Here is a 72,089-nt window from a genome sequence, read left to right as displayed (position 1 = left end):
GTTTAGTGTTTTGTAAGTGACAGTGATCGATCGATACTGCACTTGGGCTGGGCCGGGCGGAGGGGAAGAACGCAGGTGCTAGCGGGTATCTGGGCTGATCCCGCTAACACTGCGTTTTTGGGAACCCTAAACTGCTGGGGACACTAGTATAGATCTGATCGGATCAGATATTGATCCGTACAGATACTATACCACTAAGGGAGGTGTATGCTGCGTGCGTGGGTGTTAGCGGTACTGGCGCTAATCTGACGCTGCCTGGGGCGACGCATATCACCGCCGGACGATCAGGGGGCTAAACCTTTATTAGGTAATAAACGGCGGGTCCCCTGACACTATAAAAAATAAACGAACTAACCAGCGTCACCCGTAACGGTTATACGGTGATCAGTGGTGAAAGGGTTAACTAGGGGGCAATCAAGGGGTTAAAACATTTATTAGGTAGTATATGGGGGTCCCTGTCACTATAAAACGCTGACGGCGAACCTAAATATTTACGTTCCTAACTAGCGTCACCAGCGACACTAATACAGCGATCAGAAAAATGATCGCTTAGTGACACTGGTGACAGGGGGTGATCAAGGGGTTAAAACTTTATTAGGGGGGGTTAGGGGGGTACCCTAGACCTAAAGGGGGGTAATATTCACTGCCCTAACACTGTAACTGTCACAAACTGACACCATGCAGTAATCAGAAAAAAAAAAAAAAATACTGCTTGCTGTCAGTTTGTGACAGGGGGGGGGGGTGATTGGGGGGGGATCGGGGGGGTAAAGTATGCCTGGCATGTTCTACTGTGTGTGTTTGTGTTTTGTGCACTTACATGTCTTCTCTCCTCGGCGCTGGAACGGAAACTGCCAAAGCCGAGGAGAGATGACATCACATCCTCTGCCTGTGTGAAACTACACACAGGCAGGGGAGGATTCCGATTGGCTGGGAGCGATCGCGAGGGGGGGGCCATGATCGGATGGTCTCCCCCTCGCCTCCCGACGCTCCCAGTCAAATGCCGACCGCCGCTGGCACCGGGGGGGGTCCGATCGGACCCCCCGCCCGCGGGAGGCAGATCACGTACAGGTACGTGATTCTGCCTGCCCGTGCCATTCTGCCGACGTATATATACGTTAGGCGGTCGGCAAGTGGTTAATGACCATATTGGCTATTTATAGGCCTGTATCAGCAACAGCACCCATATTGCTGGTGTTTGTTTTGCTGCTTGGACCCACTGATTTGCATCTATCTTTGTCAAGGCAAGTTTATATTAAGCACTTTACATGACATCTCTATTATCTACTTTATTATATCAACATACTTACTATTCCTAATTGTATCTCCCTTATAGGAAGATATCAAGCATACTTTTGCAACTGCTGGCTGACCTTATACTGACTGGAGTGATCTCCAGTCAGTGGGAATTCCTGCAGCAACTGTTGGGTTCATCCAGCCCTTGCCTTTCATGCTTTAGTTTGGCTTTATTACATCCAGCCAGATATCCTCATTTCTACACTGCAAAGTACTTACTGCATTAGGCTGTATCCATTCTGCCTCCCCCCATGTCTGGCGCTGATCAGCTCAGGTATGCACAACAATATGTGTTTTTCCTTTGCCATGTTTATTGATCAGATGATTATTCAATCTCTGTATAAAGCAATTTCAATTTGATTGCATTATTATACTGATATCTAATTATGCTTACTTTATAGAACATGCTTGCTATAGATGACACAATAGCCTTTGAAGGACAGATAGTCTGAAACATGTCAGGCGTCATTCTATACAGTCATTTGCATTGTTTTGTTGTTGCTCCATTGGGCAGTTATTATGCTTACAATTTTGTACATTATTATTGATTTTATATCTTTATTGTGTAACTAATTTTTGTATTAATAAAGAAAACCTTTTTAAATACCTTCTGGTCTGTCCCCAAAATCCTGAGGGGTATGCTGTGCCTTGAGCACTAGGCTTTTTTCCATTTGTTTATTTACCGGATTGGCCAGACCAGTACATACACGCACCACCATCCCACTTCTTCTCGCTATCTCTAAGGAAGGAGGTAGAATCCTTATGGGTAGAGCAACAAAAGGGAGGAAGCTAAAGGGCAAAGTAATACTGGGAGTATGCTATAGGCCCCCCAACCAGAGGAAGAGGCAGACCTATCACAATTAGGATTAGCGGCAAGAATGGGAAGTGTCATAATGGGGGATTTTAAATTATCTAAACTAGGACTGAAACAACTAATCGATTAATCGCTACTGTAAATATTACTTAAAAAAAAAATATGAACCCCTTACAGTAGCAATTTTCTTTTTTTGTACTATAAAAGGGCTAATTGTAGTTTTTTTTCTTTTTAACCCCATTATGTTAAACGTCTTAGACCTGGTTCATATCTGTGTTTTTTGGTGCATTTTGCAGAAATGCACTACAGTTCATTTACATGGCTTCCTATGGGATCGTTCACATCTATGCTTTTTTTCAGCCGCTGCATATTTGGAAAGGGTCAGGGACTTTAAAAATGCAAAACTGTGCTTTTTTTGGTTTAATATACTTCAATGGAGAAGCTGAAGAAAAGCATGTAATGCGTTTTTGCAGCAATTTGTGTTTTTTAATCTGCCCAACAACAAATTGGCCAAAAAAAAAATGCTAAAAAACGCAAATCGCAGTAAAATCAGGTGCGCAAAAATCAAAAACACACAGCAAAAAGGACTGCAGAAACAGATCAAAAGCAAACTGCATAAGTGTGTACCGAGCCTTATGCTGGCCACACGGATCAATTTTCAGACAAGAATATTCAGATGAAAAATCTTTGTACATTCGCTGAATGAAAGAATGTTGTTTGAAATTTTCACTTGTTTTTAAAATGAATGTAATTTGAACGAAAACCACATACACTGTCTGAAAATTCCTTTGACCAAGAAGTTTTCTATTTCCAAATATTCCCGTCACTGTGATTGAAAATGAGTGTAGATTTGACCCCTCTAACGATTAGAAAATCAAACGAACTTTCTTAAAATGACATTTTTTTTTTTTTGAAGGAAGACAGTTTTTTTTTTTTTTTTTTTTTTTTAAATAAAAAAAAAAATGTGATCTCTGAGTCTGATGATATTTACCAGAATCACCCTTTAATAGTATAGACAGTGTATATCTCTCTCCTCTAATAGTATATACAGTATATCTCTTCTGTCTGTTATTCTCAGAATGGATTACATATTTTGCTACCTAACCATATAGTTGGTTATTTATATTTACCACTGCATAGAGATATTTAAGAATAAATTGCCTTTTTTTTAAATATTTATTTTACATAAAATGTATGTAAAATATGCAAAATATTTTACATATTAACCAAATTATACACCACAATTTAAGGTTATTAACCGAAACAATAATCAGCCAACTAATCGATTATGAAAATAATCGTTAGTTGCAGCCCTAATCCAAACAGACTGGGTGGAAGGAACCACACATTCATCTAAGGCTCGCCAGTTTCTAAATGTTTTTCTGGACAATTTCATGGGTCAGATGGTAAATGCACCAACTAGACCTACTGATTACCAATAACAGAGACCTGATCACGGATGTGGAAATACAGGGCAATTTAAGAAAGTTAGTTTTAGTATAAATCACACAAATCAGAAACATAAGGGAAATACAAAGACATTGGATTTCAACTTCCCTAAACTACGATCCTTGTTAGAAGATAATAATTCAGATAAAATCTTAGGAACATAGCACACGGAGGGAAAAAATGGGTATGCTTTAAGAGCATATTAAATAAGGGCATTAGCTAGTGCATCCCAATGGCAAATAAATTTAAAAGAGCTAATAAAAGTTCTGGGTGTCTTAACTCCAACACAAAAATGCATAAAAAAGCAAAGGATAAGGCATTCAAAAAATACAAGGCTAGGGAATCATCAGCATTCCAACTTTACAAAGAATGCAAGAAATGTAAGGGTGCAATCGGGGCAGCTAAGATAGAACACGAAAGGCACATAGCGGAGGAGAGTAAAAAAAAAAATACCAGGAAATTCTTTAAGTACAAAAATAGTAAGAAAGGAAGGACAGATCATATTGGTCCCATAAGCAGTGATGAAGGGAATCTGGTTGCTAAGGATGGAGAGATGGCGAAGGTATTGAATTTATTCTTCTCAGTCTTTGAAGGAATCGGGAGGCTTCAGTAACCAAAACTGCAATGTTTATCCTGACAGGTCACAGGAAGCACCCTCATGACTAACTGAGGACAGAATTAGAAATAGACTTGAAAAACGTAATAAGTCACTGGGACCAGATGGCTTGCACCCAAGGGTCCTTAAGGAACTCAATCAAGTAATTGCAAGACCATTGTTCCTATTTTTTTTTTTTTACAGTCTACTGACTGGAATGGTACCAGCTGATTGGAGAAAAGCCAATGTAGCACCAATATTTTAAAAAGGGCCAAGATGCATCCCTAGGAATTACAGACCAGTTAGCCCAACATCAATTGTATGCAAGCTCTTGGGGGGGGGGGGGTGATAAGGGACTATATACAAGATTTTAGTGACGACAACAGTATCATTAGCTGTAATCAGCATGGATTCATGAAGAATTGTTCTTGCCAAACCAATCTATTAACTTTCTATGAGGAGGTGAGCTGCCATATGGATAAAGGAAGTCCCGTAGACGTGGTGTATCTGGATTTTGCAAAAGCATTTGACACAGTTCCCCATAAATGTTTACTGTACAAAGTAAGGTCCCTTGGCATGGACCATAGGGCGAGTACACGGATTGAAAACTGGCTACAGGGGTGAGTTCAGAGTAGTGATGAATGTGGAGTACTTGGAATGGTCCGGGGCGAAACGTGGGGTCCCCAGGGTTTTGTCCTGGGACCAATCCTGGAGGATGGGATAAACAGTTCAATCTCTGAATTTGCAGACGATACCAAGCTAAGTAGGGCAATAACTTCTCTGCAGTATGTGGAAACTTTGCAAGAAGATCTGAACAAATTAATGGGGTGGGCAACTGCATGGCAGACAAAGTTTAATGTAGAAAAATGTAAAATGCATGTGGGTGGCAAAATGTGAATGCAACCTACTCACTGGGGGAGATCCTCTAGGGGAATCTAGGAAGCAAAAGGACCTGCGAGTCCTAGTAGATGACAGGCTCAGCAATGGCATGCAATGCCAAGCTGCTGCAAGCAAAGCAAACAGAATATTGGCATGCATTAAAAAGGGGATTAACTCCAGAGATAAAATAATTCTCCCACTCTACAGGACTCTGCACCGGCCACACCTTGAGTATGCTGTCCAGTTCTGGGCACTAGTCCTCAGGAAGGATGTGCTGGAACTGGAGAGAGTCCAGAGAAGGGCAAAAAAAACTAATAAAAGGGACTGGAGGACCTTAGTTATGAGGAAAGGTTACAAGCACCGAGTTATTCTCTCTGGAGAAGAGGAGACGCTTGGGGGTGGGGGCGCACAGGATTTAAATGTACAAATACAAAAATACAAGTCCTCAAATTTTCCACTCGCCTACTTGCATTTTGCGAGTGGAAAATTGTTTCTGGCGAGGAGCAAGAGAGCATGGAGCAAGAGGAAAGCTGCTGGATCACAGAGCAGGATAGCCGCTGTTACAGCTTACATTAGAATTGCCATCTGCTCGTGGTTACACACAGCCCTACCTCCTGACCTGCACCTGTGATAGACAGAACGCCGGTCCAATGCTGGGATGTGTTCTGTCTATCACAGGCACAGGGTCAGGAGGGCTGTGTGTAATCACGAGCAGATGGCAATTCTAATGTAAGCTGTAACAACAGGCTATCCCGCTCTGTACTCCGGCAGCTCTCCTCTTCCTCCAGTCTCTTCCCGTGATGATCCCCGGCACAGGTGAGGTGAGGCTGCACTGATAAATTTATTTATTTTTGTAACTTAATTCTGCATAAAACATTTAAGCGTCATTTCATGAGATAATTTATGATGGCATGTTTAAGGGTGGTGCAGGGTAGGGATTGGTGGGGCAACTGGTGTGAGTAACCCTTAAGGCCTGACTAGTAGCTCAGGACTTTAAATTTTGAGTCCTGCAAATACCGTACTGGTGACCCCACAATAGGGATAAAACTTTTTCACGAAAAGGAATTTAATAAGACACTCGGCCATTCACTAAAATTAGAAGAAAAGCAGTTTAACCTTAGACTGTGTAGAGGGTTCTTTAGTGTAAAAGCGGTTAGGATGTGGAATTCCCTTCCACTCAACTCTTTGGCTCCCTTTGTTTTTTATCATTCATGCACTTTAGTGTGTTAAAAACAAAAACGCCACCATACATTTTATCTGTAGCAGAATTTTTTTTCATGGTCATAAGACAACAGGATAAAAAAGTGTACTTTGTAACTATACATTTAACATCAGAAATACTTAACGCAAAATGCTTTAATATTTACACTAAACCGCAAAAGTAGTCAACACATTCCCCACAAGGTGCCACCCTTGCAAATTTAGGCTCTTCTTCAGGCTGGGCATTCCTCATTGATGAACAGAGCTGACACGGTGACTGCCCCCTGCACTGGAATTTGTGAATAAAGGACACAGTTGTTGTAATGCAGGGTCATTTTACAATAAAGTCCTCAGGTTGGAAACATCGGGGTGCTAAAAAGGCGGTACAGCAAAGCACAGCTTCAGCTCGAAGGCAAGTATTACAGACACAGCTGCTTTGTTACCTGGGGAACAAAAAAAAAAAACAAAAAAACACAAACCACAAAGTTAGATTGTCAAAATCAGCTATAAAAAAAACAAAAAAAAAACAAAACATAAGTTCAAGATGTAGAGACCGTCTACTCAGCACCCTGTTCAGTTAATCAGTTTGGGTCCACCATCACATATTATTGACCATGAACACCCATCTTCAATTTGCTTAGTAAAGTATTGGGCTAGGTTTGTTCATGACTTGAGAATCTGATATCTGTAAAGTGTAAAGATGTTGACAAAGCTTATCAATATTCTGCAATATAAAAAATTATATATTGGTTATAATAAATGTCACCTATATTGGATTTGCTTTAAAAGCAAAATGCCAATGATGTATACTAGTACAGGCTGCACAAAAATTAACTTATTCAATTCATACTGGTTGGACAGTACTTTATTGCAGGCATTTCCCACTTCAACTCAGAAGTGAAAAACCTGCTCAACAGGACTGATGCATTGGTAGAGATCTTCCCACTTGACTGACAACTAGCTGTTTAAAGTATAAAACCAATTAGAGGGTAACCTCCCCATTCCTAGGAAAAAATATTTGCAAATAAAATGTAATAGTGTATAAACTTGCAAGTAATTGTCTGTAAAATGCAATCAAATATGGCTAGATGAGGCGTTCTATACATATGGGCCATTTACAGTGGTGAAGTGGGTAGCACTCCTGCCTAGCAGTAAAAAGGGTCGCTGGTTCAAATCCCAACCACGACACTACCTGCCTGGAGTTTGCATGTTCTCCCTGTGCCTGCGTGGGTTTCCTCCCACACTCCAAAGACATGCCGGCAGGTTAATTGGCTTCTGTCTAAATTGGCCCTAGTATATGAATGCGAGTTAGGAACCTTAGATTGTAAGCTCCTTGAGGGTAGGGACTGCTGTGAATGTACAATGTATATGTAAAGCGCTGCGTAAATTGACGGTGCTACACAAGTACCTTAAATAATAATTTACACCTTTGTATGCGTGTCATCGGGAGCCTGCTGCAGGCTCCCAATGACATCAGAAAGGAAAGATTTATGCAGGACTCAGTGTGCAGGAGGGGGACTGGCAAATCACAGCAGGTCAAAACTGGTTTTACTTGGAGGATGAGTTCACTATCCATCTCATCACAGCAGACTAAAGATGAATAACTCAGGAGGCTGACATTCCTGAGCAATTCTGGTGTGAGACAGCTCTAAAGCAAGTCTTATCAGTAGTTACCAAACTAAAATAACCCGCTTGCTTGTATTTATTATATTGCAATTAGCAGCAACTGTCAGTGTGGGTTTAGTTTGCCATATGCAAATACTGGGAGAAAATTTACCAAGACTGGCGCAGACAGAAGCTGGTTGCCATGCACACATGCTCCAGATTCTAACTGCAGCTTGTTAAGAGAAGAGAAAAAAAAAAAAATATAATAAAAAGGAAGGAATGCATGAAGGTAAAAAGCCTTCAACCTTTAGAACCACAGTATCTAAAGGACTTTTAGTTTTGGATGGAGCAGTGAAGGGTTAGAATCTGTTAACAGTTTGATTTTCAGCCAGCCTAACGGGCAGACTGAATGTACCAAGTTAATCAACCAACTTGGGCACAACCAGCCTTCGAGACTCTCCTGTGCTCACCAGCGGCTGCTAGAGTTGCTAGCGATAATCTGTTTTCTCCTGGCGGGGATGGCTTTCCCCGCTGGAGAGTAGACAATTGCTCAAAAGGAGGGGATTCTCCTGTTGATGGGGGGGGGGGGGGGGGGGAATTGTACAACTTTCCTGCAACCCACGGTTTTGCACTTTGTACGGCCTGCCTTGGGCGTTTATTATGGTCTGTGTCGCTTTTGACAACTCCATGGATGGAGTAGAGGGAAAATCATCCAAGACAGGAAAACTGTTGCCCTGACAACAATGCAAGCCATTTTGTCAAAGTTGTGTTTATAATGGTCAGCTTCTTTTCATGTAAAACAGTTCTTAAAAAAGGGGGGGGGGGGGGGGTTGGTTTTGCTGAAGTTTGATAAATCAAGTCCATTTGCATCAGCTAGTCCTAACATTACCCTCTACCTGTGCCCAGATTGACAATGCTGCTGTCCAAACCCGTCTCCATTACTCCTCCAGGAAGAGTGGAGATACCCCAAGACAAGTGTTACTGGCCAGAAAATAAGTGCCTAACACGTAAACTAGTGCAGCCACCACATTTAACCACTTCCATACCAGGCCTATTCTGGCACTCCTCTCCTAAATGTAACAAATTATAATTTTTTTGCTAGAAAATTACTCCGAACCACCAAACATTTTTTTTTAGCAGAGACTCTAGGGAATAAAATGGCGATTGTTGCAACTTTTTACGTCACGTTATTTGCACAGGAATTTTTCAAACGCTTTTTTTGGGGAAAAAAACTTCTCCCCATAAAAGTAAAGTTAGCCCAATTTTTGTGTATAATGTGAAAGATGTTACACCGAGTAAATAGACCTAGCACATCATGCTTTAAAATTGCACATAGTTGTGGAATGGCACCAAACTTGGTATTTACAAAGCGTCACCTATGGAGATTTTTAACTCTAAACTGGTAACCTGTAAAATTTTTTTTTAGAGGTCTTGGGCTACAATTGTTGCTCTTGATCTAATGCACGTGGACGATACCTCACTTGTGCAATTTGAACACAGTTTACATATGTGGGCGCAACTTACGTATGCGTTTCTGTACGCGAGCACTTTAATTTTTTTTTTTTTATTGTTTTTTTTTTTTTAATGAAAAAGAAAAAAGATTGATCACTTTTATTCCTATTACAAAGGAATGTAAACATCCCTTGTAACAGGAATAGTGTGCAACAGGTCCTCTTTATGGAGAGGCATGGTCTAAAGGACCCCACATCTCTCCTCCAGGCTAGAAAGTCCGGGGGGGGGGGGGGGGAGGAGACAAAAAAAAAAAAAACCCAAACACACTTAAGTCTGACAGGGGGAAGTGGAAATTTATGGGCTGGTGCAGTGTTTCAAAGGAAGGGGAGGAGCCAAGGTCTCATTTTCTGGAAAAGACGTGCCATTTTTTTTTTTAAAGAGTACCTCTGGTCAGCTGGGGAGACACAAACACATTAATAACATACCATCACATATTACTACCATGCTTGTGTTGAGGTCTTCAAGAACACCACCCCACCCAACCCCCCCCCCCCAAAAATTCGGGTGGGTAACTAGTGCTGTCCTGAAAGACTACTGGTAAAGACGTTAACTGTAAGCGTAACTTAAATTTTCCCTTCCAGTCTTTCAGGACAGCCACAATGAGAGGATAGATGAGCACTTACCACTTAGGGTGGGACTTTGGCTTGCAAAACCTTTTCGCCCAAAGGCTTGCTCATTTGCCGACACCAGGTCCACCCTGTAATGCATTACAAAAAAGGTGGCAAAACTGGACCACATTGCTGCTTTGCAACTGGCTTCATTGCAGCCCTTTCCGCTTGAGAAGCTGCCATAGCCCTAGTAGAGTGTGCTTTTATACCAACGTATAGGCCTGGTCAATGGTGACCCTGAGCCATCTGGCAATAGTGTGTCGGGACACTTTATTGGTTTTCTTTTCTGGGGTAAGAAAGGGATATAAAGAATCTGATTTTTACTGCAGGATACATCTCCTAACATCTAAAAAGGTGTGAAATTTAGACTCCCTTTCTCTTGAGGAATTAGGGCAAAAATAGGATTTTTTTTATAACAGCTTACCTGTAAAATCCTTTTCTTTCGATGGACATCATGGGACACAGAGCCACAGTAATAACTGATGGGTTATGTAGGTACCACTAGGTATTGGACACTGGTCACACCCTAATCAGGAAGTTCAACCACCTATATAATCCCTCCCCTTCCAGGGATACCTCAGTTTTGTAGCAAAGCAATATAAGTGTATTAGAAGAGGGGCGGGACCTGTGTCCCGTGATGTCCATCGAAATTAAAGGATTTTACAGGTAAGCTGTTATAAAAAAAATCCTATTTTCTTTCTCGGACATCACGGGACACAGAGCCACAGTAATAACTGATGGGATGTCCCAAAGCAATGCCAACTGAGGGGGGGGAAAATCACAACCAAGTAGGGTGCCATTAGATCTGAGGACCCTGTACTGCTGTCTGCAGCACACTACGCCCAAAGGCTATATCCTCATGCCTTCTCACATCCACCTGATAGAATCTGGTGAATGTATGGACTGAAGACCAAGTTGCGGCCTTGCAGATCTGAGCCATAGAGGCCTGGTGATGCACTGCCCAAGAAGCACCAATAGCCCTTGTGGAATGTGCCTTGATCTGAAACGGAGGAATCTTCCGTTTCAAACCGTAAGCTTGAATAATCAATTGTCGAATCCATTTAGAAATGGCTGCCTGTCCTCTATTGGGACCCTCTGGCAGCACGAACAAGACATCCATCTTGCGAATCTGAGCAGTTGCTTCCAGATAGGTCTTGACTGCTCTTACTACATCCAAAGAATGTAGTGACCTTTCTTCCGAAGAACAGGGATCTGGAAAAAAGGAAGGCAGAACAATGTCTTGGTTTAGATGAAAATCTGAAACCACCTTCGGTAAAAAACTAGGATGAGGGCACAGTACCACTCTATCCTTGTGTACAATCAAGTAAGGTTCTTTACAGGAAAGGGCTGCTATTTCTGATACTCTTCTAGCAGAAGAGATGGCTACCAGAAAAATTAGTTTCCTCGTCAGCAAGACCAAAAGGAATCTGACGTATTGGTTCAAAAGGCTGTTTCTGTAACACCGACAGAACCAAGTTCAAGTCCCAGGGGTTTAGAGGCGCCTTAACCGGAGGATTAAGATGCATCACCCCCTGCATAAAGTTTCGGACCAAAGAATGCAAAGCAAGTGGCTGTTGAAACAATACTGATAAGGCTTGATGGTACTCAAGGCCAGCTTCATCTCTAATCCTAATTGTAGATAATCGGGGGGCGTGGCCTGAGCAGGGCATGTGAGCGGTCGCACTACACGGAGCTCCCGCTGATAATCCTTCTTTGATCCTTCTCCCGATACCGATCCGGACTCTCACCTACCCCATCTGCCACCGGACACCCCCGTGAACCCCGCAGTGCTTACCTCGCGCGGCACGGTCCTCATGAAGCCCCGAAAGGGGGATAAAGACACTGAGACCGGGACAAGCATGGAGATCCAAGATGGCGCCGACACCCTTCAGGCACATAGGATGGCGGGAGGCTCTGCTAAGCAGCATGACGGCGGCGGTAAGTCCCATGCTGCCCAAAAGCACCAGGGGAAAGACCAGCCTAGAGACATGCTGTATTATGCACAGAAGTTGCAAGGGGCAGGCTGCTCGAATCCTTCATCCATGCAGGCCCTTCCCCATGACACTAGCAGAGGCCGCAGCCCTCCAGCATTAGATGACACAGTGCCACTGGAATCATCCCTGATCTCTACCCCTGATATGTTTGACATGCTGCAGGAAGATTCCCAGCAACCCACGTTGAATGATATATTGCGCGCTGTACACCGCTGTACCGCCTCAGTGGATGGTTTAAAGGAGCAGTTTGGGGGCCTTACAGAAATGGTCTCTTTACTGAGGCAAGACCTCCAGAAAATCAGGGAGAGAACCACAGCAGTGGAGGGCAGAATCAGCGATGTGGAGGACCAGATGCCCCCACTAACTAGAGACACTAGAACAGCACTACAGCAGGCGACGCAAGCTAACGCCAAAACTGACGACATTGAGAACCATCTCAGACGGAATAATGTTCGCATTGTGGGACTTCCAGAAAAGGTGGAGGGTAGAGACCCAACGGCATTTGTAGAGCAATGGCTGCAGGACACTTTTGGCAAGGAGGCCTTTACACCACTATTTGCAGTGGTGAGGGCACACCGCCGCGACCCCACCCCCCAGGCAACCCGCCAAGATCCATGCTGGCGCGTCTACTGAATTACAAAGACCGTGAGATCATACTAAAGCTAGCGAGGGAAAGAGGCTCCGTCCACTTTAATGGGACAAAAATCTCATTCTACCCAGACTTTTCTGCTGAGGTGCAGCGGAAAAGGGCCAAATTTGCAGAGGTGAAGAAACGCCTGCAAAAACTTCAAGTTACATATGCCATGCTGTTCCCAGCGAAGCTACGCATTACCGCTAGAGGCCAGGCTACTTTTTTTGAGTTGGCAATGGAAGCAACATCATGGCTAGATCACAATGAACAAGACCTACGGAGACGCAGAGAAAACGAAAGGGGTGACTGAAGGTTGGAGTATAACCCTGATAAGGTTGGTGAGCGGTTGGCAGATGGTTACAATCTGTGTTTAACGGGACATTTCACATTAAGCTAATTTTAGCGTTTTGAACGGGCTCAAATACATCACTGAACTGAGCTCAATACCACAATGGGTGAGTCGCACCCACAAGATCTTACAGATCACAGATCCCAGTCAAAGGGACAGGTTAACAGTTGCCCGGTTGGCACAAGTTTGACTGTTATAAACCTAAAGAAGCAAGGGGACGGTCTACTCTCATCCTATATCGATGGGCCAAGGATGGCCACAATAACGCCAGGGACTGTTTCCCCCCGTTTCATCTCTGTTGCGCCTTATTCTAAGTTATACTCTATGCTGCATCGTATCACTAAATTTAAATCTCGGTCAGTTTATGTCCATAGACTACCCAAAGGAACTGCCTATATTCCCACGGACATGGGACACTTCAACTTCCAGGTGCGGAGCCGGCTGGCTCTTGCTCCACCCAGATAAGAACCCAATCTACTGGACATGGCTACTACAATAATGGTGTCCTGGAATGTCCGAGGTGTACATGATCCACTAAAGCGCACAATGATAAGTTCATGTTTAAAGAAGTTTCACCCTGCTATTGTAGGATTGCAGGAGACTCACCTTACAAAGGATACAGTGGGACTCCTGCAGTACTCCTGGGTGGGCAGGGCTTATCACTGGGGTGAGTGTGTTGGTTCATGGGTCCCTGGCCTACCAGGAATTAGATTCTGCTATTGATCCACTAGGTAGATATGTATTCATTTACTGCAAGCTGTTTACTCTGACCCTGATCATTGCTTTTGTTTACATCCCCCCACCGTTTTCTAGGGAGATATTGCAGCTCCTGCTGACATACCTGGTTGACAAACCCGATATACCCACCATAATCATGGGTGATTTTAAACGGGTATCTTGACCCAAAACTTGACAGGCATCCTCCGGTCCAGGCTCCACTAGGGGGAAGAGGCACTATTTTGAGCCGCTTGCTGGTGGAGGTGGGCTGGATAGATGTCTGGAGAGCAAAAAACCCAACATCCAAACAATTCTCATGTTTCTCTAAACCACATGGCTCGCTCTCACGCATTGATCTATGTGTGGGGTCCTCACATGTCGTAAACCTAATTACCAAAATTGAGTATCTTCCTAGAGGGGTGTCGGACCACTCCCCAATAGCAACCCACCTGATAACACGCCCTGAGGTCGCTTTGCCAAAGGCCCCTTGGAAACTTAATGCCTTTTGGCTAAAGCTTTTCACATCCCAGGAAAGGGTAATGAAGCAAATTGAACAATATTTTTATGAGAACCGATTTCATCATGATAGTTAACTAAATGGGATACTTTTAAGGCATGTCTTAGGGGCACATTCATAACAGAAATAGAAACCATTAAACAGAATTCATCTGCCCTCGTCAAACAGGTTGAAGACCAGGTGCGGCGGCTTGAGTTATCCTATGTCACGGATCCCTCTGAATCTGCAAGGGAGGCATGGATATCGGGACAGGATTCCCTGGACCGGTTGAGATCCTCCGCTGCAGAACGGAAACGATTTTTTACTAAGCAAGCTTTTTATGAGGAAGGGGAAAAGACTGGTCGGCTACTGGCCAGAATTGCGAGGTCCCAACAGTCATCACCGACTATAGGAGCTATCAGGTGCTCAAATGGGAGATTAGTAAATGACACTGAATCAATTATTAATGAACTAGCGTCTTTCTATGAGAATTTATATAAGCCATGTGAGAACTATACAGATGCTGCATTACAGGATTACATAGACAAGATTTCCCTGCCTGCCTTGTCGTGTCAGGCGCGCATGGAGTTGGAGGCCCCAATTACGCTGGACGAATTGAAGGAGGCGGCTGCCTCCTTTTCTACGTGCAAGGCGCCAGGGGATGATGGGCTCCCAATGGAGGTGTACACACAATACGGGGAGGCGATTCTACCGAAATTGCTAGAGGTATTCAACTCATCCTTTAAATCAGGAAAGCTACCAACATCCATGACTAGGGCCAATATTATACTACTACTTAAGCCTGGTAAGGACCCTGTAGATCCCAGTTCATACAGGCCTATCTCGTTACTGCAGAGTGACGTGAAATTACTGGCCAAAACTCTGGCCCTAAGGGTTAATAGAGTCATCTCTTCCATTATACATCCTGACCAGGCAGGTTTTATGCCCAAGAAGTCAACCGCCACTAACTTGAGACGACTCTTTCTGAACATGCAGACCCCAACAGAGGGAACTGGCAGTAGGGCACTGTTGTCTCTTGATGCTAATAAAGCATTTGACAGTGTTAGCTGGCGATACCTGCGGGCTGTACTGTTCAGATTCGGTCCTAGGTTTATTGCATGGGTACGGCTGCTATATGCTTCACCGCAGGCAGCAGTGCGCATAACAGATAGGATGTCACAGGTCTTCGCACTGGGTAGGGGGACCAGACAGGGATGCCCCTTGTCCCCCCTGCTATTTGCATTGGCCATTGAACCGCTTGCAGTACAGGTCAGAGATTGTCAGCAAATCAGGGGATTTAGATATGGTGAATTGCATGAGAAGATAATGCTCTATGCGGATGATATGCTCCTCTTTTTGGAGGACGTGGACGCCTCATTGTTCCATGCAATGTCCATGATTGCAGACTTTGGCCACTATTCAGGTCTTACGATTAACTGGTCCAAGTCTGCATTAATGTTTTTGGACGAGACTCCGGTCTTGCAAGCGAGTCTCCCATGTCCGATCCCAGTAGTAACCTCCTTTAAATATTTAGGCATCTACATATCCCCTAGTTTGATTGATTACTACAAACTAAACATATACCCCCTACTGACACGGTTTAGAGACAAAATCAACATATGGAACAGACTTAAAATGTCCTTGGCTGAGAAGACGAATCTCATTAAGATGATTCTGATGCCTCAGCTCCTATACATGCTGCATAATACACCGATAGTCATCCCCCTCAAAATATTTAGAGTTGTCAATACACTATTCAGAACATTGCTATGGCACAATAAGCCCCCTAGAATCAAGTTGGAGAAACTGCAATGTCCAAAGGAGGGGGGAAGTCTTGCACTCCCCAATCCTTGGATATACTATCTAGCGGCGCAATTACAACACTTAATAGGGGCTATGGCTCCATCCCCTGCAGGCTCGTCAGCCAAGCTCCTGCTGAGGGGAGCAGGGGTGGATTCCATACCGGAGGGATTAGAGGCTCAGAGATTTCAGAAACCAAATAAGCAGATGCCAACGCACTTCTTCAAAAAGTATGGAACAAGGTTAAACAGCTGCAACATGTCATGGGATTTACCACCTACAGCCCAATATGGGAAAATAACTCCTATGAGGAACTGGCCAAAATTAAGCAGGGTTCTAGATGGCGCCGTTTGGGAATTACTCACCTAAAACACATCTTTCGGAATGGGAGGCTGCTATCTTTTGCAGACTTGCAGTCTGAATATGCTTTACCATCTACTATGCTATTTTGCTACCTGCAGCTCCAGCACGCAGTACAGGCGCAGGGGAGTGGGTACAATCACCCACCCCTATTTTTCACATATTACAAGAGGCAACAGACACAAAGGGGATAATATCTCAATCCTACCTCATGCTTCTATCCTCCTTTCTAGAGGGGCATCCCATGAAGGCAGTGTCACAATGGGAGGAAGACTTAGGACCCATTACAGGGGAGCAATGGGAGCAGGCCCTTCAAGTTGTCAATGCATGCTCATTAAAACGTATCACAAAAAGTTTCCCAACTGTATATTTTGCTGAGAGTGCATTATACACCGGTAAAACTGCACAAAATGGGGAGGTTACAAGATCCATTGTGTAACAGATGCAGAAATGCACCAGGCGATTTGATTCATCTACTCTGGCGTTGCCCCAAACTCCATAGATATTGGACAGGGGTCATGACCTTACTCAATAGGGTTTTTCAAACCAATGTTACTCTTGACCCGCTGAGATGCCTTCTGGGAGTACTAGAGGAGACCATCCCGGAGAATATAACTAGAATGGCCTTTGCCAGAGCCCTATTTCAGGCAAGAAAAACAATACTTTTACACTGGAAATCAGCCACACCACCGGTGGTTAAAATGTGGATCCAACAGATGGGAAATACCCTGGTTATGGAAAAGTACATATATCAGCATAGAGGGACCCCAGGGAAATTTGATAAGATATGGGATGCATGGCTAGATACCCCAGGTATAAGTCCTGTGGAGCTGGTACAAATGAGATTGCTTAAAGCTATATAGAGATGTTTGGGAATGTGGACAGAGGAGATACAATGTGAATCATGGAGTAATGGCATGGATGTTAATGATATGAGATAGTGGAATAAGGGAGGGGGGAGGAGGAGAAGGACAACAACAGATATAATGGTTAAAAAGAAATTTATTAAAGCTGTATTCGTTGATTTTCAGTGGTACATGTAAATGTGAACTTGTTAACAAGGGGAAAAAAAAAAAAAAAGTTTAATTGAATGTATGCATAACATATAACTGACTGTACAGAACGTGATAACTTAAATGTATTGTGATACTGTATGTTTCAAGAGCAATAAAAACTTTGATAAAAAAAAAAAAAAAAAAAAAAAAAATTGTAGATAATCAAGAATTCTACCTATGACATATTTCATGGGATGCCAACCCCTGGATTCATAAGCCTTCCAGACTCTATGATAAATCATTCTGGAAGCTGGCTTCCTTGCATTGATCAAGGTAGATATGACAAGACCTGAAAGCCCACAAGTCTTCAGAACGTGGGTCTCAATAGCCCAACCGTCAAATTTAGCACTTGTAAGGCAGGATGGAACACTGGACCTTGAGATAACAGGTCTGGGCATACCGGTAGGACCCACGGGGAACCCACCGTCATCCTTGCTATTTCTGCCTACCAAGTCCTTCTGGGCCAAGCGGGGGCCACCAGAAGTACCGACTTCCTTTCCTGCCTGATCCTGCGAAGGAGTCGTGGCAGTAGCAGAATAGGAGAGAATGCATAAATCAGTGAGAACCGATGCCATGGAATCACCAACGCATCCATCCAGCCTGCAAGAGGATCCCAGGCAACCGGTAGAAAGGATTTCCCTTTCTGCAGGTTTTCGGGTATGAGCCACCAATTGAGGCTCTGACGCACCGCATGCGACAGGTGCATTGGAAAGTCTAATGCCTGAACTTTCTTGTTCCAGGCCGACAGAAAACTGTGTTGCAGTAGTCCTGAATGGAACTGAGCATAGGGAACTGCTTCGAATGAAGACACCATCTTCCCCAGCAGCCTCATACAAAAGGCGGACAGAAGGACCCTTCTTGGTCCTGATTGTCAGAATCAGCTCCTTTAAAAGCAGTGATCTTTGCCTGCAGACACTTCTGCTGAGCAGGAAAAATGGGCACAGGTAGGCATGCATCTCTGATGTCCATTGATGTCAAAAATTCTCCTCCCTGCATCTCCTCCGAATTGATTCCAAACGGAAGGACTGTATCCTTAGGCATCGATTCAGAGCTCTTAAATCCAAAATGGGTCCAACATCCCCATTTGGTTTTTAGACCATAAAAAGGTTGGAATAGAAGCCCAATCTTTGATCCTTTGTGGGAACCACCATAATGACCTCTTGCGACAAAAGTCGCTCTATCGCTAGAAGGAGCGACTGCTTCTCTGGGTCTCTGGGAACACCTGATCTGAGGAAACGAGGAGAGGGAAATTCTTGGAACTCCAATCTGTACCCTAAGGTTACCGTGGAGATTACCCATCTGTCCTGGAAGTCCTCCTGCCAGAGCCTTGAGAACTGCAGCAGTCTTCCCCCCACTCGAGCGAGTGGGGGCGCCCCTTCATGAAGAGGCCTTAGTGTCTTGTCTAGAAGACTTCTTCCCCCAGGACTTTGTCCCTGGGGTTGATGCTTGTTTCTTTCTCCAGACGGAGGAGTCCGTCTTGACTGCCTGGAGGCTGATGCCCCTGGCGCTGGGGAAAGAGTCAGTTTAAAAGAGGGACACTTACTCTTAACAGGTAAGAGTGCTTTTCCCACAAGAGATTTTCTTGATATAGTTATCCAAGTCTTCTCCAAACAACCTTTCACCACGAAAGGGAAACCCAGCCAGGAGCTTCTTACATGGTGCTTCGCTGACCAATTTTTCAACCATAAGATTCTACGCATATGCACCAACCCAAGTGAAAGACGAGAGGTTTGCACAATAGAATCTCTGATGGTGTCAACGACATAACATAAGGCCGCAGGAAGGTTAGCAAACCCCTGGGCCTGCTGCTCAGGTAATACTTTGATGACCTGTTTAACCTGGTCTCAAGTATTGACAGACTCCAATCGCTGCTACTGCAGGTTGGGCCACTGATCCTGCTAAGGAAAAAACATCCTTCAATAGGAATTCCATCTTTTTATCCACAGGATCTTTGAGCATCTAAGCATTGTCTACAGATGAAGTCAGACTATTTATAGAGGAAATGGCCGCATCAATGGCCGGCATTCCCCACATCTTAATACATTTTTCTTCCATAGGATAAAGTGTTGAAAACTTTTTTGGCGGAAGAAATAGCTTATCTGGGTGATCCCACTCAGAATAAAAAGGAGCTTTTCAAGTAAATTATGAACAGGAAAAGCATGTGCTGTTTGAGAAGGTTTCAGTGACCCCAAAGAAGATGAAGATTCCTTAACAGACTTAGGTACGGGCAACTTAAATGTGGAGCGGACCAATCCAGTAAGGATCTGCACTAAGACTTTCTGCTCTTGGGAAGTCGCAGAGGGCCCCTCTCCACCTGATTCCTCCGAAGAGGAATCATCCGTTCCATCCCGATCCTCTGAAAGGGATTTGTCTCCTTTATCCCAGAGCTCCTCTACCTGAGGGTCTTGGGAAACAGAGGAAGGCCTAGTACGTTTTCTTCCACTGAGTGAAGATGTAATCAAGGCCATTAAATCTTTCCTCTAACCCAGAAATGGTTGAGGAAAAAACCTCCTGTGTAATGTATACAGGGGCTGAAGTGCCAGAAGCAGGTGTAGTCCCTGACCCCAACGGCTCTCCCTGGCTAGCCGTCCCTGGCCCCTTAGGAGGGGAGGATGTAGCAGACAGGGGGTCCTCAGAACCTGAAGGAGATCCCCTAGTGTCTCTGGTTCTGGGGGTACCTGAACCTCTTCTACCCATAGTGCAAAGCAACAAGGTGTGAGGTATCCAAAAATGAACACTAACTGCTGAGCGATGTAGTCCGGCAAAGCCCTGCTACCAAATGCCCAGTCTGGTGTTCCCTTAGTAAATGCCTGTGTCCCACCTTACATGCAACTGTCAGCTCTGTGTCCCTCCAAGGCTCAGAGCACCTGTAAAGTGTGCTTTTAAATAGCCATGCTTTCTGGCACTGTGGGCGTCTGAGCACGCTGTGCTGACGCCCCGCCCCCTCGTTTTTGAAAAACGAGCGCTTCCCGCGCGAGCCGGCCCTTCCTGACAAGCATGGAGGAAGGCTGGGGGAGGGGGAGGTAGGAGGAGGCCGGCAGTGATGGGCCCTGCATTGCAAAGGCGGCGTCCACAGTGCGGTCTAAAACCGCCTTACAGCATACCTGAAGCCTGCCCCTAGCCTGGGGGGGGGGGGGGGGGGGGGGGAACATCCCAGATGAGAAATCCTCCCATCCATCTTACCTGGAGCCGGCAGAAGAACCTGTGCAGCGAACGCTGAGACAGAATCAGCATGAGAAAGTTTGTGCTCTTGGCAGCCCCCGGTGGTCACAATAGGCATAGCATGCATTTACCTTAAAGGAGAAAACCCACTAGAATTCAAAATTCTGTGGCATCTCCTCTTACCTTATCCAGCTGCAGGATTCTGTATACACAGACCCAATCTTCACCTCTCACGGTGGGCTCCGTTTGTAAAAACCGTCAGAGACTGGGGCCCCCTACGAGTAGGGGGATCCTGCAGTTCTGGCCCTGTAAAGCACCCAGCCAGAAATTAGGAGGTTTAAAGACAATTTTCTAAACTGCGGGGTCCAGCTCTCTAAAAAGAGAAGCGTTACAGGTAAAACCTCGTTTCTTCGGACACGAGGCCCGGGTACCATCCAATTCGGCCATGAAAAGACACTTTGAATGGATCCGGTTCGCCTGGCTTGCCCCAGTATAGGATATAGGATATTCCCTTTGGAGCTTCAGCACAGGACATCTTTGCACGTCCAACACCTAAGACACTGGCGTAAAAACTGAGGTATCCCTGGAAGGGGAGGGATTATATAGGGGGTTGAACTTCCTGATTAGGGTGTGACCAGTGTCCAATACCTAGTGGTACCTACATAACCCATCAGTTATTACTGTGGCTCTGTGTCCCCGTGATGTCCGAGAAAGAAAAGTGGGTAAAACTACCTCCTGGCTTCTAATGAAACTTCGAAGCCACTTTCAGTAAGAATGCCGAATCCGTTTTGAAAACTATCCGAGAAAACAAAAAAAAAGGGGGTCTGACTGATCAAGCCTCCATTTCACTGACCCTCCTAGCAGTTGTCACTGCAACCAAATCTCCTTTAGTGAACAATTTTCTAAAAGTTCAAATGATAGCTCCGTTAGGGCCTGTAAGACCAAAGATAGGGAAGGGTGCGCCTTGCAGTGGTCTCAGCCTTGCTAGTGCTCTGAAAAATCTGACCACCCAAGGGTTGGCGGCCAGAGGTTTTTCCAAATATGCACGAAGTGCTGATACCTGGCTCTTTAGGGTACTCATGGCTACCCTTTATCTGCCCCGCACTGCAAAATCTCCAAAACTGCTATGGAGTAACCTGCGTACCATTTGTTAAAGCGTACCCCGACCTTTTTTGTCGATTTGGCGCATCTCCTCCCTGATATTGAGGGGAGTGGATATCAGCCTTTCTGAGAAACCCTTGGTTTTTAATAAGCCTAACTCAGTAGCCAGGCCGCTAGGTTCCATTGATGTACCTGGGGACAAAGGACCGGGCCCTATGAAAGGAGATCCTCCCGGAGTGGTAGTAACCATGGAGGTTCTACTGTTAACTTGAGGACCAAGAACCAGGACCTTCTGGGACAACGTGGTGCCACCAATATCAAAGGTGTTCTGTTTGAAATTCTCAGCACTGCCGGTAGCAAGATCAGTGGCGGGAAGGCATAGCATTTTTTTTTTTTAAAATGCCAGCTCTGTTAGTGCATCCACCCCTAGTGCTTTTTTCCCACCTGTTTGAGAACAGGGGCGTTTTTGCGTTGTCCCTTGATGCGAAGAGGTCCACCTCATTTGGATATGAGATTGAGTCCTCAACCAGGAAGTCTTCAATCGCCCTCTGTTATATACTTATGGGACCAAATTAAAATGTAGATATTAGAAATAACAGGTTATGAAATACCCTGTAACTGTATGTATGAAGGGTCTTTTGAACTAAAAACTTACAGATGTGACATTCGAACCAAGTTCTCAATTTCAAGAAGCTGTCAAGATTTGATTGCGATTTCTGGTTATATTTTCATAAAGGTATAACTATGTAACAGATATCTTGTTTGAGAAACTGTTTATATAATTACTCTGAGCCAAGTTGACTCTCAAACTCACTTCTGGATCTAACCACTTCAGCCCCGGATTTACCCAGTTTCCTGACCAGAGCATTTTTCGGCACTGCGTCGCTTTAGCTGACAATTGCGGTCATGCGACGTTGTACCCAAACAAAATTGACGCCCCTTTTCCCCACAAATAGAGCTTTCTTTTGGTGGTATTTGAACACCGCTGCAGTTTATTTTTTGCGCTATAAAAAAAAAAAAAACCCCCCGCAATAATTGATTGGTTTGCACAAAAGTTATAGCAGCAGCACGTGCATGCCCGAAAGGCAGCAAATTCAAAGAGATGTACAGGTACGCCCATTTGCCTGTACGTATATCTGTGTGCGGCGGTCGGCAAGTGGTTAGACATGCTGGTCGAATGGAATTCTTACTCCTAGCCCCCGCCCGTGTGGGGAGTGGATGGGAGGTGATAATGGGCATAATGTGGAGTGGTTAGTTTGGCGCAAAATTTAACAATTGGATCAGGTTTATTTAACCACTTCCCGCTGGCCTATAGCAGAATGACGGCCGGGCGGTGGTTCAGTTATCCTGACTGGGCGTCATATGACATCCTGCAGGATAACAGGGGGAGGGCATCGCGGCGATGCGGTGTGTTGGTCTGACACGGCTGATCATGTGGTAAAGAGCCTCCGCTGGAGGCTCTTTACTGAGATCGGTGTAGCGGAGTCAAATCACGGCTGATCACGATGTAAACAGGAAGAAAAGAAATGGACTTCTTTACAAAAAAAAAAAAAAAAATTAACAGAAACAAAGAATACCACCAAAAGAAGGCTCTATTTGTGGAAAAAAAAAAAAAAAAAAAAAAAAAAAAATTGTTTGGGTACAGTGTAGCATGTGCAATTATCAATTTGCAACAGCGCTGAAAGCTGAAAATTGGCTTGGGCAGGAAGGTGCATAAGTGCCCACTATTGAAGTGGTTAAGTGAAGAGCTGCATGCTGGAAGCTGGCTTCTTCTAAATTTCCTTCTACTATTCACAACTATAGAAACCCAGCATACAGAATATTTTTACAGCTGCTCTCAGAAAAAAGGAAACAGCAGACATTTTTAAGCACGTCTTGAACTTATTTTTTGAAACAAACAACCTTATCTCATATCTTTGATCTTATTGGAAGCAACATTTTGAATTTGAATGTACAACTTTTGTAAGTATTTTTGTAACTTGTGTGGAAATAAATCACACGGTTTGATTCAAGCTGATGACTCAGTTATACAACTAAGAAATTTGTCACACAATCTAGGAAAAAGCAGAAGAGTCTTCACAGCTATATTAATATTTTAACACCCTCGCAGCTGCTTTCTGCTGAGAAAGTCCGCCACCACATTCTTTTCCCCCCCTTTTAGAAAAACTGCCAATAGGGAAAGTGCATTGGTCTCGGCCCAACTCAGGACTTCTGTTGCTAGGGTCAACAGGATTCTGCTCCTCGTGCCGCCTTGCATATGTGACCACCGAGGAGGAGTTTGAGCGCACTTGAATGTGGTGCCCTTGTAGTTCCCTCCTGAAGGACCCGAGTGTCAATTCGACAGCTTTCAGTTCCTTCCAATTGGATGACCTTTTGAGCTCCTCGTCCCTACAGGTGCCCTCTGCCAGTAGAGTTCCTAAGTATGCGCTCCAACCTTTGGATCCATGGTTACCACCCTTGAGACTGGAATGAGCCACAGATGCCCCTGCGACAGGTTCACCATTTTCCTCCACCACCAGATGGATATTTTTACCTGGGGTGGAATGTATACTAAGGTGTATAACGACTTCTGGGTGTGGTCACATGTTTTTAGGACAAAGGCTTGGGGGGGGGGGGGGGGGACAAAACTGTAGCCTTGCCCACTGAACTGCTGGGATGGTTGACGTCAGTAGACCCAGAGTTGACATTGCTGCTCTTGGAGACCTGCTGGTTGTTTTGGAGAGAGGCAACTGCCTTGTCCAATTTCTGTAATTTTTCTGCCGGGAGAAAAACCCTCAACTGAGTTGAGTCTAGCAGGTATTGTAGGTAATGCGCCGAGATTGAATCAAGCTAGACTTTTCCAGGTTCAGCAGCCACCCTAGACCTGTCAGGATTTTCATCGTCCGTTCCAGATTTCTGGTCAACTGTTCTGGAGATGCTGCGAAGGGGAGTAGGTTGTCCAGATATGCTATTAAGACGTCGCAGAAAAGCCATGGCTTCTGCCATGACCTTCGTGAAGATTCAGGGTGACGACGATAGGCCAAATGAAAGCGCTTGAAACAGTAGATGGGTAGTTTCTTCTTTTATGTTCACCGCTAGACGGAAAAACTTCTGGAAAGTTTCTGCGATAGGGACATGGAGGTAGGCGTTCTTGGGATTTAGCGACAGCGTGTAGCAATTTTGGGGGAAGCAAGGCTCTGACCGTAAAAATCGATTCCATACAGAACCTCTTGTAGGATACAGACTAGTTCAGGGTTTTAGGTTCAGGATCAGTTTGTATTTTTTTGAGGGTTTTTGCACAATTAATGTGCGAGTACAAACCCCCACCTTCCTCCCCCTTTGGAACTCTGCGTATTACATTTTGTTCCTCCAATTCCAACACGCCCAGTAGGGCCCCGGCCCATAGAGGCTTATCCTAAGGGGAACACGATCTGCAAATGACAGATTGATATTGGCTGTTCCACTCTCTAACAAGTTAGGCAGAAAAAGAGGGGATGTCAAATAGACAGATCCCATCGTCAACCGCATCCATAGATAGAGCAAAAGTTGTCAAAAATTAAGTTTACCTGGGATGCTCAATAGCACTGGTGTATAGATTTGTCCAAGCCCACAGCACTAATGATCCATCACTCCAGCCTGCTGGTCCCGATTCTGATTGTAAATCAGAATGTTGTCTAAATAGGGGATCAATGTATTTCCTGGAGATGTAGGAAGGCCACTACTTCTGCCAGCACCTTCGTGAAGACCCTTGGACTGGATGCCAGTCCAAAAGGGGAGGGCCGCAAACTGCCAATGCCGAATTCCCTGTGGGCAGGCAATTGCGAATCTTAGGAAAATCTGATGACCCTGAAATATAGGGACGTGGAGGTAAGCGTCCTTTAAATCTAAGGTCACCATGAACACATCCTTGAGGTGGTGTCTTCTGAGGGAGTACACACTCTCCATGCGGAACTTCTTTTACCGCAAGAAAACATTGAGGTTCCTTAAATTTATTATAAGACAATATTTTCCTGAGGGCTTGGGCACCACAAATACGTGGGAGTAAAACCCCTGACCCTGTTGGTCCTCGGGGACTGGCACTATGACCTCCTGACTGGCCAGCTCTTCTTCCCGTAGGATTCCTTCTGCCTTGCAGGGATCCTTGGGAAGGTGGGTTAAAAGAAACTTGGGGGGAGGAGGGGAGAGAAACTAGCTTGTAACCCTCTCTTACTATCTGGAGAATGTGGGGGCTTTGTGTGACTCTTTCCCACTGAGGGACAAAGTGGGAAAGCCTTTCCCCTACTGGCAAGTCATTTGGTGGTCTTGTCGCCCGACTTCTGGCTGGAAAAGAGAATGCCTGATTTTTGCTTATCCTTTCCAGCTCCCCAAAGGCTATTCATGGGCATCCGCTGGTAGGGGCAAGGGGGTCAAGTGCCCCCCCCAGAATCGGAGATCAGGTCTTAAATTCAGTAAAGTTGTGTCGCTATCGGGGTGCGGCCAGCCCACACCCGGGTGCCACCATCAAGGTATTGTCAAGCCCACCCATCAGTGTAATCTGACTTCGGCTCTTTTCCCTGCTCAGGCCAGCAGAAAACTTGGCGGCGCTGTGACAGGAGAAAGGTGAGCTGCGGGCTGTCAGAGGTTTTCCCAGCTCGCCCCCCTTTCTCCTGTCAGGGAGAAGAGACCAAGTTCCCTGCCCAGCTTCCTGCCCGCTCCCTTCCTTCCCTATTGGCCATAACTGAGGGCCAATCAAAGGATACTAGGAGAGCATCATGGGACATGTAGTCCCAAAGATTGGCAGCCCCATTTTCCACAGGGAGGAGGCTACAACTTGATCAAGAGAGATTGAGAGACTGCAGCCTGGAAAAAAAAGCTGAGTGAGAGAGTGTTACAGGACAAAGAATGAGGAGTGTGCTGGGCGGAAGCTAGAGAGCCACGCCGCCCAGCGCCACCAGAGAGCCACGCCGCCCAGCGCCACCAGAGAGCCACGCCGCCCAGCGCCACCAGAGAGCCACGCCGCCCAGCGCCACCAGAGAGCCACGCCGCCCAGCGCCACCAGAGAGCCACGCCGCCCAGCGCCACCAGAGAGCCACGCCGCCCAGCGCCACCAGAGAGCCACGCCGCCCAGCGCCACCAGAGAGCCACGCCGCCCAGCGCCACCAGAGAGCCACGCCGCCCAGCGCCACCAGAGAGCCACGCCGCCCAGCGCCACCAGAGAGCCACGCCGCCCAGCGCCACCAGAGAGCCACGCCGCCCAGCGCCACCAGAGAGCCACGCCGCCCAGCGCCACCAGAGAGCCACGCCGCCCAGCGCCACCAGAGAGCCACGCCGCCCAGCGCCACGCCGCCCAGCGCCACGCCGCCCAGCGCCACGCCGCCCAGCGCCACGCCGCCCAGCGCCACGCCGCCCAGCGCCACGCCGCCCAGCGCCGCGCCGCCCAGCGCCACCAGAGAGCCACGCCGCCCAGCGCCACCAGAGAGCCACGCCGCCCAGCGCCACCAGAGAGCCACGCCGCCCAGCGCCACCAGAGAGCCACGCCGCCCAGCGCCACCAGAGAGCCACGCCGCCCAGCGCCACCAGAGAGCCACGCCGCCCAGCGCCACCAGAGAGCCACGCCGCCCAGCGCCACCAGAGAGCCACGCCGCCCAGCGCCACCAGAGAGCCACGCCGCCCAGCGCCACCAGAGAGCCGCGCCGCCCAGCGCCACCAGAGAGCCGCGCCACCAGAGAGCCACGCCGCCCAGCGCCACCAGAGAGCCACGCCGCCCAGCGCCACCAGAGAGCCACGCCGCCCAGCGCCGCCCAGCGCCACGCCGCCCAGCGCCACGCCGCCCAGCGCCGCCCAGCGCCACGCCGCCCAGCGCCACCAGAGAGCCACGCCGCCCAGCGCCACCAGAGAGCCACGCCGCCCAGCGCCACCAGAGAGCCACGCCGCCCAGCGCCACCAGAGAGCCACGCTGCCCAGCGCCACCAGAGAGCCACGCCGCCCAGCGCCACCAGAGAGCCACGCCGCCCAGCGCCACCAGAGAGCCACGCCGCCCAGCGCCACCAGAGAGCCACGCCGCCCAGCGCCACCAGAGAGCCACGCCGCCCAGCGCCACCAGAGAGCCACGCCGCCCAGCGCCACCAGAGAGCCACGCCGCCCAGCGCCAGAGAGCAAGACCGAGCCACTACCAGAGAAGCAAAATGATACCCCAGCTCCACTGCCAATATGATGATCTGTGAACTGTGATCCGGTGCTCTAGCCAGGACGTTCAGGCCCCAAAATGCAGTGCTTGAATCAGAAAAGGGCTGGCGACTCGTAAGCCAATAAAGGACTTTTATTCAAGAGCATCCATGGGTACACTGGTACAGGCTACGCTTACGCGTTTCGGCTAAGCCTTCAAAGGTTTTGATGAAGGCTTCTTAGCCGAAACGCGTCAACATAGCCTGTACCCATGTAACCAAATAAAGGACTTTTATTCAAGAGCATCCGAGTCGTCAGCCCTTTTCTGATTCATGAGCCACTACCAGGGTACAGACATGCTACACTACTGACCAGAGTCGCCTCTGGGGAACCCAGAGTGAGCGAGCGATCGTCCAGCTGGAGGAATCACTGCTGTCGTTTTGCTGGGTCTGGTAAAAGGGCCTGTTGGCCAGCAGTCTGACTGTGATAATGACATTGTCGAAAAGGGGCGGTGCATGGGTAACCCTAAAATTATGCCCCCCCCCCTGAAAAAAGTTCTGCGGATGCCCATGCGCCTATTAGGGGAAACCTTTTTCTCTGAGAAGAGGTTCTTTGCTTGGGGGCCACGAAAAAACCTCTTCCTGTCCCTTTAACAGGGAATTTTTTCCCCTTTTCAGTAGACCCAGCCAGGGCTTGATCTAACCCAGTACCAAAAAGGAGTGAACCCTCAAAGGGGAGGCCACAAAGCCGGGTCTTGGATGAACTATCCCCATCCCAGGTCTTAAACCGGAGGGCTTGCCTGGCTGAGTTCAATAGGGCACCAGATTTAGCAGTGGCACGCACTGTCTCAACCGCAGCATCCGCTAGGTATGCAACTGCACTGCCTATGACCTCCAAGAAATCTAAGACCTCCTTAGATTTGGAGGTTCGGGAGACATGGTCCATCAGCTTACATACCCACATGTCCGCATTTCTTGCAATGCAAGCTGAGGCCAACACGGGGCTCATAGCCGCAGCGTTAGCCTCCCAGGCCCTGCGTAAACTGGTTTCTGCCTTCCGACCCATTTGGTCCTTTATATTGCCCGTGTTTTCAAAGGAGAGATCGGACTGCTTAGACACTTGAGCTAAGGAAGCGTCTAATATAGGGATCTTAAACTTTTCCTCATTTTCTTCCATAAAGGGGCGTTTACGCTTCCACGTTTTGTATTTCAGAAGTCTCTTCTCTGGTTCCTTCCACTCCCTCAAGATAACATCTTTAAGGGCAAAATGTACCGGAAGAACCCTGGCTTGTGGCTTAATTAAGCCTCTATACATTTTATCCTGGGCAGAGACCTGCTCAGTGGGCTCCTGAATCTCTTCGGAAGCATAAATGGCCCTCAGGAGGCCCTCCATGTCGTCGGCTGAAAAAATATGCCTACTAGACCTGAAGTCCTCCCCCTCCTCTTGGCTGTCCGCTTCGGATTCTAGTTCCTCATCCAAATCCTGAGAAAGGGAGTACTATGGGTTATCCAGATCCTCTCTCCTGACACATTTAGATCTCCTAGAGTAAGCGGAACCCTCCTGGGAGGAGGCGTCCTTACTGGCATGAGCCTCTGACTCCCTAGACTTAGAGGATTGAAAAGCCTTTAAAGTGGACAGCATCTCAGTTTGAACTGTAAGAAAATCCTTCATGATCTGAGATGTCTCTTTCCCTGTTAGCTTCTGTATACATTTAAAACAGAAAGGGTTAGGATGATTTGGGGGTAACCTATCGTTACAGTTCCCGCATCTTTTAGAAAGGGTAGATTTAACGGGACGGCTGGCAACCTCACGGGCAGTGGCATCATCCCCTGAAACAAAATACACAGGCATAAATATAGCACTGTAACACCCAGAGGAGAAGAGTTGGGGTACCCTCCCCCATCTAAACCTCTGGCGGCCAGTCAGACTCACCCCCTGTGGTCTCCTCTATGGCCGTGGACCCTGCGGGTCTCTCCTCATGTTCCATGCTGCACAATTAGCCTAGTAGGAGAAATGGGCGCCTGTTCCAGCTGGATTATCTCCAGCTGGATATCTCCTATGATGAGTGAAGCTGTGCTTTTTCCCCCTCCACCGCGCTGACACCATTTTGCCGTAGACCGGAAATGACACAGGTCGCGCTGAGCTCACTTCCTGTGCAGTGGAGGAAGTGATGTATTACCACACCATTCCTCCCCTATCTTCAACAAGATGGCACCAAACACCCACAGGACGCTGAGCAGTGCAGGCACACTCCCTCAGCTTACATGCTGCACAGGTAAGGGGAGAAAAAACGCGCGAGTGCTGGGGGGGCGGGGGAGGTCGACGCTGTGGAGCATCAAGTCAGCTCACCCTCCTCATCCCGCTGCTGATCAAAAGACACTCATCCTGACCAGCACCTCTGCACTAACGGATCCAGAAAAGGTAAAGTCAGACTCGCCTCTTGCAAGCAACTCACCGCCCTGATGGGAGGAGAACCAGGCTCCTTTTCTGCATGGCCACTGTACAGGTAAGGAGAGGAGACAGGAAGATAGGCCCCTGAAGTTCTGGGTACACCACTGTACCCAGGGACCTTCAGCGCTCAGGGGGGGTTCTTCAGTTTGCGCTGCCCCCTGAGGAAAGGATAGGGGAAACCCCACCTAGGAAAGGATAAAAGTATCCGGCCGGACCCAGAGGCTTCCCAGGCATTCGTTCAGCTTCCAGGGGGAGACCACCAGCCCCAGGCTCGGGTCTATAGATAAAATAACAAACACAATCAAAAACTGAGGAGCGGGGGGCTTTTAACCTCTTTGATTGATCGGGTTTCCTGTCAGGTGGACCAGTCATCCCTCAGGGTGCTGTCCTGGAAGGCGACTTGAGAAATATCACCTTTCCCCCTTGCATACAAGTTACAACTGGGAGTGTTCTAGGTTTTTTTTTTTTTTTTTTTAAAAGGTGTAAGGACCTGAGCGCCCCCCCACCAGGAACCACCTTTGGATGGCTGGAACTAGCATCGACATGCGCTGTCTGGGCGTCCGCTTCAGACATAGCCGCACTGGTGGTTGCTGCTGTGGAGTCTCACGCTGCCTGTGCCGCGTTAGACTCCTCTCCAGACTGCACGCGGCCCACTATAAGCACCGTGACCCGGAAGTCGCAGATCAAAGGGAAACATCCACCCTCCACCGGAAATGACATCACCCGGCCCGCCTGGTTCCAAATGCGGCCTGCACCCATGTACAGGGAGAGCCGAGTTGTCTCCCCGCTTCATCCCTGTGAATGCGATGGTGGGCCCCCGGATCTTCCGCCCGCACTCGGTGAAGATGGGGTGGCAAACAGTGCGGTCGGGTATGTACCTCACCGCATCCCTGGGAGTGCCCCGGCCTTTACAAGCCACAGTCTGACTGTCTGGCCAGGTTCCAAAACAGTGTCTGCCCACTGGAGGAAACAAATAACTGAAATCTGGCGGGGGGAGAGGCGGAAACTTGGGCTGGTGCAGGCGTTTCCTAGAAAGGGGAGTAGCCAAGGTCTCATTGTGGCTGTCCTGAAAGACGTGGAGGGAAAACCACAAAGAACTGTCTTGGCTTTTCCAGCCAAGTCCCTGGCATGGTTTACATCCGCCGGCCCGGACATGATTTCATAACTTCACGCCCAGGCCTCAGAGGGTCAGAGATGACTGGGGACCATCTGCTCACTAGAAATCTCTATGATCAACTTCTGGTAGCGACTGTTTTGTTCTCTGGCTCACTGATTGCACGGGTGAGCCGGAGAAGCACCAGAGGGCGGTGCATGTCCCCTCCCACTGCCTGTAAGAATGATTAAGCGGCTGAACGGCCACTATGATTGTTCTTACGGTGCACAGACTCGGTCAGCCGAAAAGAATATCTGAACAATGCCTGTAGCTGCAGGCATCATTCAGATATCCACACTCAAAGTCCAGGACATCATATGTCTTCCTTGGGCTGGAAGTTGTTTAAGGATGGGTAAGCAGCAATATATTACATTTGTGTTTTTGTGCTTAATACCACTTTAAGCCTTTCTTACCTAGGACAGTTTCAACCCCATCAGGCAAAGGGGCCACATGTCATGAAGGTGTGACAATAGATGTAAACAGCTGCAACTGAAAGAAAAAAAACTATGTAAGCTGCATCCACACTTTAGGCACCAATGTTTCCCTTGCTCAAGCCTGCATAAATCATTTCCAGATCCTACATAGAACTGTGTGCAGTATTATACATGAGAATCAAGCTGCTGTCAGATGCCCACACCTGTTACTACTCAGGCTGGCCCAGCTAAGGGTCATACTTGGTCATGGCAAAGGCACCAGATACACCAACCTAGAGCCATAGCCCAGACCATTCAAGCTGCGAGAGCCCTTTTCGTTGCCATAGTAGAATGCATCACTGCAACAGAAGTGGATTGTGACTTGAGAAATGAAAAGTACCAGTGTCCAACCCACCCAAATCCTGGTCATATACTATGCAATAGCAGGTAATAGCATGCCATGATCCCTTCAGACTCACATCAGTCAGTATGCCCAACAAACCAATGTACGGCCAGCATAAAGCTGGTCTCAGAGGAAAATTGAGATTTCCCCAATAAGCTACCTTTGATTTCAACTGTTTGATTTGGTGATCCAGAAATTATAAAAAAAAAAAAAAAAAAAAAAAAAAAAAAAAAACACGACAACTTTCAACTGCAGGGTTTCCACCAATGCCTACAGTTTCCATCACTTGTACATTTAGGGTACATTCACACCTGCAGATTAGATGCGAGAGCCCCAGGAGGGTGTTGTCGCGATTAGCTGCAAGGGGCAGCTTCATTTAAAGCAATGCAAGGCTTTTCGCTTACACCCAATTAAATAAAATTGCTTACACACTAAAAGGCCCCGGACAGAGACTCCCTGCATCCAGGGCTGAGCACTGCATGAGAGATTACATGCAAGTGGCTGCGATTAGCTGTGAGCCAGCAGACCCCCATTGCCTTCAATTGGGCTGCCTTTTGCAGCCAATCACGAGAACCTTTGTTGGGGTTCTTGCATTTAACCGGAGGCAGGGTGCATTTCCAGGTGTGAATCCATCCTTCTAGTTGTAGAGGCAGAAGGCATTTTTATCTTAATGCAATCTCTGCATTAAGGCAAAAACCTAGCAGCTATCCCCCTCCCCAGCCCCTCACTTACCTGAGCCCGATCCAGCGATATGCGCAAGCGCAATGGCTTTCGCCTCTGCTCTTCCCTTGCTCCAGCCTGCATACATTATTCCCAGAGCCTACACAGAACTGTGTGCAGTATTATACATGAGCATCAAGCTGCTGTTAGATGCCCACACCTGTTACTGCTCAGGCTGGCCCAGCTAAGGGTCATACCTGGTTATTACTCTTGGTCATGGCAAAGGCACCAGATACATCAACCTAGAGTCATAGCCCAGACCATTCAAGCTGCGAAAGCCTTTTTGCCGCCATAGAATGCAGTGCTGCAACAGAAAAAGTGGGTGGTGACTTGAGAATTGAAAAGTACCAGAGTCAGTGGTCAACTCACCCAAATCCTGGTCATATACTATGCAATAGCAGGTGATAGCATGCTATGATCCCTTCAAACATTCGCTGGGGTTCTTGCATTTACAGATGTGAATGCACCCTTTACCACTTCAGCCCCGGAAGATTTTCCCCCTTCCTGACCAGAGCATTTTTTGCAATTCGGCACTGCATCGCTTTAGCTGACAATTGCACGACAATGTACCAAAACAAAATTGAAGTCCTTTTTTCCCCACAAATAGATCTTTCTTTTGGTGGTATTTGATCACCTCTGTGGTTTTTATTTTTTGCGTTATAAAACAAAAAACAGCAACAATTTTTTTTTTTTTTAAAAAGCAATGTTTACTTTTTGCTATAATATCCCCCCCAAAAATAAAATTGCAATAAGCATATATTGATTGGTTTGCGCAAAAGTTATAGCGTCTACAAAATAGGGGATAGTTTTATGGCATTTTTATTAATTTTTTTTATTAGTAATGGTAGCGATCTATGAAACACATTGGACACTTTTGACACCATTTTGGGACCATTGTCATTTATACAGCGAAAAGTGCTATAAAAATGCACAGATTACTGTGTAAATGACACTGGCAGGGAAGGGGTTAAATAGGGGGCGATCAAGGTGTTAAGCGTGTCCTAGGGAGTGATCCCAACTGTGGGGGGGGGGGGGGTTTGAGCTACCTAGGACATGACAGGGATCTCTAGATCCCTGTCACGTCACTAGGCAGAACAGAGAAATGCCTCAGTTACATAGGCATCTCCCCGTTCTACCTCTCCACACCGCAATCGCGGGCCACCAGCGAACAGAGCTCCCAGGACCCACTCCCGCGGCGTGCGCGCCCGATAGGCAGCAAATTTAAAAGGACGTACCTGTACACCCATTTGCCTGCCTGTGCATTTCTGACGATGTATATCTGTGTGCGGCGGTCAGTAAGCAGTTTAAGTAGCTGTAAAGGCAGAATGTTTTTACCTTAAATGCAATTTCTGCATGAAGGCAAAAACCTTCTGCTAGCAGCCATCCCCCTCCCCAGCTGCGCACCCCCCCAGCCGCACCCCCCTCCCTTACTTACCAGAGCCAGATCTCAATCCAACGATGTGCATGTGTGTAGGGCTGCAACTAACAATTATTTTCAAAATCGATTTGTTGACAATTTTCTCAATCGGGTATAAACCTCAGAAAAACTGTGGTATATAATTTAATATGTAAAGTTTAAAAGTGACAAAATTTGTAAATATCTATATGCTGTGGTAAATGCAAATAACCAGCTATTTGGCGAGGGAACAATTAATTTTATCATTTGGTCGACCGCCTACCGCATATTTCCTGCAGCAGGTCAGCTCTATTACACGAAATCATGTACCTGTATGTCATTTCGTGCAATAGCCAATGGTTGGCGTATGCGCGGTGATTGGACACGGATGCCAGTTGCGGGTCCGGCGGACCCGATGTCCACCAGCCACCTGCGATCGTTCCTAGCCACCCGCGATTGTTGTAAACAAGGTAGATCGCCATTCTGACAGGGATGGAGATCTTGCTAAGCAAGAACACCTTTGTCTTCATCCAGTCAGATCATCCCCCAGTTAGCAAGCACCAGCTTGGAGCACACTTAACCCTTTGATGTTAACCCCCTTCCCTGCCAGTGTCATTAGTAGGGATGAGCTTTATGTTTTGGTCAAACATGAGTTCGACTCGAACATTGGCTGTTCACCTGTTTGCCGAATAACGAACAATTTGGGGTGTTCGCGGCAAATCCGTAAGCCGCGGAACACCCTTTATAAGTCTATGGGTGAAGTCAAAAGTGCTGATTTTAAAGGTTAATATGCAAGTTATTGTCATAAAAAGTGTTTGGGGACCCGGGTCCTGCCCCAGGGGACATGTATCAATGCAAAAAAGTTTTAAAAAAACGGCAGTTTTTTCAGGAGCAGTGATTTTAATAATGCCTAAAGTGAAAAATAAAAGTGAAATATTCCTTTAAATTTCGTACCTGGGGGTGTCTATAGTATGCCTGTAAAGTGGCGCAAGTCCGAGAGCAAAATGACATTGCTAAAGGGGAAAACAAAAAAAAAAAAAAAAAAAAAAACAAACCACACACCATTTAGAACTACTCTCGGCTATAATGAATTGTCGGTCCTGGCAATACACATAAAAGTAATTGAAAAAAAACGGCATGGGATTCCCCCGCAGTCCATTAACAGGCCCTTTAGGTCTGGTATGAATATTAAGGGAAACCCTGAACCAAAAATTAAAAACGTGGGGGATCCCCCCAAAAAACCGTACCAGCTCCTTATCCGAGCACGCAACCTGGCAGGCCGCAGGAAAAGATGGGGGGGGGGGGCTGGGGAGGACAAGAGAGCGGGGGGCCCCCCCCCTCCTGAACTGTACCAGGCCACATGCCCTCAACATGGGGTGGGTGCTTTGGGGTAGCCCCCCAAAGCACTGTGTGGGGGTATGCGGGGGGGGGGCTTATTGGAATCTGGAAGCCCCTTTAACAAGGGGACCCCCAGATCCTGCCCCCCTGTGTGAATTGGTAATGGGGTACAAATGTACCCCTACCATTTCACATAAAAAAAAAAAGTGTCAAAAAGGTTAAAGACAATAGCCGGTTTTTGACAATTCCTTTATTAATGTCCTCTTCTTTCCCCGCTTCTTCTGGTCTTCCTTCGGTTTTCTTCTTCCTCCATCTTGTTCTTCCCCCGCTTCTTCCTCCGGACGATCCGCCTCAAATGGGAGTCTCCCGCTGTGTGACGCTTCTGTTCTTGTGACAGCTCTTATATAACTGAGGGCGGGGCCACCCGATGACCCCGCGCCCCTCTGACGCACGGGGACTTCCCTATGACTTTCCCCATGGTGACAGGGGGCGGGGTCACCCGTTTATGAAAAAGTGGTGACCCCGCCCCCTCTTTATGTAAATGGGTGACCTCGCCCCCAGTTATATAAGAGCTGTCACAACAGAACAGAAGCATCACAGCGGGAGACTCCCCATTGAGGCAGATCGTCCGGAGGACGAAGCAGGGAAGGAGATGCCAGACAAAGATGCCAGAGGAGAAGACCGGAGGAAGAAGCAGGGGAAGAAAAAGATGGAGGAAGAAGAAAACCGAAGGAAGACCAGAAGAAGATTGAAGAAGGGGGGGGGGGGGGGGGGAAGACGACATTAATAAAGGAATTGTCAAAAAACGGCTATTATCTAACTTTTTTTGTGAAATGGTAGGGGTACATTTGTACCCCATTACCAATTCACACAGGGGGGCGGGACCTGGGGGTCCCTAGTTAAAGGGGGCTACCAGATTCCAATAAGCCCCCCGCATACCCCCACAACCACAGGGCAAGGGTTGTGGGGATGAGGCCCTTGTCCTACCCCAATGCACCCTCCCCATGTTGTGGGTATGTGGCCTGGTAAGGTTCAGGAGGTGGTGGGGGGGGGGGGGGGGGGGACGCTCTCGCCCCCGCCTCTTTCTGCGGCCTGGCAGGTTGCGTGCTCGGATAAGGTTCAAACCTGTGTGACGCTGACTTGGCGGTGCCGCATAGATTTGAAAAAGTAGTTCCTGCACTACTTTCGGCAATTTCAGGTGCAACTTGCATAGACATCTGTGCATGAAGCCACACAAATGTCTTCAAAGTTGCATTGACATGCAGCTTTTAAAAATTGCGCGATTTCAGTTTAAATACTCCATATTCTCATTGCACACGTTCCTGGATTGGGTGGCGCAACAACCAGCTGAGACTGGTTCCGAAAGTCACAATGGAGATATTTGCCAGCACACCATGGATCAACAAGGTAGCGTCCAAAATGATTTTTGTATTGCATGATCACAGAGCAGTAATAAGTGAGTCACGCATGTGACAACGAAGGGGTCCTGCGTGACTCAGAAATGTTGCACTACTCTAATGCGAGTTGCACTGCGGCAGAATGGCACGGCTGGGTGAAACGACGTTCTGCAACGTCGCTTCGCCCTGTGGCCACTAGGGGCGCGTGCACACGCCCCCCCGTGCCGATGTGAGCGCCCAGCGGTCACGATCACCGCCGGGCTCCCTCAATCGCCGCTGACACACGGAGAACCTGGATCCATGTGTATACAGTTTCTGGTTCTCTGAGGGGAAAACAGACATTGTTCATACAGAGTATGAATAGCGATCTGTCCTCCCCCCTGCACAGTCCCCTCCCCCCTTCAGTTAGAACACACATTAGGGAACACATTAACCCCTTGATCGCCCCCTAGTATTAACCCCTTCACTGGCAGTGACATTTTTACAGCATTGATCGCTGTATTAATGCCATAGGTCCCAAAAATGTGTCAAAATTGTCCCATGTGTCCGTCATGTCACAGTCCCGAATGAATGATAGAAAAAAAAAAAAAAAAAAAAAAAAAAAAGGAATATAAATATAAATTACTGTATATTATATTGCCATCATTACTAGTAAAAAATAATAATAAAAATTGCACTAAAACTATCCCCTATTTTTTTTAGGCACAAACAAAATCTATACATTATTTTTTTTTTTACAAAAAATAAAAATACATATCAGCCTAAACTGACGCTTTTTTTGTTTATAGCGCAAAAAATAAAAGCTGCAGAGGTGATCAAATACCCCCAAAAGAAAGTCATTTGTCGGAAAAAAAAAAAAAAGTCAATTTTGTTTGGGTGCAACATTGCACGACCGCGCAATTGTCAGTTAAAGCAATGCAGTGCCGAATCGCAAAAAGTGGTCTGGTCAGGGAGGGGGTAAGATCTTCCGGGGCGGAACCAGTTAAAGTGGATGTAAACCCAAGTCATGAAATTTGAGCTGGGCACATATCTGTAGAGTTTATCTCTCTCCAAAGCACTATGTCTTGTAGCTGTCTCTTCCTCAGTAGCTCTGTTATCAGCCCGATAACCTCACACATTCTGAGATGGGAGATAGAAGTGTGTTGGGGAGGTTGCTATAAACAGATTAGCAGGGAAGAAATGTTATCACAAAGAACACTTTCTAAAGGATATAGAGCTGAAGATATACATGTAAAACTCATGTAGGGAGATTGGTTTCATCCCTGTGCATTATCTGAGGCGGTTCACTTCACTGGATATATGTGAGGTTTTACATCCACTTTAAAGAGTTCCACCCGAGGTCCATAAAAAAAAAAAATAAAATTTAAAAGTCAGCAGCTACAAATACTGCAGCTGCTGACTTTTAATTGGACACTTACCTGTCCCAGGGTCCAGCGATGCGGGGGATCGAAGCCCCGCTCGTCTCCCCCTCCGTTCAGCGGCGCCGGCATTGCAACTGTGGGCGCCGGGCTGTGGCTTCACAGCCTGGCACCTACTGCGCCGCGATTGGCTGCTCAGTCACCTGGGACCTGTAATGGGTCCCAGATGATTGACAGGAGGGAGGGAGCAGAGCTGAGCCCTTCCTGTGCCGAGGGGAAAGTGATGTCACCAGCCAGGCACTGGAAGAGGCAGACTATGAGGGACCACCTAGCAACAGGCATTTAGAGGTAAGAAAAAAAAAAAAAAAAAAAAATTATAATTATAATTATATATATATATATATATATATATATATATATATATATGTTTTTGTGTATTTTTTAGGATTTTTCATGTAGTTTTTTTGGGTGGAACCCCACTTTAAGCCTTTCTTACCTAGGACAGTATGAACTCATCATGCAGAGGGGCCACATGTCATGTAGGTGTGACCAACAACGTAAACAGCTGAAAGAAAAAAAAAAAGTTAAGAGACTTACCGGCAACGGTATTTCTAAGCCTTTCAGGACAGCCGTGGAGAGATTGTAGCTCTGCCCATTTTCCAGGAAACACATGCAGCGTTAAAAGCCCTCTTCCACCATGGCCTCAGTTATTGTGGTCTGACATGCTGGAAAACAAAGCACAGAAAACCATGCCAGATGCTTAAAACATTTCTAAGACAACAGGGAGGGTAGCAACTGCTGTCCTGAAAGGCTCTTCTAAATACCACCACTAGTAAGTCTAAGTTTTTCTCAAAATGCCTTTCAGAACAGCCTTGGAGAGGATAACCGAGAAACTTAGCCTAGATGGGACCACTGCTTGCAGCACCTTCCTGCCGAAGGCTTGATCTGGGGAGGACAGCAAGTCCAACAATTAGTGCCAGAGGAGCGTAGAGTGTTGATCTTGTAGAGTGGGCAGCTATACCTGAAGGGGGTACTTCTCCCCTAACATTGTAAGCGTCCATGATTGCCCATTTAAGCCACCTACCTAGAGTACTCTTGGAAGCTTTTTCCCCTTTACAGGGTCCTGAGAAGATTATGTAGAGAGCATTTGATTTCCTAAATGCTTTGGTGACTGTTAGGTAATGCAGCAGGCATCTCCTTACATCTAGCGTATGAAAAGCTTCTTCTCCTGGATTGGCTGGAGCTAAGGAGTGGGAAATACGATCTCTTGTGAGCGGCAACCTTGGGTAGAAATGTCAGATCTGTTCTGAGAATTACCCGATCTGAAAAAGCCAGCAATGGGTTTTGTAATCGCCAAGGCCTAAAGCTCACTGATCCTTCTGGCTGACGTGATCGCTACTAAAAAATTTTTTAAGAACCAAATCTTTTAAGGATGCTTCCTGCAAGGGTTCAAAAGGAGCTTCCGTGAGACCCCGCAAAATAGATAGATACCAACTGGGGGAAAAAAAATAAATAAATATTTATTTATTTTTTTTTTTAAACAACCCACCTGGGTTTTAAGGGTGCTGGCTGCCAGCTCCTTCTCTATTACATCATGGAAGAATTCTAACACTGAAACTATACTTTTGACCTGGAAACCCTTAGAAAAGTACCTTTCCATACTTTCAGGTATTAGGGCCATGTCACTTTCTTACTGTAGAGTAGGGTCTTCACTAGCTTTTCTGATAGGCCCTTGGCTCTTAGGAGGTCTTCAGAAACCAAGCGGTCAGTTGCAGCCAGTCTACTTCCGGATGGTTCAGGGTCCTGTGTTAGCAGAGCCTTTCTGGATGGCAACTTCCAGGGAGGTTTTACAGCTAGATTTAGTAGAGCCACGAACCAGGGCCTCCTCGGCCAGAAGGGAGTGACCAGGATCAGATAGGAGTTTTCCTCTCTGAACTTCCTGAGCACCAGCGGTATTAGCTGGGGGGGTATAGCACAGCTGGTAATGCCAAGGATGGGTGAAAGCATCTATGCCTATGGAATGATCTTCCCAGTGGAGTGAGAAAAACCATCTGCACTTTTGAGTTCTTCTGGCTCAAACAGATCTATTTGAGGTTGTCCCCACCCTTCGCTGACCATCAAGACAACCTCTTGATTGAGACTCCATTCTGCATCTACCACTCTCCTTCTGCTCAGTAGGTCTGCTAGCAGATTCTGGGACCCCTTTAGATGGATCGCTGATAGAGAGACCTCGTTAGGTTGGTCAAATTCCACCAGAGTGTGTTTTACGCTTGAGGTGAGCCCGATTGGTTTTGCTAGAGGCTCCTGGGGTGACCATTTTTGAAGTATGTTCATCTGAAGCAACCAGGAATGTAGTCTGGCCCACTGTATGGCTGGAAGGGACGCTGTAAGAAGTTCCAAAGCTGCCTGGACAGATTGGTTTGAATCTGTCTTACCACAGACTACCTTATCTTCTCCTGTGGGAGGAAGACTCTGAAGTACTGAGTTTATTGTATAACCCAGGGACTTAATCTCCTGTGATTTTTCTAGATTTAGCCGAGGCTCTTGAGGTGAGCCAGAGTTGTCTGCAAGTCAGAACTTGGCTTTTGGAGTCTGCAAAAAAGCAACAGATTGTCCAGATAAGGTATGATAGATATCCCTCTTGGCTTCAGAGGCTCCAGAGCGTCTGCCATTACTTTTGTAAAGATCCTGGGTGGGGATAGTCCGAAAGGCAGAGCTCTGAACTGGAGATGCTATATTGAACTCCCCGGTTGAGAGCTAGACGGAGAAACCGCTGGGAATCTTGGGCTATCGGGACGTGCAGATAGGTGTCCCTTAGATACAGGGATGCCATAAAGCAACTTGGGGTCAATAGCTTAGTTATCAAATAGATTGTGTCCATCCGGAAAGGTTTGTAGCGGATTGACTTGTTCAGAATCTTCAAGTTCAGTATCAACCAATACTTTGAGGGTTTATTCAGGAAGATGTGCGAACAGAAACCCTGACCTTCCTGATGTTTTGGGACTTGGATAATGACTTCCTGTTTTATCAGATCCTGAAGCGGGCTCGTCATTGCTGAAGTTTTCCTTTTCTTTTAGAAGATTGGTGATATAGAACCTGCTCTGAGGGGTTTCTGAAAATCCCAGACTGTACCCCTGGGTGATAACTTTTTTAATGAACGGGCTTGTAGTTGTCTTTTCCCATTGCGGGTGAAAAAAAAAAAAAAAATAAATCTTGAGATCGTGAGATTGTCATTTGTTTTTAGGGGGCTGGTCGGGGGTCTGAAGAGAACTCCTTTTCCCCTGCCTCTTTGGGACCAATGATTCTTCTGGTCCTGATCCCTACTTTTGTGGGGCCATTGAACAGCACAAAAATTTTTTCTTTGAGTGGTTTCTTTTTGGAAGGAAACTCCTCGTCAGCTGGTCTCAAGGTCTGGCCCAAAACAGTAAGTCACCTGAAAAAGGTAACCCACACAACTTTATTTTGGATGCTGTATCTCCAGTCCAAGTTCAGCCAGATAGCGCATCTAGCCGAGTTCACTAGAGGTTTCAGCTTGGCTTACCAGACTTCTGACCAGAGATCAGACAGAGCTTAAGGAATTAGTTCTCGCACAGAGGAAAACAGATCCTTGCATTGTTGGGATGTCTCCTCTTCAACAAGTTCCGCTATACAGGTTCTGCACATTGCTTTTTGCCATGAATCGGAGGATTCTTGCAAGACAGACATTTCCTCTGAGCTGGTGGAGGGGGTTTAAGGAGGTTTAGATTTTGCAGATGCTTTGAAGACAAAAACCACAATCACCCAAGTGTCCTCACTGTAGCAATATACCACCATCTCCTTAGTGAGACAGCCCTCCACCAGGACAAAAGGAAACCTGTGTGCCCCCAAAAGGTGCCAGACCCTTACAAATAGCCCCCCCCCCCCCCCCTCCAAGCAGAGTAACCTCAGGCCCTGCAGCCGCAGGCTCCCCTCAGGGAGGTACAAACAGAAAAACATAGGTCCATGAGAAGATAGAGGCACCACTGTACCCCTCTTATCTGGGCCTGACCGATGCTTGGGGCACCTGCTTCCACCAAGGCTGCGAGTCTCTCATCTATCTTGCATAGAGCGCAGCAGGGACTGGAGAAAAACTCAGTTTTTGTTTTTTTTAAATTTCCCGGTTCCAGCGTCATCCAGGAGGGTCTGAACCACCGGTCAGAAGACCCACCCCCTGACCTCTGCGCTCCAGGCAACTGGAACCACTGTCGCCCCGCCCGACAGGAAGATGCACTGCTGGACATTACTTCACCCGCCAGCCGGGACTGTCATGCGGGACAAGCCATTAACCTGCAGCAAGCCACCTGAGCCCATACACCTACACCGGACCCCAGGATACATTCCTGTGGGCCATTGCTCCTCTGAGCTGGGGAGACCGGAGCAACCCCCGCCAGTACTGGGGGGGGGCGGGAGCTGGGCTGGTCACTGGAAGAAAAACAAGGCCTTGAAGTGAGCCTAAAACCCCTCCACCTTGGAGAGTGCAGCTCCCCCGTGTTCCTGTAACGCTTCCACCATGGTGGAGGAAATACAATAACTGAGGCCATGGTGGAAAGGGAGAGGGGGAGAATTTTAAATCTGTATGCGTTTCCTGGAAAATGAGCGGAGCTACGCTTTCTCCAAGGCTGTCCTGAAAAGGCGATTTGAGAAACCATGTAAGCTGCATCAACCATACAATAAAATAAGAAATCACACTTTGGGCACTGATTTTTACCTTGCTCTAGCCTGAATAAATCATTCCCAGATCCTACATAGAACTGTGTGTAGTATTATACATGGGCATCAAGCTGCTGTTAGATGCCCACACCTGTTACTGCTCAGGCTGGCCCAGCTATGGGTCATACCTGGTGATTTCTCTTGGTCATGGCAAAGGCACCAACCTAGAGACATAGCCCAGACCATTCAAGCTGTGAGAGCCCTTTGTCACCATATAGTAGGAATGCATCACTGCAACAGAAAAAAGTAGACTGACTTGAGAAAGTAAAAGTTTGTGTCCTAGTGGTCAACTCAGCCAAATCCTGGTCATATACTATGCAATAGCATGCTATGATCCCTTCAGACATTTTTCATCAGTATATATCAGTCAGTGTGGCCAACAAACCAATGTATGACCAGCATATAAAACTTGTCTCAGAGGCAATTTTTTAGTTCTCAATAAGCCATCTTTGGTTTCAACTGTTCATGATTTGGTGATCCAGAAACAATAAATTAAGACCACTGTCAACTGCAGGGTTTCCACCAATACCTACAACAATTTCCATCACTTGTATATTTAGGGTACAGTCACACCTGCAGATGAGATGCGAGAGCCCCAGAGGGGGATGCTGCAATTAACTGCAAGAGGCAGCTTCAATGAAAGTAATGGGAGGCTGCTTGCTCACACACAAATATACTTGGTTAGGCATTGAAAGCCCCTGGACAGACACTGCTGGAGAAGAAGGAACAAGGAAGAAGAAATCTACTACCTCTAGGGCTGTCACCATCCTGGCTCTCAGGCCGAGGTTTTCCCCCTCCTCTAAGGAGTCTTCATCTGACTCCTCCAGGTCCTCAAACTCCTCTACTCCTGACGCAACAGAGGATGGGGGTCTCTGCGGGGTTTTTGACCTCTGTCAGAAATACCTTCCTGAGAGGAAGTGCCTTCTCTAGAGTGTAAAAAGCATCTCTGACTGTACCGTAAGGAAGTCCCTCGTAACCTGTGAGGTTTCCTTATCCGACAGCTTATGTATGCACCTGGAACAAAAAGGCTTTACATGATCTTGTGGGAGCATTTCGTTGCAATTCCCACATCTTTTTGTTCGGGGGGGGGGGGGGGGGGGGGGGGTTTGGGGGGAGTGGTCACCCTTAACCTTGTGGGCCCCTTGAGCAGATCCACTGGGTTCTAAGGAGACAAAAGACAGAACCCAAACTTTAATAGTCTTTAAGCCCTTCACCTGTGCCCCCACAGCAGCCACCACATTTAAGGATTGGTAAGTTGCACTAGATTACATTTGTTTTTAATACCACTTTAAGCCTTTCTCACCTAGGATAGATTGATCTCACCATCAGGCAAAGGGGCAACATCAGGTCATGTAGGTGTGACAAAAGTAGTAAACAGCTGCAACTGAAAGAAGAAAAAAAAAAAAAAAAAAAAAAAAAAAAAAAAAAAAGGCTGCATCCACCATACAATAAAATAAGCAATCACGCTTCAGGCACTGATTTTGCCCTTGCTCCAGCCTGCATAAGTCATTCCCAGAGCCTACATAGAACTGTGTGCAGTATTATACATGAGCATCAAGCTGCTGTTAGATGCCCACACCTGTTACTGCTCAGGCTGGCCCAGCTAAGGGTCATACCTGGTGATTACTCTTGGTCACGGCAAAGGCACCAGATACACCAACCTAGAGTCATAGCCCAGACCATTCAAGCTGCGAGAGCCCTTTGTCGCCATAGTAGAATGCATCACTGCAACAAAGTGGACTGTGACTTGAGAAACTAAAAGTACCAGTGTCATATCGGTCAACTAACTCAAATCCTGGTCATTAAGGATGAGCCGAACACCCCCCGGTTCAGTTCGCACCAGAACTTGCGAACAGACCAAAACTTTGCAAGAACTTTAGAACCCCATTGAAGTCTATGGGACTCGAACGTTCGAAATCAAAAGTGCTCCTTTTAAAGGTTAATATGCATGGTATTGTCCTAAAAAGTGTTTGGGGACCCGGGTCCTGCTCCAGGGGACATGGATCAATGCAAAAAAAGTTTTAATAACGGCCGTTTTTTCAGGAGCAGTGATTTTAATAATTTTTATTGTTTGATTTTAAGCATTAAGTACAGTGCTGCGTTTAAGCCAAAAAAAAAAAAAAAAAAAGATAAAATAGCAGCCAACACACCTGTCGACTCAAGGCAAAGGAATACATAAAAAATAAAAGTGTAGCGCTATATTACACATACACAAACGTGTGTATCACAATACATAAGTGCATATAAAAATAATGAATACTACCAAGACATGTATGACCATAATATGGATAATGCCAAATAATTAAACAGTGTTGATCACATGAAAAATAAAACAAACAATAATAAAACTTAGTTGTCAGATGTGCCAGTTCCATAAACCAAACAAAATAAAAAATCATAAAGCATAACAGTCCATACTGACTATATAAAAATGTGTAGAAAAATAGTGAAGAGAACGTCAGCAGAGTTCTATGGGGGTGATGAATGGCCAGATGGTGGAAAGAAACTCCCAAATTCACAGATGGATGATTACACCAGATCTGGCGAGTGGGTAGAAAGACCACAAGTGTGCATAGGTTGTACATCAGTGCCGGGGCCAACACCAGAAGTAGAGGAGGCTTACCGGAACAAATTGACCTGAAATGGCGTACGCCAGACAAGTCAGAAAGGCTTAGTAACCACTGGTTCTGAGAAGTGCGTCTTGTCAGATGTCATCAAATGGTGGAGAAAGGGCTACCAGCACGGCTTCCTCACCCATGGACAATCCAGCATAAGCCAAACGTGTAATACATATGCCATGCAAGGCACAGAGAAAACTCATAGCGTGATAACGTTTTAAAACACTTATTAGTTTAATAAATTAAACACTCACATTTTGGAAGAACGAAAAAAGCTTAAATATCATATAGCGGCGATCGTGATTGATTTTTAATAAACATTCCCCACCTCTAATTTCCCAAATTCTTGAAGCATGTGATATATTGGTCCCTGCTTTATAATTTGTTCTTATTACAGTTATTAAACTAGTTATCCCATGACCCTTGAAACCGGAAGTGATTTTCACTCTTTGCACTTCCGGTATGTAGACACTCCCAGTGGGGGTCATTTCTTATTTATAGAGCGGTGAGGTGAGGGTGGTCCATACCCCAGATGACGGCTCCTTAGCTGAAACATGTCGGGTGGACCCCTCACGATCACCGCTATATTTGAGCTTTTTTCGTTCTTCCAAAATGTGAGTCTGTTCTTTATTATTTTAATAAATTAGTGTTTTTAAACGTTATCACGCTATGTTTTCTTTGCTCCTTGCATGGCATATGTATTACACGTTTGGCTTATGCTGGATTGTCCATGGGTGAGGAAGCCATGCTGGTACCCCTTTCTCCACCATTTGTTGATGGCATCTGACAAGACGCACTTCTCAGAACCAGTGGTTACTAAGCCTTTCTGACTTGTCTGGCGTACGCCATTTCAGGTCAATTTGTTCCGATAAGCCTCCTCTACTTCTGGTGTTGGCCCCGCCACCTGATGTACAACTTATGCACACTTGTGGTCTTTCTACCCACTCGCCAGATCTGGTGTAATCATCCATCTGTGAATTTGGGAGTTTCTTTCCACCATCTGGCCATTCATCACCCCCATAGAACTCTGCTGACGTTCTCTTCACTATTTTTCTACACATTTTTATATATTCAATATGGACTGTTATGCTTTATGATTTTTTATTTTGTTTGATGTTTGGTTTATGGAACCAGCACGGGTTTCTACTAATCACTGGCACATCTGACAACTAAGTTTTATTATTGTTTATTTTATTTTTCATGTGATCAACACTGTTTAATTATTTGGCATTATCCATATTATGGTCATACATGTCTTGGTAGTATTCACTATTTTTATATGCACTTATGTATTGTGATACACACGTTTGTGTATGTGTAATATAGCGCTACACTTTTATTTTTTTTTTAAATCAAACAATAAAAGTTTAATATTCCTTTAAATTTCATACCTGGGGGGTGTCTATAGTATGCCTGTAAAGGGGCACATGTTTCCCATGCTTAGAACAGTCTGACAGCAAAATGACATTTCAAAGGAAAAAAAAAAAAAAAGTAATTTAAAACTACTCGCGGCTATTAATGAATTGCCGGTCCCGAGTCTCGACAATACACATAAAAGTTCATTGATAAAAACGGCACGGGAATTCCCCACAGGGGAACCCCAAACCAAAATTAAAAAAAAAAAAAAAAAAAAAGGACGTGGGGTCCCCCTAAATTCAATACCAGGCCCTTCAGGTCTGGTATGGATATTAAGGGGAACCCCGCGCCAAAATTTAAAAAAAATAATTGGCGTGGGGGTCCTCCCAAAAATCCATACCCTTATCTGAGCACGCAACCTGGCAGGCCGCAGGAAAAGAGGGGGGGGGGGGGGCAAGAGAGCGCCCCCCCCCGAACCGTACCAGGCCACATGCCCTCAACATTGGGAGGGTGCTTTGGGGTCCCCCCTAAAGCACCTTGTCCCCATGTTGACGACAAGGGCCTCATCCCCACAACCCTGGCCGGTGGTTGTGGGGGTTTGCGGGCGGGGGGGCTTATCGGAATCTGGAAGCCCCCTTTAACAAGGGGACCCACAGATCCCGGCCCTCCCCCCTGTGTGAAATGGTAGAGGGGGTACAAAAGTACCCCTACCATTTCACAAGAAAACTGTCAAAAATTACGAGACAGTTTTTGACAATTCCTTTATTTCTTCTATCTTCTTTCTTCTAACTTCTTCCTCCATCTTCTTCCTCTTCTGGTGTTCTCGTCCAGCATCTTCCTCCGCGGCGCCTCCTTGTCTTCATCTTTTCTTCATCTTCTTCTCGGGCCGCTATGCATCCACGATTGGATGGAAGGCTCCCGCTGTGTGACGCTTCTTATACAACGGAGGCGCCGCGGAGGAAGATGCTGGACGAGAACACCAGAAGAAGAGGAAGAAGATGGAGGAAGAAAGAAGTTAGAAGAAATAAAGGAATTGTCAAATCATTTTTAAAATTTGACAGTTTCCTTGTGAAATGGTAGGTTTACCATTTCACACGGGGGGGAGGGCCGGGATCTGGGGGTCCCCTTGTTAAAGGGGGCTTCCAGATTCCGATAAGCCCCCTGCCGCAGACCCCCACAACCACCGGCCAGGGTTGTGGGGATGAGGCCCTTGTCCTCATCAACATGGGGACAAGGTGCTTTAGGGGGGACCCCAAAGCACCCTCCCAATGTTGAGGGCATGTGGCCTGGTACGGTTCAGGAGGGGGGCCGCTCTCTCATCGCCCCCTATTTTCCTGCTGCCTGCCAGGTTGCGTGCTCGGATAAGGGTCTGGTATGAATTTTTGGGAGGACCCCACGCCAATTTTTTTTTTTTTTTTTTTTAAATTTCGGCGCTGGGTTCCCCTTGAAATCCATACTAGACCTGAAGGGTCTGGTATGAATTTTGAGGGGGACTCCTACATTTTTTTTTTTTTATTAATTTTGGCAGGGGTTCCCCTTAATAGCCATACCAGACCTGAAGGGCCTGGTATTGAATTTAGGGGGACCCCCCACGTCTTTTTTTAATTTTGGTTCGGGGTTCCCCTGTGGGGAATTCCCATGCCGTTTTTATCAATGAACTTTTATGTGTATTGTCGGGAGACTCGGGACCGGCAATTCATTAATAGCTGCCAGTAGTTTTAAATGACTTTTTTCCTTTGAAATGTAATTTTGCTGTCAGACTGTTCTAAGCACAGGAAACATGCGCCCCTTTACAGGCATACTATAGACACCCCCCCCCGCTATGAAATTTAAAGGAATATTACACTTTTATTTTTTCACTTTAAGCATTATTAAAATCACTGCTCCCGAAAAAAATAGACGTTTTTAAAACTTTTTGCATTGATCCATGTCCCCTGGGGCAGGACCCGGGTCCCCAAACACTTTTTATGACAATACCACGCATATAAGCCTTTAAAAATTAGCACTTTTGATTTCTCCCATAGACTTAAAGGGTGTTCCGCGGCTTTCGAATTTGCCGCGAACACCCCATATTGTTCGCTGTTTGGCGAACAGCCGATGTTCGAGTCAAACATGAGTTGAACTCGAAGCTCATCCCTACTGGTCATATACTATACAATAGCATGCTATGATCCCTTCAGACTTTTCTTTATCATTCAGTATGGCCAACAAACCAATGTATGGCCAGCATAAAGCTGGTCTCAGAGGCAATTTTTTAGTTCCCAATAGGCCACATTTGGTTTCAACTGTTTTCATGATTTGGTGATCCAGAAATAATAAATTTAAAGACAACTTTCAACTGCAGGGTTTCCACCAATACCTACTACAATTTCCATCACTTGTACATTTAGGGAATATTCACACCTGCAGATTAGATGTAAGCCCCAGAGGGGGTTGCTGCGATTAGCTGCAAGAGGCAGCTTTATTGAAAGCAATGTAGGGCTGCTTGCTCTCACACCCACTTAAATATAATTGCTTACGCACTGAAAGGCCCTGGACAGACTCCCTGCGTCCAGGGCTGATCACTGCATGAAAGATTACATGCGAGTGGCTGCGATTAGCTGTGAGAGCTGGCAGCCCCCTATTGCAACTAATCACAAGAACCTTTGCTGGGCTTCTTGCATTTAACAGGAGGTAGGGTGCATTTGCAGGTGTGAATGCACCCTTAAAGTAGTTGTAAAGGCAGAAGGTTTATTACTTTAATGCAATTTCTGCATGAAGGCAAAAATCATCTGCTAGCAGCTATCCCCCTCCACAGCCGCACCCCCCCCTCCCTTACCAGAGCCCGATCTCAATCCAACGACGTGGGCGAGTAGGGCTGCAATTAACCAATTTTCAAAAGCGATACGTTGGCCAATTTGTTCAATTAATCGGGTATAAACCTCAGAAAGTGTGGTACAATTTAATATGTAAAAAAGTTTAAAAAAAAAAAACAAAAAAAAAAAAAAAAACAAAAATTTGTAAATATCTATATGCAGTGGTAAATGCCAACAGCTATTTGGATAAGAAACAAGTTTTATTTATTTATCCACTTGCCGACCACCTACCGCATATTTACTGCCGCAGGTTGGCTCTATTGTGTGAAATCACGTACCTGTACGTGATTTCATGCAATAGCCACTGGGTGGCGCGTGCGCTGCAGGCGCGACCGTGTGCTGAATGGACACAGGGGATGCCAATCGTGGGTCCAGCTGACCCAATGTCCAGCCACCCACGATCATTCCCCAGAGAGGCAGAACGGCAATCTGCCTATGTAAACAAGGATGAAGATGGAGATCTTGCCAAGCAGGAACACCTTCCTCTGTCTCCATCCAGTCAGACCACCCCCCCACAGTTAGCAAGCACCAGCTAGGAGCACACTTAACTCTTTTATGTTAACCCCCTTCCCTGCCAGTGTCATTAGTACAGCAACAGTGCATATTTTTAGCACTGGTCCCCCCAAAAAAAAAAAAAAAAAAAAAAAAATAAAAAAAGTCAGGTGTCTGATACACGTTTGTAGATGCGATAACTTTTGCATAAACCAATCAATATACGCTTATTGGGATTCTATCAAAAATATGTAGCTGAAAACATATTGGCCTAAAAAGTTAAGAAATTAATTTTACATTTTTTAATAGCGGAAAGTAAAAAAAATTTGTTTCGCAAAATTGTCACTTGTTTATAATGCAAAAATATAACTGCAGAGGTGACCAAATACTACCAAAAGAAAGCCATTTGTGTGAAAAAAAATTTTACTTTGGGTACAGCATTGCACGACTGCGCAATTGTCAGTTAAAGTAACGCAAAAAAAATGGCCTGTCCATTAAGGGACGGACGGACACACACACACACACACACACACACACACACACACACACACACACACACACACACACACACACACACACACACACACACACACACACACACACACACACACACACACACACACACACACACACACACACACACACACACACACACACACCCCTGAAGTGGTTAAATTTTTTTTTTTTTTTTAAAACCTAAAAAAAGGGTTTTGCTGATTTTCAGTCAGGATTGTAATATATTGTACAAGTAAACAAACAAATAGCGCAGGTTACATGGTTAATGTCATATGCAGATGTTGCTATAGAAATGTCCTTTTGAGCGTTGCGCTCTTTGTGAGATGCAAACAGCTTCTAGATAGGGCAGCCTTTTGATGGGAGGTGAAGCCACTCCAGATATGCAAAGAAAAAACAACAGGGAAGGCGCCTCTTAGTAAAACTGTATATTTAATGGAATATATGCATTAAAAACACTCACATTAAAAACTTAGATAGTCCGGCATGGGGAGTTCAGTATAGCCAAACAGGATTGCGTCCTCCTATGTCCACAGTCTTATTCCTCTATTGCTGACGGCTGGTCCGTGTGGTAGAAGCTTCCGGTATCAGTAAAGATCCACAACGAGGCTTGGGCACCGCCGAGTAGTCAATTGGGAGGCTGGGACGCTGGAACGCACATCCAGAGTATGTGCTGTACTGCCGTAAGGCGACGCGTTTCAGAGCATGCGCACTCAGGCGCGCTCCTTTCTCAAGCTAGGGAATACAAGAAACTGCAGCCTATTTAAGTGCTCTAGTGGCACCGCCACCTAGTGGATATAATGGTAATTGCATAGGGAATACAGGTAATGTTACAAACAGGGCCAAACGGAAAGAACTGTATGTTAGCATTGCAATTTAGGTATTGTGTGCCTACTTATTGTAGGTATAAGATATTAATATGTGTAAGATAATATTGTTATGCATGTTATCACTACTTATGGCCATTATTAATACATACACTATATAAAAAATAACTGTAGTCGCGTTGGGCTGAATATTATGTAATTACCTAAATGGACTAAATACCCATGTATATGTGCAATATATGCAAATAGATAGTAATGAGGTTATGGGCACATTTATGCACAATGGCACTATCTGATAAAATAATACTAATATGAATTGATAATAAAAATTAATTAATAAAAGAAATTAGTTAACATTAATTTAAAATAAATTAAAATTAGAGCATATATATGCATATATATATATATAAAAAAACTATATATAAAAGATATATATAAAAAAAGTGGTACTTTATATTAAGATGAGCCTCAACTGCTAGTGGGAGGGCCTATTAGATATATGGCAGGGTTGTGGCAAGATTCTTACTTGATATATATGTATTCATATTCACTCTAGGTCAGTGTTATTAAAGAATGGTGGATATCTCTATTTCTTCGTTGATTCCACCGGGATTTAGAACGTCCAAAGAATAAATCCAGAAAGTTTCTCTTTCACATAATCTGTGAAATCTTTCAGCTATGGGTAAATTTTTTGGCATTTGTTCAATAACCCATACTTCAAGACCTTCAGTGGAATTAGCGTGGTGTTCACAGAAGTGGCGGGGGACACTATGTTTGTCCCTCCCGCCTTCTATCTTTCTCCTATGTTCCCCGAATCTTTGCCTAAGTGGGCGTATCGTGCGCCCCACATAGATAAGATTGCATGGGCAACTTAGGCCATAAACTACAAACTCCGAACCACAATTATAAAAATTGTCAAGTAAATAGGTTTTCCCTTTAGTAGTGAATTGTTTTTTACCATGTTTTACAAACATACACGTTTTGCACATGGTTTTTCTACATTGGAACATGCCTTTAAGAGGAATCATTTGGGCCTGTGATGGTGCGGTTTTTTTGATGGTCTTTAGTTTGCTAGGTGCTATTTGGTTTTTTATATTGGGGGCTTTTTTGTAAGTGATTTTGGGGTAATTAGGTAAAACTGGTTTAAGATATGGGTCCTCAAGGAGGATGGGCCAATGTTTTCTGAATATTGCTTCCATTTTGGAGAATTTTGTGTGAAACCTAGTAATAAAACGTCCTGATGGATTTGATGTGTTATCGTCTTGATGTTTGGTAGCAAGTGTGGGTTGCAAATATTGTTTTTGCGCTTGGTCAACCAATGACTCTGGATACCCTTTGTCTTTAAGTTTTTTTCTTAGTAGATGGCTTTGATCTATATAGTCAGAGGTTTGTGTACAGTTTCTCCGTAATCGGCAAAATTGCCCTTTGGGGATATTATTTTTCCATTTTTCATAGTGGCAACTTTTGTAGTGCAGCAAGGAATTTCCTGCCGTAGGTTTGAAGAAGTTCCTTGCGTGTATTTCATTGCCAACGTGAAAAAGGTCAAGGTCAAGAAAAGCTAATCTCTCTTTGTCCATGACATGAGTGAAACTCAGACCATGTGGATTATTATTGCAGTGGGCCACAAACTGGTTAACGACATCAGCTGGACCATCCCAAATAATAATAATGTCGTCTATGTAACGACCGTAAAAAATAAGATGCCTGAGGAACGGATTGTTTTGCCAGATATATCCGTGTTCCCATAGTCCCATTGCTAAATTAGCATATGAGGGCGCAAAGTTGGCCCCCATAGCTGTCCCCTGGATTTGTAGATAATACTGTTCGTTGAAGGAAAAATAATTGTGGGTTAAACAATATTTAGCACAATCTAAGATAAATGTTGCCTGTTTGTTGCTCATATATGGGTCTTGGGATAGAAAATGATTGAGGGCTAATATTCCAAAGGAGTGAGGAATAGACGTGTACAATGAATTCACGTCTAGTGATAACCAAACATATTGATCCTCCCATCTGTATGGTTTCAATAGGTCTAATAGGTGGGTACCATCTCGGATGTATGACTGCAGTCCCTGAGCTAGGGGCTGTAGATGGTGATCAATATATTTGGATAGGCCAGACGTGATGCTGTCCATGGCAGCGATTATGGGCCTTCCTGGGGGATTGGTCGGGTCTTTATGAACCTTGGGTATGTGATAAAAGTATGGGGTGCGGTAATAATCCTTCCGTAGGAAGGATGCCTCATTCTTATCAATAATGTCTGATAGAATGGCTCCATTGATGAGAAGATTTATATCATTTTGGAATTCTGGTAGTGGATCAGACCGTAACTTTTGGTAGGTAGAGCTATCTGCAAGTAAACGTTCTGCTTCTTTTATGTAATCTGATCTGTTTTGGATTACGATTCCACCACCTTTGTCAGCAGTTTTTATGATTAGATTGGTATTGTCTGTTAATGCTTTTAGGGCCAGTTTTTCTTTTGTGGTGAGACTACCAAGGGTGGTGGAACTTGTTTCACCTTGACCACACATCTTTTTTAGGTCTGAGAATACCATATTATAGAATGTGGTGAGGTGTGGGCCTTTTGATTGATATGGGTAGAAGATTGATTTGGGTTTTAATCCAGAATGTTGTACTGGTGGAGAGGTGTGAAGATGTTGAGTAAAAAGGTCTAATCCTGTAAGTGAGTCGTCGTGATAGAGATGCTCAAGCATCTCGATCATTTCTGTATCAAAATTGAATTCTTGGGTTTCTAATAAAGGATCTATAGTATTTATCAGGCAAGGACTATTGGTATTATTTTTGGTTTTGTTTTCTTTTGCATTTTTGATTTGGAAAAATCTCTGCAATGTTAGATTTCTGATGTATCTATTCAGATCTTTAAACAGGATAAACGGGTCTGGTCTATTGGATGGAGAGAAATTTAGGCCACGGTTTAGCAAGGAGACTTCGGCTGGGGATAGGATATGTTGGGATATGTTGGGACATCAGACATCTCTTCTATCCATTCCCAATCTGCTTCACAAATCACAAACAATATACCCATTACCTTTGGCTCCCTCAGCACTACAGATAATTCACCTTTTTTATCCATAAACCCCTCTCCAGCCATACAATTAAAAAGAAAATTCACCGGAGAGGCTGCAGAGGGGGCAGAAACAGAAATAGAAGCACAAGCATCCAACAACCGGAAACGGTCAAAATCTTCAATCTGTCCCAACATATCCTATCCCCAGCCGAAGTCTCCTTGCTAAACCGTGGCCTAAATTTCTCTCCATCCAATAGACCAGACCCGTTTATCCTGTTTAAAGATCTGAATAGATACATCAGAAATCTAACATTGCAGAGATTTTTCCAAATCAAAAATGCAAAAGAAAACAAAACCAAAAATAATACCAATAGTCCTTGCCTGATAAATACTATAGATCCTTTATTAGAAACCCAAGAATTCAATTTTGATACAGAAATGATCGAGATGCTTGAGCATCTCTATCACGACGACTCACTTACAGGATTAGACCTTTTTACTCAACATCTTCACACCTCTCCACCAGTACAACATTCTGGATTAAAACCCAAATCAATCTTCTACCCATATCAATCAAAAGGCCCACACCTCACCACATTCTATAATATGGTATTCTCAGACCTAAAAAAGATGTGTGGTCAAGGTGAAACAAGTTCCACCACCCTTGGTAGTCTCACCACAAAAGAAAAACTGGCCCTAAAAGCATTAACAGACAATACCAATCTAATCATAAAAACTGCTGACAAAGGTGGTGGAATCGTAATCCAAAACAGATCAGATTACATAAAAGAAGCAGAACGTTTACTTGCAGATAGCTCTACCTACCAAAAGTTACGGTCTGATCCACTACCAGAATTCCAAAATGATATAAATCTTCTCATCAATGGAGCCATTCTATCAGACATTATTGATAAGAATGAGGCATCCTTCCTACGGAAGGATTATTACCGCACCCCATACTTTTATCACATACCCAAGGTTCATAAAGACCCGACCAATCCCCCAGGAAGGCCCATAATCGCTGCCATGGACAGCATCACGTCTGGCCTATCCAAATATATTGATCACCATCTACAGCCCCTAGCTCAGGGACTGCAGTCATACATCCGAGATGGTACCCACCTATTAGACCTATTGAAACCATACAGATGGGAGGATCAATATGTTTGGTTATCACTAGACGTGAATTCATTGTACACGTCTATTCCTCACTCCTTTGGAATATTAGCCCTCAATCATTTTCTATCCCAAGACCCATATATGAGCAACAAACAGGCAACATTTATCTTAGATTGTGCTAAATATTGTTTAACCCACAATTATTTTTCCTTCAACGAACAGTATTATCTACAAATCCAGGGGACAGCTATGGGGGCCAACTTTGCGCCCTCATATGCTAATTTAGCAATGGGACTATGGGAACACGGATATATCTGGCAAAACAATCCGTTCCTCAGGCATCTTATTTTTTACGGTCGTTACATAGACGACATTATTATTATTTGGGATGGTCCAGCTGATGTCGTTAACCAGTTTGTGGCCCACTGCAATAATAATCCACATGGTCTGAGTTTCACTCATGTCATGGACAAAGAGAGATTAGCTTTTCTTGACCTTGACCTTTTTCACGTTGGCAATGAAATACACGCAAGGAACTTCTTCAAACCTACGGCAGGAAATTCCTTGCTGCAGTACAAAAGTTGCCACTATGAAAAAATGGAAAAATAATATCCCCAAAGGGCAATTTTGCCGATTACGGAGAAACTGTACACAAACCTCTGACTATATAGATCAAAGCCATCTACTAAGAAAAAAACTTAAAGACAAAGGGTATCCAGAGTCATTGGTTGACCAAGCGCAAAAACAATATTTGCAACCCACACTTGCTACCAAACATCAAGACGATAACACATCAAATCCATCAGGACGTTTTATTACTAGGTTTCACACAAAATTCTCCAAAATGGAAGCAATATTCAGAAAACATTGGCCCATCCTCCTTGAGGACCCATATCTTAAACCAGTTTTACCTAATTACCCCAAAATCACTTACAAAAAAGCCCCCAATATAAAAAACCAAATAGCACCTAGCAAACTAAAGACCATCAAAAAAACCGCACCATCACAGGCCCAAATGATTCCTCTTAAAGGCATGTTCCAATGTAGAAAAACCATGTGCAAAACGTGTATGTTTGTAAAACATGGTAAAAAACAATTCACTACTAAAGGGAAAACCTATTTACTTGACAATTTTTATAATTGTGGTTCGGAGTTTGTAGTTTATGGCCTAAGTTGCCCATGCAATCTTATCTATGTGGGGCGCACGATACGCCCACTTAGGCAAAGATTCGGGGAACATAGGAGAAAGATAGAAGGCGGGAGGGACAAACATAGTGTCCCCCGCCACTTCTGTGAACACCACGCTAATTCCACTGAAGGTCTTGAAGTATGGGTTATTGAACAAATGCCAAAAAATTTACCCATAGCTGAAAGATTTCACAGATTATGTGAAAGAGAAACTTTCTGGATTTATTCTTTGGACGTTCTAAATCCCGGTGGAATCAACGAAGAAATAGAGATATCCACCATTCTTTAATAACACTGACCTAGAGTGAATATGAATACATATATATCAAGTAAGAATCTTGCCACAACCCTGCCATATATCTAATAGGCCCTCCCACTAGCAGTTGAGGCTCATCTTAATATAAAGTACCACTTTTTTTATATATATCTTTTATATATAGTTTTTTTATATATATATATATATATATATATATATATATATATATATATATATGCATATATATGCTCTAATTTTAATTTATTTTAAATTAATGTTAACTAATTTCTTTTATTAATTAATTTTTATTATCAATTCATATTAGTATTATTTTATCAGATAGTGCCATTGTGCATAAATGTGCCCATAACCTCATTACTATCTATTTGCATATATTGCACATATACATGGGTATTTAGTCCATTTAGGTAATTACATAATATTCAGCCCAACGCGACTACAGTTATTTTTTATATAGTGTATGTATTAATAATGGCCATAAGTAGTGATAACATGCATAACAATATTATCTTACACATATTAATATCTTATACCTACAATAAGTAGGCACACAATACCTAAATTGCAATGCTAACATACAGTTCTTTCCGTTTGGCCCTGTTTGTAACATTACCTGTATTCCCTATGCAATTACCATTATATCCACTAGGTGGCGGTGCCACTAGAGCACTTAAATAGGCTGCAGTTTCTTGTATTCCCTAGCTTGAGAAAGGAGCGCGCCTGAGTGCGCATGCTCTGAAACGCGTCGCCTTACGGCAGTACAGCACATACTCTGGATGTGCGTTCCAGCGTCCCAGCCTCCCAATTGACTACTCGGCGGTGCCCAAGCCTCGTTGTGGATCTTTACTGATACCGGAAGCTTCTACCACACGGACCAGCCGTCAGCAATAGAGGAATAAGACTGTGGACATAGGAGGACGCAATCCTGTTTGGCTATACTGAACTCCCCATGCCGGACTATCTAAGTTTTTAATGTGAGTGTTTTTAATGCATATATTCCATTAAATATACAGTTTTACTAAGAGGCGCCTTCCCTGTTTTTTCTTTGTAATATATTGTGAATGACACAATCCCTTATCAGGCAGGTAACTGCTGACCACACAAACAATGTTTTCCCTTGGAAAGTGTTAGTTCAAAAAAAAAAAAAAAAAAAAAAAAAAAAAAAAAAAACACAAAACAAACTCATTTGATTTTCTAATAGTGGGGTAAATTGTTTGTTTTTAACCACAGTGACAAACATTTGAAAGGAGTAGAATAGAAAACTATCGAACAGATTTTCTAGCAGGGTATGCGGTTTTTGTTCAGAAATGACATTTCCATGGGGGCGTGGCCTGACGCAGCATGGAGTAGGACGCATAGATATAGAGCTCCGTCCATCACTCCTAATCCTCATCAATCCTGTGTATCCTGCACCAGCAAATCGGCTGGATTGTGTCCCTGGGACACCTGGAGCAGAACTATCCGGTTCTTGTGGGGAGAGAGCGCGTGACGGCCCGAACGGAGCGGCGATCTCCCGCCCGGCGGCTCACCAAACTTAGACCGCGGCTTCGGCCTACCACCGGAGGTCGCGGCCATCTTGGTCCTCCTCATCTGCGGCCCTGCCTGAAGCCTACAGCACTATACAGGTACCTAGCTGCGGGATAACCCCCTGGGAGAACGCTATTGCACTCATCCCCCTGACTACCAGCCTATATACTTATCAAAGGCCCAGAGAGAACGGCCTGGATTGCGGCCTAGACCCCTGTGCTGAGACCGGCGGCCATTTTGGTACACCTACCTCCTCTGCCTGTACTGTAACATAGCCTGCGGTCCTGCTCTCCCCCTCCACCACTGCATGCTCGGCCCTCTGTGTCCCACAGGGCATAGCTCCAGTCTGCCAATACCACTGAGAAAGGAGGGGTAATACCCCACATACGGACACAGCAAGATTAACTCCTGTCCCCACTTTCCCAGATACCCCAACATCTGGGCATCATGTCGCCATCGAAATCTCAGAAAGCTGCCGTATCTAAATTGGACCAATACCGCCGACAGGACAGGGAGGAACAGGCAGAAAATGATGGCGACAATACACATGGCGAGGAGCGCACAGCGGGAGACACAGAAAAGCTGCTGGAAGCAATAACCCTCTGCAGAACATCACTTGCCTCACAGATAGAAGAAGTCAAGGTAGACATATCCTTGATCAGACAAGACTTCCACAAACTCCGAGACCGCGTTAAAGAAACTGAAACCCGCATCAGCGACATGGAGGACACCATTCCCCCAATGAGAACGGAGGTGCACCACATGAAGCAGCAAATCCAACAACTATTCTCCAAGCAAGAAGACCTTGAGAACAGAAGCAGGAGATGTAACCTCCGCCTCATTGGTCTGCCGGAGGGGGCTGAGGGTAAGGATCCCACGCTTTTCCTGGAGCAGTTGCTCATCAAGACCTATGGTAGAGAGGCCTTCTCCCCCATGCTGGCAGTTGAAAGAGCCCATCGCATGCCCGCCAGACCGCCGCCACAAGGAGCCCCACCGCGTACTTTTATAGCCAAAATGCTCAACTACAGAGATAGAGACGCTGCCCTGCGACTTGCAAGGGAAAGGGGCAACATCCCCCTAGGCAACGTAAAAATTGCGGTGTTCCCTGACTTTTCGGCGGAGGTGCAGCGACGCAGACAAAATTTCATGGAAGCAAAGCGCAAACTTAGAAGCCTCAACATGAAATATGCCATGCTGTTTCCAGCGCGACTCCGAGTGGAACACAACGGCCGAGTTTCCTTTTTTGAAGATCCTGCTGAGCTGATGGCCTGGTTGGAACGCAGAAACAACCTGGAAAAGGCGGATTAAAGTGTCTGTGAGTATGTAACCATACGTTAATCTTCCACATGCACACCCCTGACACAGATGCAACAACAATCCACTATCATTCTCCACTGAACACCCACCCCTATTTACTTCACCAGTTGTTACCGTTGTGAAGAATAGCCCAAGGGGTAGAAGGACACAGTGCCTACACAAATATCTACATATACTCCCCTCTTGTGGGCTTAGATCCAGTTTGTATTCTGCGGATCATTTCTGATACACAATGCTGGAACTTTCCTGGGACAAATCCCTAAATGATCGAACTACACACATTACTTTTTACATCTCAATGGAGCTCTGGACTACTGTAGTCCTACAGTCCACAAGCAGAGTGCAGCGTACTCAGCCCCCATACAAGTCTGAACCTGGCGGCCCAAGAAGAAAATACCACAACAACACCAATCTTGATAATGTGCAAACTCCAACTACACACCTGAGTGAAGAGAGGTTAGCCCTCTCTATGTTTTTTCTTCCATGGAAAGAGAAGTTTGGAGGGGCACAGACAACCATCCTACTTCAAGTACTTTCATTATTTTTTTTCTCAATATGCCGTCAGGGCCGAGACTATACAGAAAGTTTTGTTATGGGTGAATGCTAGCATCAGTTGGGGAAGATGCAAAGCAGGGAGGGGGGAGGGGGGGGGAGGGGAAACCTACAAGTTAAATTTCAACGTAAGTGTTTTAATGTTTAAGCGTATGGTGCTGACATACCTTTTGTTTCACTGGTGTTCAGATGTTGCATACAGTGAGTTACATCACACAACCAGAAAGAATATAATCATTTCTGTTTTTCTCCAATTAAGGAAAGTAGGGTATAGATTGAGATCACAAAAACATATTCTATTACAACTCCCGTTCCTATATAAATATGTTACCCTTCAATATAGTGTCAAGTCTAGGTTTGTGGGGAAAGCATTGTCATGCATACACACCGAGACCAATTGGAGAGAATACGTATCAGGGGGGGAGGAGGGGGAAACTAAAAAGCCAGATCCAACTGCACGTGCTCCGGTTAACCTGTGTGTGACAATGCTATATCCTACGTTTAACTGGTGCTCAATCGCTACCCATAGCATGTTATACCGCAGATGTATTGGAAGTCCGATACTTTCTGTTCTGTTTCTTCTAAGGAAAGGGAGCCTCAGGCTGGGTGCACAGAAATCCGTCTCATTTTATTTATTGCCCTTTTATTATTTCTTCTTTTATCACGCTATCAGATGCAAAAACATAAAGAAAAATCTGTTACTGATGCAGGCTAGCACTGACTGGGTGGGGGACGTTGCTGGGAGGGGGGGAGCGGAAAAGGGAAGCTGAAAAACTAGACTTAAACGTGCGCACTTTAACTGCTACGTCCACAACACCAGCGCTTCCCGGTCCCATCGGGTGTTTACTGGACAAATATAATATGTTATATCACGCATCCCTGCTGTTTAACCTTCCTACATCGTCCCGCTACAATGGGGCTAAAAGCTACATTAACATACTAAAATATAAGCACAAACAACAATGCCTAAAATATCACTGAAGTTCCTTACATGGAACGTGAGGGGATTACGTGATAAAATTAAACGGGCGGCAGCCCTTGCATTTATTAAAAAGCAAAGAGCGGATGTGGTGACCCTGGTGGAGACCCACATTGAGGGTAGACTTCAGATGACACTGCGTCGCCCGTGGGTGGGTTGGGCATTCCACTCAACCCATACATCACACTCGAGAGGTGTCTCGGTACTTATCGCAAAAACAGTGCACTTTGAATTATGCGAGCTACACACTGACCCACAAGGTAGATTTATATTTATATCCGCTAAATTACACGGGGAACCCTTTTTGATCCTAGCTGTCTATGTCCCTCCCCCATTTTCCACTTCCATACTACTAGAGGGAATCTCCTTTATAGCAAAATACCCAACAGCTCAGACAATATGGATGGGAGATTTCAATAGTACACTCAATGAGGAACTGGACAGACTGAGACCAACTCCACCTGCTACAAACCCCCCCCAGAGATACTAAACTTGCCAGGCTTTTCTCACCTTTTCACTTGATGGACACCTGGAGGCATAAACACCCGCACACGCGTAAATACTCCTGCTTCTCAGCAACACACAATACCATGTCAAGAATTGACTTTATTTTTATATCCCAAAATCTGTTAGCACGTCTCCTTGAGACAGAGTTTGGTCCTAGACTGCTCTCGGATCACGCTCCATATTGGATCACCCTCACCTTCCATATAGATAAACCACCAACTTCATGGCGCCTTAATCCGTTCTGGCTGACATTGTTGCCAGAGGATGACGACTTGTCGGCCGAATGGGAGACCTTCTTTCGGGAAAACACAAGCACTGCCTCTTTTCCGATAGTATGGGAAACTTTTAAAATACACGCCAGGGCTACCCTAATAACTCGCATCAACAAGATCAAAGCAAACTCATCAGATATATATGAGAGGGCGGAGACTGAATTCTCACGCATAGAACACATATATCAAAATGACCCATCCCAAGCTAATGCCTCCCACTTAAAACTACAATCCAGGATCATGAACCAACTCCAATACGAAAAAGCAAGACAGAAATTATTTTTTGCCAAACAGAAATATTTTGAGCAGGGTGAGAGCTGGAAAACTTCTGGCGTTTCTAGCTCGAAATGAGGACAAACCCCCAGTGGTAATTGCACTGCATAGCCCAGAGGGGCAAAAAAAAAAATCACAGATCCTCCTGTTGTGTCATCCAAATTTAGGGAGTTCTTTATGGACTTATACAATTCTAGGACCCAGGAGGGACCAGATGATATGATCTCCTTTCTGGAAGGAGTAGCATTCCCTCAACTTACGCCTGAACAAAGGGAACTTCTAGAGGCCCCTCTCACTAAAGAAGAAATAGACGCCGCAATTGCAAGTTTCGCCAAATCTAAATCCCCTGGCTCAGATGGGTTACCCATAGAATTTTACTCACATTACAATGAAATAATCACCCCCAAACTGCTTACCCTTTATAATGTCATGTTTCAACAACTCACCCTCCCACCCTCTATGGGTGAGGCCACAATTGTCTTGATACCTAAACCGGGCAAGGACTTGGGTCACCCGGAATCCTACCGCCCTATCTCATTACTACAGGCTGATATTAAGATTCTGGCCAAAATTCTAGCCATGCGACTCAATCAAGTGATACTCAACCTTATACATGCTGACCAGGCTGGTTTTATGCCGGGACGTAACACTTCCTTTAACCTACGGAAATTATTTATAAACCTGCAGGCCACACATGAGAATGTAGGCACAAGAGTGATAGTCACCCTTGATACTGCCAAGGCTTTCGACTCGGTTGAGTGGGGATACCTCTGGTGCTGTCTTGAACGATATGGTTTTGGTCCAAACTTTATTCAATGGGTACAATTACTATACCAGAACCCCACGGCCAGAGTGGTGGCAAATGGATGGCCGTCTCAGAAGTTCGACCTCCACAGAGGCACGAGACAGGGCTGCCCATTGTCCCCACTACTGTACGCTCTGGCTGCGGAACCACTGGCTGTTTCTATCCGGACAGACCCAGAGATCATAGGATTAAAAACTGGAACCCTCACAGAAAAAAATCAGCATGTACGCTGATGACACACTACTATATCTGGCGGACCCAGGTCCTTCCCTCCACCGGGCTCTTCAGACAATTGAACGTTTTGGGAAATTCTCGGGCCTCAAAATAAATTGGGGGAAATCCCAAGTTTTACCAATAGACACTTTCCCACCCACGGAATAAATACCTCCAAAAATCCAGCAGACTACATAACACTAAACATTAAACCATTATATTCCCTTATTAAAACTAAAACACAATCGTGGACTAGACTACCCTTAGGAGTATGGGGCCGCATTAACCTTATAAAAATGATATTACTCCCTAAAATATTATATATACTCTGGCACACCCCAACATACATACCTCTAAAACACTTTAAAATAATGGAGTCCCTTCTCAAGCCCTTTGTGTGGGGAAAAAATAGACACAAGATTGCATGGCAAACCCTCAAAAACCCAACAGACATGGGGGGTACAGCACTTCCGGACCTTAATCACTACTATATTGCGTCCCAACTCTCCCAACTTTACCATATAGATAAGGTGGACAGTGAAAGATTCCGGATGCTAATCTGCCCACAATGGGCCCAAGGAACCTCAGATTCCATATATGCTATCACTGTGGGCACTAAGACCAACGAAGGTAACACACACAAAACATCCCTGTTGTATCAATACAGACGCATCTGGGAACTCGCAAACAACAAACTCAATATACCCAGACACAACGACTTCACTCCCTTATGGTGCAACAGAGACCTACCAGAGCTCCATAATATTCATGACCCGAGACCTTGGTTGGAGAGGGGTATACTCTACTTACACCATGTCTGGTCAAACGGAACCCTTAAAAACTTTGACACCCTTAAAGAGGAATTCCATCTAGCCAACAACATGGTATTCAGATTCCTCCAATTGAGACACGCAATACAGGCACAATTTCCGCAACCCCCACCACAGTCAGCCCCCAATCCCCTAATAGCAATCATAAAAGACACAGACCCAAAAAAATTAATATCCTGTTTCTACAACATGCTCACTATCCCAATAGCCACAAAAATAATATACGGCCTCAAATCCCGCTGGGAAAGGGATCTGGGTAACCTAGAAGATGAGGAATGGGAAGAAGCACTGGACACATGTAAAGAGGTATCTCCCAAACTGTCAGACAGGTTGACACAATTAAATATAATACACCGTACATACCTAACCCCGCATAGGATAGCCAGATACAAACACAACTGTCCAACATTGTGTCCAATGTGTAAGTCCACAGAGAGTTCGTTCTACCATCTCCTCTGGTCATGCCCTCAGATACAGGGCCTATGGAAACAGATAGTAACCTTCCTTCATGACAACATGGGCTCACCTGTGACACTGGACCCCAAACAATGCCTGTTGGGTGTGTTCCCAAACCCAATGGGAAAATACACCAAGGTATTTCTACAGGAGACCCTGTTCTCATGCAGAAAGATAATAGCTAGGAAATGGATGCGTCCCTTACCACCCGAGATTAAAGAATGGAAAGCAGAGGTAAATGGGACACTCCCATATAAAACGGGTGATATACATCAATAGAGGATGCCCAGACAAACACAATAGAATATGGGATCGATGGCTACAGGACTCGGAAACTTGCTCATGACCAATATAAATTTCTATGCACTGGAGAAATACCTCTCCTCAATGAAAATACTATAATTATACCCTATATTAAACGATAATATCAATAGAGAACATCAGAAGAAATGTACTACAGACCATTCATGTATGTAACCATCTTTATATCACGTACAATTACATTGCAATGTATACATGTATAAATACGTGCAAATGTTATGACTTGTATGTATTCTGATTCACAATAAAAAAACTTTGTTGGAAAAAAAAAAAGAAATGACATTTCCAAATTGAATGTTACAATCAATGACATTTTCAAACATTCATTGAATTTACATAGACTTTACGCATATTGGGAAAAAAAAAAAAAAAAAAAAAAAAAAAAAAAAAAAAAAAAAAACCAGGTGTCATCTTATATGCCAGATATAAAATGCCGCCCGCTGGACGTAGCTTCGGCTACATACAGTATACACCGCTGAGCCAATCTCAGCGAGCGATGTATTCTATTGATGAATACAGAGCCTGCTCAGATTGGACCAACAACCTCTGCCAATCATACATACAGTAGCCTCCTCGGATTGGCTTTGAGAATCAGAGGCATGGGCTGATGTTCCAGCCTCTGCCAATCTGAGCAGGCTTTGTATTCAAAGCTACATCCAGCGTAACTGGATAGGACATCATGGAAGTGGGGGGGGCAAAAAAAAAAAAAAAAAAAAAAAAAAAAAAAAACACACCCCATTAGCACTTTATAGTACAAAAACTGCAGATAAACACTGATAAGTGAAAAAACGACAGGGTATTTAAAACGGACATCAGTCAGACATGAGGCTCTATGAAGGGTGGAAGGGGAATATAAAGCTTATATTAAAGCAGCACTAAAGGCTGAGACTTTTTTGCATGGATATAATAGTATGTATGTATGTATGTATGTATGTATGTATGTATGTATGTATGTATGTATGTATGTATGTATGTATGTATGTATGTATGTATGTATGTATGTATGTATGTATGTATGTATGTATGTATGTATGTATATATATATATATATATATATATATATATATATATAGCACAATACTGGTAAACCTTTACTTTAAATGTAACTTTAATGCCTTATATTACCTCCAGTCCAACAGCTTCTCTGGGTTCAGATGCTGATCTTCCAGGCACAGAGCCCTTAAACTGATGGAAAACGTTGGCTCTTTTTTTTTTAAGCAAACTTGTCATACTCCCCTGCTCTGTGTAAGGGTTTTGCACAAAGCATCCCAAATTCTCTTCTGGGATCTACTGCATGTACTTCTGGCTGCTCCTGCCTTCAGGAGTACCCCTGTAGCAAGGTAAAAAAACATCTTCCTCTAGAATCGTTCCCTTTCTCCTTCCTATATCTGCGTGAGCCGGTTATGAAAATAGTTGACAACTATTTTAACCCCTTCCCGCTGAGCGTACGCAGATGTGCGTACTCAGCTTTCAGGGGTTATACCGGGATGATGCCCGCAGCTGCAGGCATCACCCCAATACTGTTTTTAAAGCCGGCGATCAGCTTTCCAGGTATAACAACCGATGCAGCTAAAAGCCGCTCGGCTGTTATACCGGAGGAGCGGGAGGGGACGTCCGTCCCCCCCCCCCCCCCCACTGCTCTTACCGGGAGGCCCGATCACCAATCCGTCGCCTCCGGCGGCTAGTGACAGTCTGGAACGAAGCCGTAAGTGGCTTCGTTCCAGCCTAATAGTAAACATGGAAGCGACGTCATGGCGTCACTTCCTGTTTACTCGGCTGCCAATGGCGCCGGTTTAAAAAAAAAAAAAAAGTATTCAGCATCGCTGAAAACGGCGATCTGAATACTGTCACAAGGGATATTTACATTCCTTGTGACAGCAGTAAAAGTGGTCAAATCTTTTTTTTTTTTTTTTTTTTTTTTAAAACACAATTTATAAATATAAAAATAAGAAAAAAAAAAAAAAGTTTTTTTTTTTTTAAGCGCCTAAAACACATACGGAAGTCGTGCCCGCATATGTAAACAGTGTTCAAATCACACGTGAGGTATCTCTGCGATCGTCAGAGCGAGAACAATAATTCTAGCACTAGACCTCCTCTATAACTCTAACCTGGTAACCGTAAAAAAATTGAAAGCGTCGCCTATGGAGATTTTTAGGTACCATAGTTTGTCGCCATTCCACGAGTGCCTGCAATTATAAAGGGTGACATGTTTGGTATCTATTTACTCGGCATAACATCTTTCACATTATACAAAAAAAAAAAAATTGGGCTAATGCCGCATACACGGTCGGACTTTACGGCTACAAAAGTCCGACAGACTTTCTAACGAACGGACTTAACTACATACAATCACACAAAAGTCCGACAGATTCGTGCGTGATGACGTATGACCGGACTAAAATGAGGAAATTGATAGCCAGTAGTCAATAGCTGCCCTAGCGTTGGTTTTTGTTCATCGGACTAGCATACAGACAAGCGGATTTCTGGGTCCGGTGGAGTTACAACGTAAAGATTTGAAGCATGTTCCAAATCTAAAGTCCGTCAGATTTGCGAATGTAAAAATCCGCTGAAGCCCACACACGATCGGATTGTCCGCCGGATTTGGACCGTCGGACCAGTCCGGTCGAAAAGTCCGACCGTGTGTACGCGGCATAACTTTACTGTTTGTTTTTTTTAAAATTCATGAAAGTATCCCTTTTCCCCAAAAGTTGCGTTTAAAACACTGCTGCACAAATACCATGTGATATAAAATATTGCAACAATCGCCGATTTAGTGTGTGTGTGTGTGTGTGTGTGTGTGTGTGTGTGTGTGTGTGTGTGTGTGTGTGTGTGTGTGTGTGTGTATATAGTTTGGGGGCTCTGAGTAACTTTCTAGCAAAAAATATGGATTTTAACTTGTAAACACCAAATGTCAAAAATAGGCTTAGTCATGAAAGGGTTAATAGATTATGTTGATTAGTTGTTATAGTCCTGTGGGAGAGCATTGGCTCACTTCTCACCCCCTCCACACTGGCTCTTACCACTGTCAATCACAGCCAGTGAGGAGGAGGGAGCAGAGGGGTGGCGATAAGCAGGGCAGCACAAGTGCCCCCATAGCTAGTGCCATGCTATAGGGTGTGGGGAAGAGCCACAAGCACTAGCAGGGGATCTGAAAAAGAAGAAGTAGAACAGTTTTTTTTTTTTTTTTTAATTTAACAAAAGACACATTTTGCTTTACAATCACTTTAAGCTAGAGAACAAATCAAACAGGGCAATGTATTGTGTGGTTGAAAGCTGATGGCAGCTTTGATAGCTTTTACTCACTGTTGTGTTTACAGAGAAGGAAAATCATCCTGAGCCCCTGTTCGCACCGGAGCGACTCGTCATGTTATTCGACAGGTCAAATCACATGACAAGTTGCACCTTGTCGCTAATGGCACTGTTCAAACCAGTGCAACGCCGACTTGGCAGTGCCGCATCAATTGTAAAGAGTAGTTCCTGCACTACTTTCGTAAATTTCAGGTGCAATTCGCATAGACATATGTGCACGAAGCCACACAGATGTCTTCCAAGTCACACCTGATGTTGCATTGACATCCGGCTTTTAAAAAAAATTGCGCAATTTCTGTTTAAATACTCCACATTCCCATCGCACACCTTCCTGGATAAGCTCAAGGATTTGGGTGCTACAGCAACAACCAGCTGAGTGGTTCCAAAAGTCACAATGGGGATATTTGCTAGCACACCATGGATCAACAAGGTAGCGTCCAAACTGATTTTATTTATTGCATGATCACAGCAGTGGTACGTTTGTGTCCACTTCATCAGCACCACTTCATCAGGCATGCAAGGACAAAGAGGTCCTCCATGACTCCAAAATGTTGCACTGCTCTGTGATGTGCTCATGCAATTAAAAAAAAAAAAAGTTTGGACTCTACCTTGTTGATCCATGGTGTGCTGGCAAATATCTCCATTGTGATTTTAGATGAAGTTGCGCGATTTCAAAGTCACATTCAATGTGAGCGAGGGCTAAAACTCACTACTTGTAACTTTCAGATCAACCAAACCTGTCTCCAATCGCTCCTCCAGAAGAGAGGAGACACCAAGACAAGTAGTGTTACTGGCCAGATAACCAGGAAAAGAAAATCATTTTGCCCCTGTACAAATTAAGACCTCATCTGGAATATGTAGTTCAGTTTTGGGCCCCAGTTCTCAAAAAGGATATCGGGGAACTGAAGAAAGTGCAGAGAAGGGCAACCAAACTGATAAGAGGCATGGAGGAGCTCAGCTATGAGGAAAGTTTAGAGGAACTGAATTTATTCACTCTTGAAAAGGAGATAGGGAGGATATGAGCAAAATGTACAAATACATAAGTGGTCCATATCGTAAACTTTGTGTTGAGTTATTCACTTTAAGGTCATCACAGAGGACAAGGGGGCACTCTTTACTTTTAGAGGAAAAAAAAAAATAGAATTCTCCAAATACGGAAAGGTTTCTTCACAGTAAGACCTGTGAAAGTGAGAAATAGACTCCTTCCAGAGGTGGTTCTGGTAAGCTCAGTCAATTGCTTTAAAAAAGGTCTGGATTCTTTCCTAAAATGTACACAATATAATTGGGTAACAACATTTATAGGTAAAGTTGATCCAGGGAAAATCCGATTGCCTCTCGGGGGATCAGGAAGGAATTTTCTCCCGTGCTGTAGCAAATTGGATCATGTTTTGCTGGGGTTTTTTGCCTTCCTCCGGATCAACTGTGGGTATAGATTTGTGTATATGGAATTGTAGTTTTTTTTGGTTGGACTTGATGGATTTGTGTCTTTTTTCAACCTGACTAACTATATGTAAAACAAATGCAGCCACAACATTTAAGGATTGGTAAAGTGCAATATATTACATTTGTGTTTAATACCACTTTAAAGTGGATGTAAACCAAATTCATGAAATTTGAGCTGGGCACACATCTGTAGAGTTTATCTCTCTCCAAAGCACTATGTCCTGTAGCTGTCTCCTCCTCAGTAGCTCTGTTATCAGCCTGATAACTTCTCAAGTTCTGAGACAGATAGAAGTGTATGTTGGGGAGGTTGCTATAAACAGATTAGCAGTCAGCTTGCTGTCTAAGAGCAGAGATCTGCGCATTCTTTTGCCCATGAGGAGAGGGGGTGCGCATGCCTTTCCTCCAATCAGCTGTCTTGGCTGTATGCCAATTATCCACTCCCAGTGGTAACCAGAAAGAAAAACCCCTCCATCACGAAGAGCACTTTCTAAAGGATATATAAAGCTGAAGACAGCAGATATACATGTAAATCTCATGTAGAGAGATTTGTTATTTTGTATCATCTGAGGCATTTGAGATTTGTATCATCTGAGGCTGTTCACTTCACTGGATATATGTGAGGGTTTACATCCACTTTAAGCCTTTCTTACCTAGGACAGTATGAACTCACCATCAGGTAAAGGGGCCACATCATGTCATGTAGGTGTGACAATAGAAGTAAACAGCTGCAACTGAAAGAAAACCATGTAAGTTGCATTCACCATACAATAAAATAAGAAATCACACTTTAGACACCGATTTTTACCTTGCTCCAGCCTGAATAAATCATTCCCAGATCCTACATAGAACTGTGTGCACTATTATACATAGGCATCAAGCTGCTATTAGATGCCCACACCTGTTACCAGGTATGACCCTTAGCTGGGCCAGCATGAGCAGTGATTACTCTTGGCCATGGCAAAGGCACCAGATACACCAACCTAGAGCCATAGCCCAGAGCATTCAAGCTCGAGAGTCCTTTTCGTCACCATAGTAGAATGCATCACTGCAACAGAAAAAAAAAAAAAAAAAAAAAAAATGGACTGACTTGAGAAACTAAAGTTTGTTTCCTAGTGGTCAACTCAGCCAAATCCTGGTCATATACTATGCAATAGCATGCTATGATCCCTTCAGACATTTTATCAGTATATGTCAGTATGGCCAACAAACTAATGTATGGCCAGCATAAAGCTGGTCAGAGGCAATTTTTTTAGTTCTCAATAAGCCTTCTTTGGTTTCAACTGTTCATGATTTAGTGATCCAGAAACCATAATAAAAATTTAAAGACCACTTAACTGCAGGGTTTCCACCAATACCTACTAGAATTTATCACTTTTTCATTTAGGGTACAGTCACACCTGCAGATTAGATGCGAGAGCCCCAGAGGGGGTTGCCACAATTAACTGCGAGAGGCAGCTTCATTGAAATGGGAGGCTGCTTGCTCTCACACCCAAGTTCATATAATTGCTTAAGCACTGAAAGGCCCTGGAAAACACTGCCTGCATCCAGGGCCGATCACTGCATAAGAGATGACATGCGAGTGGCTGCCATTAGCTGTGACCCAGCAGCCCCCCATTGCTTTCAATGGGGCTGCCTTTTGCAGCTAATCACAAGAACCTTTGCTGGGGTTCTTGCATTTAACCAACTTCCATTCTTAAAGTAGTTGTAGAGGCAGAAGGTTTTTTACCTTAATGCAATCTCTGCTTTAGGACAAAAACCTTCTGCTAGCAGCTATCCCCCTCCCCAGCCCCTCCCCGAGCTCAATCCAGCGATGTGTGCAAGGGCTTTCGCCTCTCTTCCCTTCTGCGCTGACTCAGACTGCAGGGGGAGCTATTGGCTCCTGCCACTGTCAATCATAGCCAGTGAGGGAGCA

The 72,089-nt window shown here is 45.0% G+C and overlaps 3 non-coding genes across 3 annotated transcripts; all 3 read right to left on the bottom strand.

Annotated features, from left to right (window-relative positions):
* Positions 1 to 32,991: 32,991 nt before the first annotated feature.
* LOC141114702 (small Cajal body-specific RNA 16) lies at positions 32,992 to 33,147 on the bottom strand. Its single transcript, XR_012236972.1, has one exon.
* A 9,992-nt stretch (positions 33,148 to 43,139) lies between these two features.
* Positions 43,140 to 43,286, bottom strand: LOC141114706 (small Cajal body-specific RNA 16). Its single transcript, XR_012236976.1, has one exon.
* A 1,341-nt stretch (positions 43,287 to 44,627) lies between these two features.
* Positions 44,628 to 44,783, bottom strand: LOC141114703 (small Cajal body-specific RNA 16). The gene has a single exon (XR_012236973.1).
* Positions 44,784 to 72,089: the final 27,306 nt, after the last annotated feature.

The sequence above is a fragment of the Aquarana catesbeiana genome, linkage group LG12, assembly GCF_042186555.1.
Source record: "Aquarana catesbeiana isolate 2022-GZ linkage group LG12, ASM4218655v1, whole genome shotgun sequence".
Classification (NCBI taxonomy): Eukaryota; Metazoa; Chordata; class Amphibia; order Anura; family Ranidae; genus Aquarana; species Aquarana catesbeiana.
The sequence above is the reverse complement of the archived record's forward strand: the minus strand, read 5'-3'. Positions and strand labels throughout refer to the sequence as shown.